Source organism: Arachis ipaensis, chromosome B9 (genome assembly GCF_059453495.1).
Source record: "Arachis ipaensis isolate K30076 ecotype BB chromosome B9, ASM5945349v1, whole genome shotgun sequence".
NCBI classification, from domain to species: domain Eukaryota; kingdom Viridiplantae; phylum Streptophyta; class Magnoliopsida; order Fabales; family Fabaceae; genus Arachis; species Arachis ipaensis.
The window spans coordinates 13,862,315-13,934,403 of record NC_142444.1 but is presented as its reverse complement, the minus strand read 5'-3'; the positions used below and the strand labels follow the sequence as shown (position 1 = coordinate 13,934,403).

At 35.2% G+C, this 72,089-nt stretch overlaps 3 protein-coding genes and 1 pseudogene across 3 annotated transcripts; 1 reads left to right on the top strand and 3 right to left on the bottom strand.

The window, feature by feature from the left end:
- Nucleotides 1-47,178: 47,178 nt before the first annotated feature.
- On the bottom strand, nt 47,179-47,843 carry LOC148543811 (uncharacterized; annotated as a pseudogene).
- Nucleotides 47,844-47,859: 16 nt separating this feature from the next.
- LOC148543810 (serine/threonine-protein phosphatase 7 long form homolog) lies at nt 47,860-49,685 on the bottom strand. Its single transcript, XM_088498722.1, has 4 exons — nt 49,617-49,685; nt 48,418-49,332; nt 47,986-48,320; nt 47,860-47,938 (listed from the first exon to the last, which is right to left on the bottom strand). The coding sequence occupies exons 1-4, from the start codon at nt 49,683-49,685 to the stop codon at nt 47,860-47,862; spliced, it is 1,398 nt and encodes a 465-aa protein (XP_088354848.1).
- Nucleotides 49,686-51,120: 1,435 nt separating this feature from the next.
- Nucleotides 51,121-52,532, top strand: LOC107617189 (uncharacterized). Its single transcript, XM_016318954.3, has 3 exons — nt 51,121-51,309; nt 51,686-51,745; nt 52,284-52,532. The coding sequence occupies exons 1-3, from the start codon at nt 51,198-51,200 to the stop codon at nt 52,457-52,459; spliced, it is 348 nt and encodes a 115-aa protein (XP_016174440.2). The 5' UTR covers nt 51,121-51,197; the 3' UTR covers nt 52,460-52,532.
- A 5,003-nt stretch (nt 52,533-57,535) lies between these two features.
- On the bottom strand, nt 57,536-58,454 carry LOC107615060 (uncharacterized). Its single transcript, XM_016317178.3, has 4 exons — nt 58,262-58,454; nt 57,902-57,960; nt 57,736-57,820; nt 57,536-57,576 (listed from the first exon to the last, which is right to left on the bottom strand). The coding sequence occupies exons 1-4, from the start codon at nt 58,452-58,454 to the stop codon at nt 57,536-57,538; spliced, it is 378 nt and encodes a 125-aa protein (XP_016172664.3).
- Between the last annotated feature and the right edge of the window lie 13,635 nt (nt 58,455-72,089).

The window sequence follows — 72,089 nt, the reverse complement described above, 5'->3', positions numbered from 1 at the left end:
CAATGTCCCGGGCCTTTTGCTCTTTTCCTAGAGGAGTGTGGTATTGTTCCGCAATACACTATGCCAGGCAAACCTAGCATGAATGGTGTTGCAGAGCGAAGGAACCGAACTCTTAAGGACATGGTGAGAAGTATGATTAGTCATTCTTCCTTGCCTGAATCACTCTGGGGAGAAGCCTTAAAGACCGCAGTGTACATCCTTAATAGGGTGCCAAGCAAAGCAGTTAACAAAATCCCATATGAAATTTGGACTGGGAAAAGCCCTAGTATAAAGCATTTGCATATTTGGGGATGTCCAGCTGAGGCGCGACCTTATAGGCCGCATGAAAGAAAATTGGACTCAAGGACAAGTAGTTGCTACTTTGCTGGTTACGCTGAGCGTTCACGGGGGTACAAGTTTTACAATCCTGCATCAAGGTCTATTTTGAGACGGGAAATGCGAGATTTCTTGAGGATGTTGAGTTTGGGGGAGAAGGAAATATTAGGAATGTTGCTTTTGATGAGGATTCTATAACTGACAATGATCAGGACCTTTTGCCTATTATTGTTCAAGATACAGTTATAGTACAAAAGCACAATGAGAATCCTGTTATAAATCCAGCTACAGTACAAGAGAACAATGAGAATATTGTTGTTGCTCAAGATACTGCTACAGTACAGGAAAATAATGAGAATCCTCCTCAAACCCAACCCATACAGCAAGCTCAACAACCTCAAGAAGTGTCATTAAGGAGATCCAATAGAGAAAGGAAAAAATCCATCTATGGTCTCAAGCAAGCTTTCCGTCAATGGTATCACAAGTTCATCAAGTCATTACCTCATGGTTTTGAGGTAAACATCATAGATGAGTGTGTATACAGCAAGTTCAGTGAGAGTAAATACATCCTTTTGGTTTTACATGTTGATGACATTCTACTTGCCAGTAGCGATATAGGCTTGTTGCATGAAACTAAGAAATTTCTATCGAACAAATTCGAAATGAAAGACCTTGGTGATGCCTCTTTTGTATTAGGAATCGAGATACTAAGAGATTACTCTCAAGGTATTCTTGGATTGTCACAAAAGAACTATATCGAAAAGATTTTAAGTAGATATGTCATAGAAAGTTATAGACCAATGGACACACCCGTAGTTAAAGGAGACAAGTTTAGTCTCAAGCAATGCCCAAAATGATCCTAAGAAGACAACAATGCATGATAAACCTTATGCATCAGCACTAGGGAATTTAATGTATGCTCAAGTCTACATACATCTCGATATATCATTTATAGTGGGAGTATTGGGTAGATACTTGAGCAATCCGGACATGGATCATTGGATAGCTGTTAAACGCGTAATGCGTTGTTTAAAGAGAACAAAGGATTACATGCTTATTTATCGGAGATCAGAAAATTTGGAGATCATTAGGTACTCTGATTCCGATTTCATGGGATATGGTTGCGAAACTTTGTCACTGAGCTTCATATAGTAGATGACATTGAAAGGCCATTAAAGATATTTTGTGACAATAAGTCAGCAGTATTATACTCCAACAACAATAAGAGCTTGACAAAATCGAAGCATACAGACATCAAGTTCTTAGTTGTCAAGGAGAAAGTTTAAGAAAAACAGATTTCATAGGACATATAGGAACAGAGTATATGCTAGCAGACCCATTAACAAGGGATTGACCCCTAAAGTTTTTCATGAGCACACTGCTCGGATGGGTGTCAATATCTGTGATGCCTTGGTTTAGTGGGAGTTTATTTTATGCTATATGTCCTATGACAGATATTGAGTTATTTTTCTGCAGAATTAAGTTGATGGTTTATTTCATGTTATGTGAAATGTTCATTTTGCAATATTTATATTGTGTTTGATCTCAATAAAGTTGGACCAGCTGGAAATAGACATGCATGAGATCACTTGGCATGTAATTTCCATATTACTCATCCAAATTTGATCTATGTCGTTGAGTATATTAGGATGGTGATTTGCGTGGTTTAGTCACGGCATTTAATGTGATAAAAGCTGCGGTAGTTCCATATCTAATGTATGAGACGGACCAGATTGTTAAAGTAACGAGAGAAATAGCATTCAGATGCGCGCATAAAGTTTATAAAGATGTGATTATGTCAAGAAATAATATATGTATAGCCCAAGTGGGAGATTGTTAGGAAATTATTTGATTTCCTAACTTATTTATGGGCAATACATATATTAATTATAATCACAAATTATGCTATTTCAAATTAAATGACTTATATAATGGTGATCTCATTTATTATTATAAATGCTAAATTGAATAAGTCATTATTACTTTTGATTTGGAATTAAATGAGAATAAAACCAGATATTATCTTTTGTTCCTTAGATAATTATCTTTTTGAATTTTAGATATATTATCTTTTGGGCTTTAGATACTATTTTATTTGGGTTTAAGGGTTTAATGGGTGCCATGCTCAAATATAAATAGACCTTCAGGATTTCGGTCCCCAATATGCCAAAGCCGCCTTTGTTACTCTTTCCCCATCAAAAGAGTTACAGTTCAGCCTCCTAGGAATACAGAAGGCTTTGGTTGAGGAAGATCGAAAGAACCACAAGATCCAAACTCTTCCAATCGTATAATTCATGTTTATGAATTCAGGTACGCTTCCGCATTATGATATATATATTTTTGGTGATTTAATATGGATGATCTGGGTTATAAAAATTAATTTATTCCAACAAGTGGTATCAGAGCCATTCACAATTGAATCATTGAAAATATTAAATTTTAATCTCATTGGATCAATATATATTTGCGTCGTTGCTCTCCTTTTGGATCAACTTAATTTTATGGATCTGATGAGTTTATTATTTATTTTTTATGTGCACACATGGACTCTGAGTGTTTTCTTTATACATTGGTTTATTTGTTCATTAAAGTGATGTGTTTGTATATATGAATGCACTGCGTCCTAACACATGATCAAGTAATATATATATGGGGATAATAATCATGCAGACATATATACCTTTTTTTTATTTGTTTATGGATTCGTTTTTTTTTTTTTAAGGAAGAAAACAATTGATAATAAGTTGCTAAATATATGGAATTTGGTTTTGAATCAACTAACCTCTTTGAATTTAATATGAATTTAAGTTTTATACGTATATAATTTCGGTACGTCTAAATGTATAAAGTTAAAGAATATTAAGGATTAAGTTTTTTTATTGTTATTGTTTTGGTGTTATACATATTTATTTTATGGAAAATTTAATTTCTTTTATGATATATTGTGAATTTAATTTTGTTTCACAATAATATTGGCAATTTTCGTATTTAAATATGTGTATAACTAAGGAGGTCACAAAATATTATATGATTATTTTATATATTGTGTTTATTGATTTTATGCTATTCAAGCATTTTAATTTTGTTACATAAAGTATTTTTTTTATTGTTACATAAGGAAACTAGTAACAATTTGGATTAGTATACCCATCTATTTTATAAAGATTTAGTTTTAGAATAAATTGATTGAACATTATGCTGCCAAAGTAGCCTCTTTTGTGAAAATTGATTTATTCAAAACATAAGGAATATGATGTTATGTAATTCATGCGAATATTGGTCAACCCAAAGGAAGGCCTATATTTGGCCAAATTACATACACATATTCATGGTAAATATGGGTAACTAATTAAGAATAAAGTAATGCTTATTATTTATGCGGACAATGATCGGCCCAAAGGAAGTTTATTGTTTGGCCAAATAATAAGCATTGCACACTTTTGTTTATTTCCTATTAATTATGCGATCAATAATCGGCCCAAAGGAAGGTTATTGTTTGGCCAATTAATAGAAAATATATGCGGTAATAAATAGGTTGCGAAGTTTAAGTCTCCATGTGTGCATTAAGTCGGTCCAAAGAAAGGCTTAATGTGTGACAGGAATTTTGACAATATTTGATTACTGCAATGAGAGTATCACTTACAGTTAATTTTTCTATCCAAAGATTGAAAATTAATGTTGTGCTAGATATCTCAATATGGATCTTTTTCCCATTAATTAACTAATGTTTACTGCATGTTATTTTTGTTCTAATCCAGAGACTATGGCTTTAGCTACCAATGTTTCAGCACAAATTAGCAGTATTCCTATGCTGAATGGTTCAAACTTTAAAGTTTGGAAAGATACCGTGGAGATTGTCCCCGGTTGTATGGATCTAGATATAGCTCTTCGAGAGGAGAAACCCACTTCCACTCCAGAAAACCTCAATGAGGTTAAAATAGAGAAGTGGGAGAGATCCAATCGAATGAGCATTATGATCATGAAACGCTCAATTCCTGAGGCGTTTCGGGGCTCAATTACTGAGGATAAAGATGCCAAACAGTTCCTAAAGGATGTTGAAAAATTCTTTACTAAGAATGAAAAGGCGGAGGCAAGTATCCTTTTGAGCAAACTTGTCTCCATGAGGTATAAAGGTAAAGGGAACATAAGGGAGTACATTATGGAAATGTCTCATCTTGCTTCAAAATTGAAAGCACTAAAGTTAGAGTTGTCTGAAGATTTACTCGTGCATTTCATTTTGATTTCTCTTCCTGCACACTTTGGGCAATTCAAAGTGAGTTATAACACTCTGAAGGACACTTGGTCCTTAAATGAGCTTATATCTCACTGTGTGCAAGAAGAAGAGAGGCTGCAGCAAGATAAGACTGAAAGTGCTCACATTACTTTATCTTCTCAGTATAAAAGAAAGCATGATACTATTGTGGATGTGCCTTCTCAGCAGAAAAAAGCTAAGAAACAAGATCAAGTTTCAACTTGTTTCTTCTGTAAGAAGGTGGGACACATGAAGAAGGATTGTACCAAATATGCCACATGGCGTGCAAAGAAGGGTATAGTTCTTACTTTCGTTTGTTCTGAGGCTAGTTTAAGTTATGCACCTGTTGATACTTGGTGGGTAGATTCTGCTGCTACTACTCATGTAAGTGTTACTATGCAGGGTTGCCTGTGGAGCCGACCGCCAAGTGATGCTGAAAGATACATCTATGTGGCAGACGGCAATATAGTTGCAGTCAAAGCTATAGGAACCTTTAGATTATGTTCCACGAGTGGATTTTACTTGGATTTATTAGAGACATTTTATGTACCGTCATTTAGACGAAATTTAGTTTCTGTTTCTCGTTTGGACAAATCAGGTTATTTTTGTTCGTTCGGAGACAATAAAGTCAGTCTCTTTTATAATTCGAATAATATTTGCTCTGGTCATTTGGTGGATAATCTATACAGGCTTGACTCAAATTCCTATAATAATAAAATACTGCAAACAGGTACAAAACGAAAACTAAATAAGAATTCGGCATCATTATGGCACAAACGCCTAGGTCACATCTCTAAACAGAAAATTCAGAGGCTCGTGTCGGATGGAATTCCTGAACCCCTAAATTTGGCGGACTTTAAAGTCTGTATTGAGTGCTTAAAGGGGAAAAAGACAAACGAAAGGAAATTAGGTGCCGAGAGAGCTAAAGATGTCTTAGAATTGATACATACCGATATATGTGGCCCATTTCCTACTGTCTCTTGGAATGGACAACGGTACTTTATTACGTTCATAGATGATTACTCTCGTTACGGGTATCTATATTTAATTCATGAAAAGTCCCAAGCCTTGGATGTTTTCAAGTCTTTCAAAGCTGAAGTTGAACTTCAACTTGGAAAGAAAATTAAAGCTGTCAAATCTGATTGTGGTGGTGAATACTACGAAAGATATGACGGTTCAGGTGAGCAACGTCCCAGGCCTTTTGCCCTTTTCCTAGAGGAGTGTGGTATTGTTCCGCAATACACCATGCCAAGCAAACCTAGCATGAATGGTGTTGCAGAGCGAAGGAACCAAACTCTTAAAGACATGGTAAGAAGTATGATTAGTCATTCTTCCTTACCTGAATCACTCTGGGGAGAAGCCTTAAAGACCGCAGTGTACATCCTCAATAGGGTGCCAAACAAAGCAGTTAACAAAACCTCATATGAAATTTGGACTGGGAAAAGGCCCAGTATAAAGCATTTGCATATTTGGGGATGTCCAGCTGAGGCGCGACCTTATAGGCCGCATGAAAGAAAATTGGACTCAAGGACAATCAAGTTGCTACTTTGTTGGTTACGCTGAGCGTTCACGGGGGTACAAGTTTTACAATCCTGCTTCAAGGTCTATTTTTGAGACGGGAAATGCGAGATTTCTTGAGGATGTTGAGTTTGGGGGGGAAGGAAATATTAGGAATGTTGCTTTTGATGAGGATTCTATAACTGACAATGATCAGGTCTTTGTACCTATTATTGTTCAAGACACAGTTATAGTACAAGAGCACAATGAGAATCCTACTGTAGATCCAGTTACAGTACAAGAGAACAATGAGAATATCGTTGTTGCTCAAGATACTGCTACAGCACAGAAAAATAATGAGAATCCCCCTCAATCCCAACCCATACAGCAAGCTCAACAACCTCAAGAAGTGTCATTAAAGAGATCTAATAGAAAAGGAGAAAATCCATCTATGGTCTCAAACAAGCTTCCCATCAATGGTATCACAAGTTTCATCAAGTCATTACCTCATACGGTTTTAAGGTAAATATTATAGATGAGTGTGTATACCGCAAGTTCAGTGGGAGTAAATACATTCTTTTGGTCTTACATGTTGATGACATTCTACTTGCCAGTAGCGATATAGGCTTGTTGCATGAAACTAAGAAATTTTTATCGAACAAATTTGAAATGAAAGATCTTGGTGATGCCTCTTGTGTATTAGGAATCGAGATACTAAGAGATTGCTCTCAAGGTATTCTTGGATTGTCACAAAAGAACTATATCGAAAAGATTTTAAGTAGATATGTCATAGAAAGTTGTAGACCAATGGACACATCCGTAGTTAAAGGAGACAAGTTTAGTCTCAAGTAATGCTCCAAAATGATCTTAAGAAGACAACAATGCATGATAAACCTTATGCATCAGCACTAGGGAATTTAATGTATGCTCAAGTCTACATACATCCCGATATATCATTTATAGTGGGAGTGTTGGGTAGATACTTGAGCAATCCGGACATGGATCATTGGATAGCTGTTAAACACGTAATGCGTTGTTTAAAGAGAACAAAGGGTTACATGCTTATTTATCGAAGATCAGAAAATTTGGAGATCATTAGGTACTCTGATTCCGATTTCATGGCATATGGTTGTGAAACTTTGTCACTAAGCTTAATATAGTAGATGACATTAAAAGGCCATTAAAGATATTTTGTGACAATAAGTCAGCAGTACTATACTCCAATAACAATAAGAGCTTGACAAAATCGAAGCATACAGACATTAAGTTCTTAGTTGTTAAGGAGAAAGTTTAAGAAAAACCAGATTTCCATAGGACATATAGGAACAGAGTATATGCTAGCAGACCCATTACCAAGGGATTGACCCCTAAAGTTTTTTTTTATGAGCACACTGCTCGGATGGGTGTCAATAGTTGTGATGTCTTGGTTTAGTGGGAGTTTATGCTGTATGTCCTATGACAGATATTGAGTTATTTTTCTGCAGAATTAAGTTGATGGTTTATTTCATGTTATGTGAAATGTTCATTTTGCAATATTTATATTGTGTTTGATCTCAATAAAGTTGAACCAGCTGGAAATAGACATGCATGAGATCACTTGGCATGTAATTTCCATATTACTCATCCAAATTTGATCTATGTCGTTAAGTATATTAGGATGGTGATTGGCGTGGTTTAGTCACGGCATTTAATGTGATAAAAGCTGCGGTAGTTCCATATCTAATGTATGAGACGGACCAGATTGTTAAAGTAATGAGAGAAATAGCATTCAGATGCGCGCATAAAGTTTATAAAGATGTGATTATGTCAAGAAATAATATATGTATAGCCCAAGTGGGAGATTGTTAGGAAATTATTTGATTTCCTAACTTATTTGTGGGCAATACATATATTAATTATAATCACAAATTATGCTATTTCAAATTAAATGACTTATATAATGATGATCTCATTTATTGTTTTAAATGCTAATTGAATAAGTCATTATTACTTTTGATTTGGAATTAAATGAGAATAAAACCGGATATTATCTTTTGTTCCTTAGATAATTATCTTTTTGGATTTTGGATATATTATCTTTTGGGCCATAGATACTATTTTATTTGGGCTTAAGGGTTTAATGGGTGACATGCTCAAATATAAATAGACCTTCAGGGTTTCGGTCCCCAATATGCCAAAGCCGCCTTTGTTACTCTTTTCCCATCAAAAGAATTGCAGTTCAGCCTCCTAGGAATACAGAAGGCTTTGGTTGAGGAAGATCGAAAGAACCACAAGATCCAAACTCTTCCGATCTTATGATTCATGTTTATGAATTCAGGTACGCTTCCGCATTATGATATGTCATATTTTTGATGATTCAATATGGATGATCTGGGTTATTGAAATTAATTTATTCCAACAAGTGGTATCAGAGCCATTTGTAACACCCTCACTATCAGAAATCACGCTTCCGGCTGCGCTACTCTGATAGCAAGGAGTATTACGACTACTTTACATACTAAATATTAGAATAAGAGCCTATAACTCGATACTGTATCGCTGATTTCTTTGAAAACTGGAAATAGATACTTTTTTTTCAGAAAATTACAAGTAGGCATAGATTCATATACAAGACTCCTTATATAATAATTCAATATAATATACGTATAAAACATACAATTCCTATCCCTCTTACAAACTTGTAATAACAAAGACGAGGGGAGAAAATAATCTAATTAATACAACAACATATAAACCAAACGTAGTATAACTCTTCTTAATGCTTCTTCATCTGGTTCCTGAAAAAGGTAAAGCTGTAGGGGGGTGAGAACCTAACCACACGGTCTCACCACGGAGTTTCAAAGTTGTCATAAGAAGATATTCAATAAGAAAACTATTTTCAGATTCTATGATTATCATTGCCTTATGAACCCTTTTAAAAATCCAATAGCTAATCGTTCAAAACCTTTTCAAAGAAACAATGTTTAATATTTTCATAAATCCAAAGTCTTTCCTTTCTCATAAGCAAATCTCAATCAGAAACCAACCATGCAATCAAACAACACAGTCATTCATTCAGCACCAAAGTCCATTCTCAAATGTAACACGCCAGGACAAACACAGGTAAGACAGACAAGGAAAGCACAAGTAGGAAGCAGTTACAGCAAATAGTTCAAGTAGCAGTTAAGAACAGTTTAGCAATTAGGCAAACCAAAACTAATTCAAACCCAAGCAAAGCATACAAATGCATGCCTGTCCTATGGCTGATGAGGCTCATCTGTCGGTTATCCAGCCAACCCGACAAGTCTGAATTGTCCTTAGACTGTCCCCCGACGTGCATCCCCAAGAGTCTATGCATAGCTTTTTCTAAAATAATCAATATTGCTCAATGGGGGTAACATTCCCGGGAATTTATATAGTGCCCGGTCACACTTACGTCGTAGGGTCAACAGAGTATCGAGTTTTCAACCTGGTACACGTGGTGGCAAGCCACGGCACTTAATCCAGGGAACCTCGTATCTCAGATATTTCAAATTCATAAGCCACATAAATAATTCATTCACATTCATCAATATCATCATCATTCGTCAATCCATATCCCATTTCCAAATTCATTCAAAAATCATATTTCAAATCCATCCTCATCATCCTTTTTTCCGTTAATCAACAATCTCAATCCAAAATATAATTCTTTCTTTTCTAAATAAATCAACTTTAAACATATAACGTTTAAGAACTAAATCTTTTTAAACAATTACTTCAAACAAAACTTCCAATTTTATAAAATTCCGGCAGCATCTCCTCTAAAACTCGGATTCTGCCACCCTTTTCGGGTTCCATCCAAACATTTCTCAAACATTTTCTCAACTATTTCCAAATCTCAATCATCTTCCAAAATTCAGCCAACTCCAATATCAATTTATTTTCAAAGCAAATAAATGCCAATAATAAATCTCTTTTTAAAACCAAACCAGCTCAAATACTAAATCATTTATAAAATTAGACTAACTCAAAATTAAACCGTTTCCGAAATCAATTCAATTTCATATTCCAAATCATTTCCAAAGCCGATTCGTTCACATTATCAAAAGTAGCTTCAAAATCAAGAAAGCCATTTTTCATAATAATCAACTAAACTTTTCAAACTAATTTCTTTTCAGCAATCACAAACTACTCAAGCAATCAAGTAGCCAATCATTCAGTCCAGCAAACAACCACATTTATAAGACAATCATAATCACAGACATATGTTTCTCACATTAATATCTATTCATAACAACTCTGTAATATAAAGTAGATTTTAGGAAAAACCCCTACCTCAATAAGTCGAAACTATAGACCAAACACGTCACCGGAACTCTTTTCCTCTCGGCCCGACATTGGTAACAATCGCAATCACAGCTCCATGGTGTCCGCACCCATAACAGCAACTTAAATTCACCAACGTGCAGCAACCGGACCTCGATCCTAAAGCATTAACGTCGGAGAGTCTTAACATATAATAGAACAGCGACGACTGACAGAGTTCGAAATTGAAATAAGGAATAGCTTACCATGCTAAAGAGGAGCGACTAAACCGAGCAGCCGCCATGACAACAATACTCGCTACAATTAATGGCTTAGAGCAAAGGCGGCAGTAGTGGAATGGTAGCTCCGACAGAGCAACTCGCGATAAACAATCCCTGGCACAAACAACCTCAGCAACAGCTCTTATAGTAACCAGGATTTTGACCGACAATAAGAGAAAACCAAAACAGGGCTAGGGTTTACCAAGAAGGTGGCGGCTCCAACAGCAGTTTCCGGCGACCAGAGGTACAGCGGTTGAAGCTTCATCGATGGTGACTTGACAGTGGCTTGAACGGCTTCTCCTCTGTGCGCGCTCTGTCTGGCTTGAACGGCTTCTCCTCTGTGCACGCTCTGCTTGACGGCGACGAACTCAGAGGCGGCGGCGACAGGGACCCGCGGAGACAACCACGGACGCGAGGGCAGGGCTTCTCCTTCCTCGCGCACGCCCTCTGTTCTCAGACGACAGCACGTCGACCCAACAGTGGCGGCGGCGCTACAGTGGCGCGACAACTCCTCTCCCTGCACCGGCGATGATGGCGATTCGGGATGAGGGCGACGGCGGCGGCAACGGCGTCTGGAGGTGGCGGCGTGTTTCTCTGCTCCCTCAACTCCACACTCTCTCTCTTCCTCGGATCTCCCTCCTGACGGCACAGCGGCGGCGACGGTGGCAATAATGCCCACCAGCGCCGTCTCCCTCTCTTCCCCCTTCTGCTCTCCCTCTTTTCTTTCCCCGTTTTCTCCCTTTTCTTTCTGCCGTTTCTTTCTTTCTCTGTGCCTGCTATGTATGTGTTTGGGGAAAAGGGGAATAGGGTGAGTGCTAATGAGTGGCGGTGAGTGTGGGTAAGGATTAGGGTAAAATTAAGGTTAGGGTTTGTGTATAAAATTGGGGATTTTGGGATTAATTTGGATTTAGTTAATTTTAATCAAATTAGGGTATAGAGTGTTAATTTAAAATCTAATTTAATCTTCAAAATTATTTTAAAATATTATTTGTTATATTAAAATACTAATTGATTTGAAATCAAATTCTTTAGTTGAATTTATAAGATAATAAGATCTATTTTCTTTATTCCTAAAACTTAAAGTATTAAATCATAGAAATATCAATTATTTGAATTAAATCACATAAAAATTCTTGTCATTCCATAACTACTAATTTTATAATTTAAATATAGAAAATAATTTAATAATTATAAAATTAGATAAAATTCTAATTAATTATCAAAACCTGATTTAATTAGCTTTAATAAAATAATTTCTGAAAATAGAATTTCTAATGAATAGATGAATTGAAATTAATTCATAATAAGATTTATTTAAAATTTCTGGGTCTTACACCATTCATAATTGAATCATTGAAAATATTAAAGTTTAATCTCATTGGATCAATATATATTTGCGTCGTTGCTCTCCTTTTGGATCAACTTAATTTTATGGATCTGATGAGTTTATTATTTATTTTTTTATGTGCACACATGGACTCTGAGTGTTTTCTTTATACATTGGTTTATTTGTTCATTAAAGTGATGTGTTTGTATATATGAATGCACTGCGTCCTAACACATGATATATATATATATATACCTTTTTTTTTATTGTTATTGTTTTGGTGTTATACATATTTATTTTATGGAAAATTTAATTCCTTTTATGATGTATTGTGAATTTAATTTTGTTTCACAGTAATATTGGCAATTTTCGTATTTAAATGTGTATAACTAAGGAGGTCACACAATATTATATGATTATTTTATATTGTGTTTATTGATTTTATGCTATTTAAGCATTTTAATTTTGTTACATAAAGTATTTTTTTTATTGTTACATAAGGAAACTAGTAACAATTTGGATTAGTATACCCATCTATTTTATAAAGATTTGGTTTTAGAATAAATTGATTGAACATTATGCTGCCAAAGTAGCCTCTTTTGTGAAAATTGATTTATTCAAAACATAAGGAATATGATGTTATGTAATTCATGCGAATATTGGTCAGCCCAAAGGAAGGCCTATATTTGGCCGAATTACATACACATATTCATGGTAAATATGGGTATCTGATTAAGAATAAAGTAATACTTATTATTTATGCGAACAATAATCGGCCCAAAGGAAGTTTATTGTTTGGCCAAATAATAAGCATTGCACACTTTTGTTTATTTCCTATTAATTATGCGATCAATAATCGGCCCAAAGGAAGGTTATTGTTTGGCCAATTAATAGAAAATATATACGGTAATAAATAGGTTGCGAAGTTTAAGTTTACATGTGCGCATTAAGTCGGTCCAAAGAAAGGCTTAATGTGTGACAGGAATTTTGACAATATTTGATTACTGCAATGAGAGTATCACTTACAGTTAATTTTTCTATCCAAAGATTGAAAATTAATGTTGTGCTGGATATCTCAAATATGGATTTTTTACCCATTAATTAACTAATATTTACTGCATGTTCTTTTGTTTTAATCCAGAAACTATGGCTTTAGCTACCAATGTTTCTGCGCAAATTAGCAGTATTCCTATGCTGAATGGTTCAAACTTTAAAGTTTGGAAGGATACCGTGGAGATTGTCCTCGGTTGTATGGATCTAGATATAGCTCTTCGAGAGGAGAAACCCACTTCCACTCCGGAAAACCTCAATGAGGTTAAAATAGAGAAGTGGGAGAGATCCAATCGAATGAGCATTATAATCATGAAACGCTCAATTCCTGAGGCGTTTCGGGGCTCAATTACTGAGGATAAAGATGCCAAACAGTTCCTGAAGGATGTTGAAAAATTCTTTACTAAGAATGAAAAGGCGGAGGCAAGTAGCCTTTTGAGCAAACTTGTCTCCATGAGGTATAAAGGTAAAGGAAACATAAGGGAGTACATTATGGAAATGTCTCATCTTGCTTCAAAATTGAAAGCACTAAAGTTAGAGTTATCTGAAGATTTACTCGTGCATTTCATTTTGATTTCCCTTCCTGCACACTTTGGGCAATTCAAAGTGAGTTATAACACTCTGAAAGACACTTGGTCCTTAAATGAGCTTATATCTCACTGTGTGCAAGAAGAAGAGAGGCTGCAGCAAGATAAGACTGAAAGTGCTCACATGGCTTCATCTTCTCAGTATAAAAGAAAGCGTGATACTACTGCGGATGTGCCTTCTCAGCAGAAAAAGGCTAAGAAACAAGATCAAGTTTCAACTTATTTCTTCTATAAGAAGGTGGGACACATGAAGAAGGATTGTACCAAATATGCCACATGGCGTGTAAAGAAGGGTATAATTCTTACTTTCGTTTGTTCTGATGCTAGTTTAAGTTATGCACCTGTTGATACTTTGTGGGTAGATTCTGCTGCTACTACTCATGTAAGTGTTACTATGCAGGGTTGCCTGTGGAGCTGACCGTCAAGTGATGCTGAAAGATACATCTATGTGGCAGACGGTAATATAGTTGCAGTCGAAGCTATAGGAACCTTTAGATTATGTTCCACGAGTGGATTTTACTTGGATTTATTAGAGACATTTTTGTATCGTCATTTAGACGAAATTTAGTTTCTGTTTCTCGTTTGGACAAATCAGGTTATTTTTGTTCGTTCGGAGAAAATAAAGTCACTCTCTTCTATAATTCGAATAATATTTGCTCTGGTCATTTGGTGGATGATCTATATAGGCTTGACTTAAATTCCTATAATAATGAAATACTGCAAACAGGTACAAAACGAAAACTAAATGAGAATTCGGCATCATTATGGCACAAACGCCTAGGTCACATCTCTAAACAGAGAATTCAGAGGCTCGTGTCGGATGGAATTCTTGGACACCTAAATTTGGCGAACTTTGAAAGTCTGCATTGAGTGCATAAAGGGAAAAAGGACAAACGAAAGGAAATTAGGTGCCGAGAGAGCTAAAGATGTCTTAGAACTGATACATACCGATATATGTGGTCCGTTCCCTACTGTCTCTTGGAATGGACAACGGTACTTTATTACGTTCATAGATGATTACTCTCGTTATGGGTATCTATATTTAATTCATGAAAAGTGTCAAGTCTTGGATGTTTTCAAGTCTTTCAAAGCTGAAGTTGAACTTCAACTTGGAAAGAAAATTAAAGCTGTCAAATCTTATCGTGGTGGTGAATACTACGAAAGATATGACGGTTCAGGTGAGCAACGTCCCGGGCCTTTTGCTCTTTTCCTAGAGGAGTGTGGTATTGTTCCGCAATACACCATGCCAGGTAAACCTAGCATGAATGGTGTTGCAGAGCGAAGGAACTGAACTCTTAAAGACATGGTGAGAAGTATGATTAGTCATTCTTCCTTGCCTGAATCACTCTAGGGAGAAGCCTTAAAGACCGCAGTGTACATCCTTAATAGGGTGTCAAGCAAAGCAGCTAACAAAATCCCATATGAAATTTGGACTGGGAAAAGGCCCAGTATAAAGCATTTGCATATTTGGGGATGTCCAGCTGAGGCACGACCTTATAGGTCGCATGAAAGAAAATTGAACTCAAGGACAATTAGTTGCTACTTTGTTGGTTACGCTGAGCGCTCACCGGGGGTACAAGTTTTACAATCCTGCATCAAGGTCTATTTTTTGAGACGGGAAATGCGAGATTTCTTGAGAATGTTGAGTTTGGGGGGGAAGGAAATATTAAGAATGTTGCTTTTGATGAGGATTCTATAACTAACAATGATCAGGTTCTTCTGCCTATTGTTGTTCAAGATACAGTTATAGTACAAGAGCAAAATGAGAATCCTACTGTAGATTCAGTTACAGTACAAGAGAACAATGAGAATATTGTTATTGCTCAAGATACTATAGTACAGGAAAATTATGAGAATCCTCCTCAACCCCAACCCATACAGCAAGCTCAACAACCTCAAGAAGTGTCATTAAGGAGATCCAATAGAGAAAGGAGAAAATTCATCTATGGTCTCAAACAAGCTTTCCGTCAATGGTATCACAAGTTCATCAAGTCATTACTTCATGGTTTTGAGGTAAATATCATAGATGAGTGTATATACCGCAAGTTCAGTGGGAGTAAATACATCCTTTTGGTCTTACATGTTGATGACATTCTACTTACCAATAACAATATAGGCTTGTTGCATGAAACTAAGAAATTTCTATCGAACTCGAAATGAAAGATCTTGGTGATGCCTCTTTTGTATTAGGAATCGAGATACTAAGAGATTACTCTTAAGGTATTTTTGGATTGTCACAAAAGAACTATATCGAAAAGGTTTTAAGTAGATATGTCATAGAAAGTTATAGACCAATAGACACACCCGTAGTTAAAGGAGACAAGTTTAGTCTCAAGCAATGCCCTAAAAATGATCTTGAGAGGACAACAATGCATGATAAACCTTATGCATTAACACTAGGGAGCTTAATATATGCTCAAGTCTGTACATGTCCCGATATATCATTTATAGTGGGAGTGTTAGGTAGATACTTGAGCAATCCGGATATGGATCATTGGATAGCTGTTAAACGCGTAATGCGTTGTTTAAAGAGAACAAAGAATTACATGCTTATTTATCGGAGATCAGAAATTTGGAGATCATTAGGTACTCTGATTCCGATTTCATGGCATATGTTGCGAAACTTTGTCACTAAGCTTCATATAGTAGATGACATTGAAAGGCCATTAAAGATATTTTGTGACAATAAGTCAGCAGTACTATACTCCAATAACAATAAGAGCTTGACAAAATCGAAGCATACAGACATCAAGTTCTTAGTTGTCAAGGAGAAAGTTTAAGAAAAACAGATTTCCATAGGACATATAGGAACAGAGTATATGCTAGCAGACCCATTACCAAGGGATTGACCCCTAAAGTTTTTCATGAGCACACTGCTCGGATGGGTGTCAATATTTGTGATGCCTTGGTTTAGTGGGAGTTTATGCTGTATGTCCTATGACAGATATTGAGTTATTTTTCTGCAGAATTAAGTTGATGGTTTATTTCATGTTATGTGAAATGTTCATTTTGCAATATTTGTATTGTGTTTGATCTCAATAAAGTTGGACCAGCTGGAAATAGACATGCATGAGATCACTTAGCATGTAATTTCCATATTACTCATCCAAATTTGATCTATGTCGTTGAGTATATTAGGATGGTGATTGGCGTGGTTTAGTCACGGCATTTAATGTGATGAAAGCTGCGGTAGTTCCATATCTAATGTGTGAGACGGACCAGATTGTTAAAGTAATGAGAGAAATAGCATTCAGATGCGCGCATAAAGTTTATAAAGATGTGATTATGTCAAGAAATAATATATGTATAGCTCAAGTGGGACATTGTTAGGAAATTATTTGATTTCCTAACTTATTTATGGGCAATACATATATTAATTATAATCACAAATTATGCTATTTCAAATTAAATGACTTATATAATGGTGATCTCATTTATTATTATAAATGCTAAATTGAATAAGTCATTATTACTTTTGATTTGGAATTAAATGAGAATAAAACCAGATATTATCTTTTGTTCCTTAGATAATTATCTTTTTGGATTTTAGATATATTATCTTTTGGACTTTAGATACTATTTTATTTGGGCTTAAGGGTTTAATGGGTGCCATGCTCAAATATAAATAGACCTTCAGGGTTTCGGTCCCCAATATGCCAAAGCCGCCTTTGTTACTCTTTCCCCATCAAAAGAGTTGCAGTTCAGCCTCCTAGGAATACAGAAGGCTTTGGTTGAGGAAGATCGAAAGAACCACAAGATCCAAACTCTTCCAATCGTATGATTCATGTTTATGAATTCAGGTACGCTTCCGCATTATGATATATATATTTTTGGTGATTCAATATGGATGATCTGGGTTATAAAAATTAATTTATTCCAACAAGTGGTATCAGAGCCATCCATAATTTGGTCATCGGAAATATTCAATTTTATTTTTCTTTTACTGGATTAATATATATATGTACGTTCTTGTTACATTATGATATTGAGTAACGGAATATACATATATATATGTATCATATACGTGCGACTGGATCCGGTGAATTTATTATTTGTTTTAACGAGCATACAGACTTTATATATATTAATTTATTTGATCATCCAGTAATATATTTCATACATGTAAATGTATTGCATTCTTAACACATGATCAAGCTATATATATGTGTATTGTCGCTCATCGCCATTCATATAAGTTGTGGCTTATAACGCATTTTTTTTGGTTTATAACGCATTTGGTTTTAAAATATATATACATACCGCTGTATCAAAATTTTAATTTGATATATTAATAATTGATTATTCTGAAACATTAATATGGAGTGTTATTATAATTGTTTCGAATTTAATTATGTATGCCATTAATTTGGTGTAAAGTTAATTGATTATCCTTTTAGGATATAGGGCTTGTTTGGGTGAGCTTTTGAGAAAAGATCTTTTTTCGAGTTATCTTTTTTTAAAAGATCTTATAGAGAAGTAAAAGTAATTTTATGTTTGGATATCTCACGTAAAAAGGTCTTTTTATCTATCAATTATGTTTGGGTATAACAATATAAAAGTACTTTTTGGTTCATTTATTACACGAAAAACATCTTTTTTTTAAGAAAAAAAGATCTTTTAAAAAAAGATGTAAATTACAGCTTCTCAAAAAAGATCTTTTTTTGATTTTACTAGTGCTTTTACTTTTACTACTAGAAATTTGCCAAACACGTTAAAAAATAAAAAAAGATCTTTTTTCATTGAAAAAAGATCCTTTTTTAACAAAATAATGGCGCCCAAACATGCACATAAGGATTATTATGTATATGTAACTTATGCGAATATTAATTGATCCCAAAGGAGATTTATATTTGGCCATGTTATGTATACATATTAATAATATTTGAATAATAGAAAATATTATTTAATTGTTACATAAGGAAACTAGTAACAATTTGGATTATTATACCCACTTATTTTATAAAGATTTAGTTTTAGAATAAATTGATTGAACATTATGCTGCCAAAGTAGCCTCTTTTATGAAAATTGATTTATTCAAAACATAAGGAATATGATGTTATGTAATTCATGCGAATATTGGTCAGCCCAAAGGAAGGCCTATATTTGGTCGAATTACATACACATATTCATGGTAAATATGGGTAACTAATTAAGAATAAAGTAATGCTTATTATTTATGCGGACAATAATCGGCCCAAAGGAAGTTTATTGTTTGGCCAAATAATAAGCATTGCACACTTTTGTTTATTTTTTATTAATTATGCGGTCAATAATCGGCCCAAAGAAAGGTTATTGTTTGGCCAATTAATAGAAAATATATGCGGTAATAAATAGGTTGCGAAGTTTAAGTTTCCATGTGCGCATTAAGTCGGTCCAAAGAAAGGCTTAATGTGTGACAGGAATTTCGACAATATTTGATTACTGCAATGAGAGTATCACTTACAGTTAATTTTTCTATCCAAAGATTGAAAATTAATGTTGTGCTGGATATCTCAATATGGATTTTTACCCATTAATTAACTAATATTTACTGCATGTTCTTTTGTTCTAATCGAGAAACTATGGCTTTAGCTACCAATGTTTCTGCGCAAATTAGCAGTATTTCTATGCTGAACGGTTCAAACCTTAAAGTTTGGAAGGATACCGTGGAGATTGTCCTCGGTTGTATGGATCTGGATATAGCTCTTCGAGAGGAGAAACCCACTTCCACTCTGGAAAATCTCAATGAGGTTAAAATAGAGAAGTGGGAGAGATCCAATCGAATGAGCATTATGATCATGAAACGCTCAATTCCTGAGGCGTTTCGGGGCTCAATTACTGAGGATAAAGATACCAAACAGTTCCTAAAGAATGTTGAAAAATTCTTTACTAAGAATGAAAAGGCAGAAGCAAGTAGTCTTTTGAGAAAACTTGTCTCCATGAGGTATAAAGGTACAGGGAACATAAGGGAGTACATTATGGAAATGTCTCATCTTACTTCAAAATTGAAAGCACTAAAGTTAGAGTTGTCTGAAGATTTACTCGTGCATTTCATTTTGATTTCCCTTCCTACACATTTTGGGCAATTCAAAGTGAGTTATAACACTCTGAAGGACACTTGGTCCTTAAATGAGCTTATATCTCACTGTGTGCAAGAAGAAGAGAGGCTATAGCAAGATAAGACTGAAAGTGCTCACATGGCTTCATCTTCTCAGAATAAAAGAAAGCGTGATACTACTGTGGATGTGTCTTCTCAGCAGAAAAAGGCTAAGAAACAAGATCAAGTTTCAACTTGTTTCTTCTGTAAGAAGGCGGGACACATGAAGAAGGATTGTACCAAATATGCCACTTGGCGTGTAAAGAAGGGGTTGCCTGTGGAGCCGACCGCCAAGTGATGCTGAAAGATACATCTACGTGGCAGACGGCAATGTAGTTGCAGTCGAAGTTATAGGAACCTTTAGATTATGTTCCACGAGTGGATTTTACTTGGATTTATTAGATACATTTTATGTACCGTCATTTAGACGAAATTTGGTTTCTGTTTCTCGTTTGGACAAATCAGGTTATTTTTGTTCATTCGGAGAGAATAAAGTCAGTCTCTTTTATAATTCGAATAATATTTGCTCTGGTCATTTGGTAGATAATCTATATAGGCTTAAATTAAATTCCTATAATAATGAAATACTGCAAACGGGTACAAAACAAAAACTGAATGAGAATTCGGCATCATTATGGCACAAACGCCTAAGCCACATCTCTAAACAGAGAATTCAGAGGCTCGTGTCAGATGGAATTCTTGGACCCCTAAATTTGGCAGACTTTGAAGTCTGTATTGAGTGCATAAAGGGGAAAAGGACAAACGAAAGAAAATTAGGTACCGAGAGAGCTAAAGATGTCTTAGAACTGATACATACCGATATATGTGGCCCATTCCCTACTGTCTCTTGGAATGGACAACGGTATTTTATTACGTTCATAGATGATTACTCTCGTTATGGGTACCTATATTTAATTCATGAAAAGTCCCAAGCCTTGGATGTTTTCGAGTCTTTCAAAGCTGAAGTTGAACTTCAACTTGGAAAGAAAATTAAAGCTGTCAAATCTGATCGTGGTGGTGAATACTACGGAAGATATGATAGCTCAGGTGAGCAACGTCCCGGGCCTTTTGCTCTTTTCCTGGAGGAGTGTGGTATTGTTCCTCAACACACCATGCCAGGCAAACCTAGCATGAATGTTGTTGCAGAGCGAAGGAACCGAACTCTTAAGGACATGGTGAGAAGTATGATTAGTCATTCTTCCTTGCCTGAATCACTCTGGGGAGAAGCCTTAAAGACCGCAGTATACATCCTTAATAGGGTGCCAAGCAAAACAGTTAACAAAACCCCATATGAAATTTGGACTTGGAAAAGGCCCAGTATAAAGCATTTGCATATTTGGGGATGTCCAGCTGAGGCGCGACCTTATAGGCCGCATGAAAGAAAATTGGACTTAAGGACAATCAGTTGCTATTTTGTTGGTTACGCTGAGCGTTCACGGGGGTACAAGTTATACAATCCTACATCAAGGTCTATTTTGAGACGGGAAATGCGAGATTTCTTGAGGATGTTGAGTTTGGGGGGGAAGGAAATATTAGGAATGTTGCTTTTGATGAGGATTCTATAACTGACAATGATCAGGACCTTATGCCTATTTTTGTTCAAGATACAGTTATAGTACAAAAGCACAATGAGAATCCTGTTGTAAATCCAGCTACAGTACAAGAGAACAATAAGAATATTGTTGTTGCTCAAGATACTGCTACAGTACAGGAAAATAATGAGAATCCTCCTCAAACCCAACCCATACAGCAAGCTCAACAACCTCAAGAAGTGTCATTAAGGAGATCCAATAGAGAAAGGAGAAAATCCATCTATGGTCTCAAGCAAGCTTTCCGTCAATGGTATCACAAGTTCATCAAGTCATTACCTCATGGTTTTGAGGTAAACATCATAGATGAGTGTGTATACAGCAAGTTCAGTGAGAGTAAATACATCCTTTTGGTTTTACATGTTGATGACATTCTACTTGCCAGTAGCGATATAGGCTTGTTGCATGAAACTAAGAAATTTCTATCGAACAAATTCGAAATGAAAGATCTTGGTGATGCCTCTTTTGTATTAGGAATCGAGATACTAAGAGATTACTCTCAAGGTATTCTCGGATTGTCACAAAAGAACTATATCGAAAAGATTTTAAGTAGATATGTCATAGAAAGTTATAGACCAATGGACACACCCGTAGTTAAAGGAGACAAATTTAGTCTCAAGCAATGCCCCAAAAAGATCTTAAGAAGACAACAATGCATGATAAACCTTATGCATCAACACTAGGGAATTTAATGTATGCTCAAGTCTACATACATCCCGATATATCATTTATAGTGGGAGTGTTGGGTAGATACTTGAGCAATCCGGATTTGGATCATTGGATAGCTGTTAAACGCGTAATGCGTTGTTTAAAGAGAACAAAATGTTACATGCATATTTATCGGAGATCAGAAAATTTGGAGATCATTAGGTACTCTGATTCCGATTTCATGGCATATGGTTGCGAAACTTTGTCACTAAGCTTCATATAGTAGATGACATTGAAAGGCCATTAAAGATATTTTGTGACAATAAGTCAGCAGTACTATACTCCAATAACAATAAGAGCTTGACAAAATTGAAGCATACAGACATCAAGTTCTTAGTTGTCAAGGAGAAAGTTTAAGAAAAACAGATTTCCATAGGACATATAGGAACAGAGTATATGCTAGCAGACCCATTACCAAGGGATTGACCCCTAAAGTTTTTCATGAGCACACTGCTCGGATGGGTGTTAATATTTGTGATGCCTTGGTTTAGTGGGAGTTTATGCTATATGTCCTATGACAGATATTGAGTTATTTTTCTGCAGAATTAAGTTGATGGTTTATTTCATGTTATGTGAAATGTTTATTTTGCAATATTTGTATTGTGTTTGATCTCAATAAAGTTGGACCAGATGGAAATAGACATGCATGAGATCACTTGGCATGTAATTTCCATATTACTCATCCAAATTTGATCTATGTCGTTGAGTATATTAGGATGGTGATTGGCGTGGTTTAGTCACGGCATTTAATGTGATAAAAGCTACGGTAGTTCCATATCTAATGTATGAGACGGACCAGATTGTTAAAGTAATGAGAGAAATAGCATTCAGATGCGCGCATAAAGTTTATAAAGATGTGATTATGTCAAGAAATAATATATGTATAGCCCAAGTGGGAGATTGTTAGGAAATTATTTTATTTCCTAACTTATTTATGGGCAATACATATATTAATTATAATCACAAATTATGCTATTTCAAATTAAATGACTTATATAATGGTGATCTCATTTATTATTATAAATGCTAAATTGAATAAGTCATTATTACTTTTGATTTGGAATTAAATGAGAATAAAACCAGATATTATCTTTTGTTCCTTAGATAATTATCTTTTTGGATTTTAGATATATTATCTTTTGGGCTTTAGATACTATTTTATTTGGGCTTAAGGGTTTAATGGGTGACATGCTCAAATATAAATAGACCTTCAGGGTTTCGGTCCCCAATATGCCAAAGCCGCCTTTGTTACTCTTTCCCCATCAAAAGAGTTGCAGTTCAGCCTCCTAGGAATACAGAAGGCTTTGGTTGAGGAAGATCGAAAGAACCACAAGATCCAAACTCTTCCAATCGTATGATTCATGTTTATGAATTCAGGTACGCTTCCGCATTATGATATATATATTTTTGGTGATTCAATATGGATGATCTGGGTTATAAAAATTAATTTATTCCAACAAGTTTCACTTACTGGACGGACACTTTGTCATCTTAATTCTTGTATATGTTTAGTAAAATTATTATGTAAGAAATTTTGATGTACATCATCACATAAATTTTAGTATATAACATAAAAATTTTGATACATAATACCAAAAATTTTTAAAAATATGTCTAAAATAGTGATACTTAACTAATAAAATATATACAGTATATATATTTTGATGCACATCACACAAATTTTAACATACAACATAAAAAATTTTAAAAGTTACATACCAAAAACCTTAACATCTAAGTAACAAAAATATTTACAGTAAAAATATATATGTTATATACAAAAATTTATATACTATGTAGTATATACAAATATTTTTGTACTATTTACAAAAATTTTTATGCTATATTTATAAGATTGCACTACAAGAAAAAAGGCCTATGGCCACGCTTTTTTCTTGCCACGCTTTAAAAGCGTGGCCAAAAGTGGTCAATGGCCACGCTTTTATGAGGGTGGCGATAGATTAGAGATTTGGCCACCTTTTTTTTGTCACGCTTCAAAAGCGTGGCGAAAAGGATCAACAGCCACGCTTTTATAAGGGTGGCAATTGATTAGAGAAACGGCCACGTTTTAAAACTGCCACGATTCAAAAGCGTGGCCATAGAGAGCAACAAGGACGTTTTAAAAGCGTGGCGAAAGGGTTTCATTAAGGCCACGCTTGGAAAACGTGGCCATATCCTGGTCCTCTTTTGGCACGCTTTAAAAGCGTGGCCAAAAGGTTTTTTTCTGCCACGCTTCGAAAGCGTGGCCGTAGAGAGAAACAGTTACGTTGTAAAAGCGTGGTAAGAGGGTCCCCAACCCATTGACACCAACCCGACCCGCAACCCGGCCCGCAACCCGGTCCCCAACCCGTTAGACACTAACCCTAATCTTCTTTTCCCTTCGAAACCACACTCGCCTGGAAGAGCTCCTTCGCCCTTCACCCTCGTCTCTGTTCATAATCTTCATCTTCTTCATCTTCTTAATCTTCATCTTCTTCTTCATACTCTTCATCTCTCTGTTCACTTTCAAGCTCCACCAAACATGGGCGACGGCAAGGTATCCGCGACGCTCTCTTCTCCTCCAAGCCCTCCAATTCCAAAGGTATGATCTCTTCACCAAACCCTAATAAGCCCAAAGAAAGCTTCGGGACTACTCTCTCACTCTCAACTCGATCTTACGCTGTCACTCTCAACTCCCATCTCTCAACCCTGGAAGAGCTCAAATCCCCGCCGTCACCAGCACCGTCCTCGCTGCGCCATTAGCCTCCCCTATGCCTCGTCTCCCCCTCGTCACTAGGGTCGCCCTCCTCGCCGATCTTCTCTGCATCGTTAGTGTCGTCCCTCTCTCTGCTCCCAACGCTAACTGCAATGTAAGTCTCCTCAGTCAGATCTGTTCTCTTTGTACTTAATTTCTCCCATGGATCTGATCCTATGTTAATTTGTTGTTTTCTTATTTATTGACCTGCACTTAGGGCTGACGACGAACCCGTTGATCAAAAGAGATATCTCGAAGACTCTTGCAAACCAAAGTGTGTCAAACCATTACTTGAATATCAGGTATGGATTCCCTTATTTTTGTTGCTTTTTCTACAAGATGGCTTCTGGAATGGCAGAATAGATAGATTCAAAGATTTAGGACAAAATGGTAAAACAGTACTAGGAAATGAAATGCTTATATTTTATACCTTAGGTTCTGCCTTCTTATATGGATGATGTGAGTTGGTTATAATTTTTTACTGAACCATATAATCTAGAAACAAACAAGAGATGCTACCATTCTTTCATTCTGTTCTTCAATTGCCTTCCTTTTTCTTCCTTCTGTGCAGAGGGTTGCCATGGCGATTTCTCCATCTGGTATAAATCCGGCAGTTGGCTCAAAACTCTCTCCTGGTTCTCCAGAGGCTCTTACACTAGCCAACTGGATCTGCTGCAGTTATAGGCAAGTCTGCATCTGTTGTATTGTGTTCAAGCTTTATTGTTGAATATTCATTCTTGAAAAGTATCTAATGATGCCCTTCACTTTTGTGTTCTTTTTTCTTCTAATAACAGTTATTATTTGGGGGCAGAGTTGCTGAGATTTGATTCTCTCATTGGTGAGTCAGTGCTTAAACATTTGTGGCATCATCAGGATGCCATTTTGTGCTGTTCTTTGAAGGTATGGCAGATGTTTTGTTCATAGTAGAGTTCATTATTTCCATGAAAGCCTTTAATTTAAGATATATATGATTCTCTGTCTGGATCGTAGTCGGTGCCGGTGTTTATCTTTGCAAACCAGGCTGGCCTTGACATGTTGGAAACAACTTTGGTGGCTTTACAAGACATCACATGGGTATTTAGAGGAAGGTAATTCATTAAGTATGCAAAATTGTAACAATGAATCTTTCTCTAAGTGTTGTTTATGTATGTTCAACTTTAATTTGTGGGAAATGGGAATTGTTTCTTTAATTAACTGTTCTGTTTCTTTGTTTATCAGTGCCTTGTATTAACTCCATCTTGTGAAGGCAGAGAAAGCTAGAAGATACATTCCAAAAGAATTCAAATAGGTTGAAGCTTTTGGGTAGGTCCAATATTGTAATTTCCTCTCTTTAAATGCAGCAATTCTTTTATGGGTTTGAGTCTTTAGGCAATTTGTAAATATTGAATCCAAGAAATGTCGTCAGTTTGGAAGACTAACTATTACTGACGTGAACTCAGGGATATTTTTGTTTGATGTCTTCTAATTTGCATTTTAATCTTTACAATGATGGTTGCCCGATGTCCAGTGTTTCTCCGCGAGCCCAGAGCCACTACTAGACCCTGTTTTACTGTGCACCCACCCTCTGCCACTGTCGCTACCCCAGCGCCACCACTAGGCCGCCACCGTGTTGCTCCGGCCATTCACTCATCATCATCAATCTTTCCCTTCCTTTCCCCTGTTTCAATTCCCTGCTTCCCAGGTTCCCCTTTCATCTCATTTAATCTGGTTTAGCTCATTCTGTTTAGCTTGTTTAGTTCAACTAATTTAGTTTAGTTGAATTAGGTGGTTAGAGAATCTGGACTGGTTAGTGGATGTAGGTTTTGTTTTGTTTACTGCTGCTGTTCGGAATGAATTTGTCTTTCCTCTGAATGTTGCCCTGGATGAACTTGTTTATTGTGCTGTTTTGGTGTTGAATTCTGGACTTGTGATTGCTGTTTATTGTATTTTTTTTTCATTGTCCAAAATAGATGCTGTGAAAGTGTTACTGTTTCATTAATTTTTCTTGGTTTGTTGTTGCTGAGTGCTGCTTTGCTTGTTGCTTGGTCCATATTATATGAACTGCAATGATTTCAGTTTGTGGAACTGGTTAAGTCATATGAATTCTGTTTGCTGCTTGCTTGAACCTCGAAAACATGCTATTTACTGCTGCTGTTTAATAAACAATTGCTTCTGTTGATGATTCTTTCTTATTTTAAGTTGTGTCTTGAACGTTCTGAATCCTGACACCAAAGTTTGATAATAATAATAATAATAATAATAATAATAATAATAATAATGTGATTTTTCTTGTAGTATCAATTATTAGCATGTCAGATCTCCTTTTTTGAGTTACTAATGTTCAATTGTAATCAATTTCAGGGGGCCAATATTCTTGTAGATAACAAAGGTTGCATTAAACTTGCAGATTTTGGGGCCTCCAAACAAGTTGAGCTGGTAATCTAAGTCTTCTTTACTTCTCTACTATAGTACTATTAGATATACTATTTTGACTTTGTGAGGATCTTGTATCTGCGTATTTGTTTGATTTAGGAGTTATTTATAACATAGTCTCGATTTTGTGTTTCTATTAATATTTTAGTTATTCATAACTATCTTTGATGTGCATCATATTCATTACTTCACATACAAAAAAAAAAGATAATTGATATTCATTATTCATTATGATACAAAGAAATCGAGCTAGCTAGTTCTAAATTTCTAATAGAAAGAGATGGAACTGCTACAGTTTTGCAATGGGGTTGCAACTCTTATGGAGCACATAGGTTCATAATACACTTAATCTGAGCACATTGCACCATCAATATCTCAACCAATCATGTTTATTTCTGAAGTTTGAAGATTATATTAAAAAGATAATGACACTTGATCATTATGAGTTAGAGATACAGCATTGTAAATCATTATATATCGTTTTTGTTGGTTTAATTTGTTCTTGATATTTTGCTGCAGGCTAGTATTAGAATGGATTACTTGAACGTGCACAAAGTGGAGCAATTTTAGGTTGATTCTGATCTTTTACCAAGTATTTAGGTTGATGATCATCTCTATTAGTATAATTTGATATACTATGAGCAGTTCTAACTTGTATTCTAGGTTGATGATCATCTCTATTAGTGTAATTTGATATACTATGAGCAGTTCTAACTTGTATTGTTTTTGTATTTTTCTTCAGTTTTTAGTTTTGGAATTTGAACTCGAGATTTATTTTGTATTTGAGTATTAGTTTTTTAATGTATAAAATAATTATAGTAAATTATATATGTCACTAACTATTGTTTGATTTGTCTTGTAATAAAAATTGCATACTCTATTTGTAGGTTTGGTAATAAAAAAGGATTGAAAATTTATATTGTGTAGTAATGAAGATCAAGTAAGGAAAATAAATATTATTTTTTTTAATTTAACAAGGCTTTCGCCACGCTTTTAAAGCGTGGCTGTATATCTTTGCTATCGCCACGCTTCCAAAGCGTGGCCGTATCTCTCCCTATTGCCACGCTTCTAAAGCGTGGCCGTATCTCTCCCTATGGCCACGTTTTAGAAGCGTGGCCATATCTCCTGCATATGGCCACGCTTCTAAAACGTGGCCATATCTCCTGCATATGGCCACGCTTTAATGGGTGGCCAGTTGTAAAAAGCGTGGCAAAAGAAAAATCATGGCGATAGGTCACCAAAAGCGTGGCGATAGAGCAACCGCCACCCTTTGATAGGTCACCCTTCCAAAAGCGTGGCGGTAGCTCAAAAAGCGTGGCGAAAAGCTATCGCCACGCTTTTTTCAGCTTTTCGCCACACTTTAAAAGCGTGGCAATAGACGTATTTTCTTGTAGTGTTGTGTTCTTTATTTGAATTTTTGTATTATGTAAAAGAATATTGGTGGTGAAAAAATACAAAAAAAGATAAAACAATAAATCAATAATACATCTACGTATTTTTTTTTTTAGACTTATGTTAACTTAATTAGATTTGATTATAAAAATATTTGTATATATATATATTGTAAGACCCAAAACTTTTGAAAAGTCTTATTCTAAATTGATTTCAATTTATTTATTTATTAAAGATTTTAACTTTAGAAATTATTTAATTAAAGCTAATTAAATCAAGTTTTGATAATTAAATTAAAATCTTTCTATAATTTTATAATTGTTGGATAATTTTCTATATTTGAGCTATAAAATTTAGTAATTGCAAAATAATAAGAATTTTGTATAAATTGATTTAAAGAATTGAGATTTTGAAATTTAATATTTTAATTTTTATGAATAAAGAAAATTAATTACATTATCTTTAATTATTGAATTAGAGTATTTATTTAAAAATAATTTATAAATTGATATTTAAATAGTATTTTCACAAATATTATTAATGAATTAAAAATTGATTTTTGATTTTCAATTACTCCTAATTTTAGTGAAATGACTGAACTACCCCTAACCCTAATTCCCAAATTGGGAACCCTAATTCTAAATCCCTAACCAGAAACCTAGTTTTCCTTTTCCCAGCTACTATTACCCCTTCCCCCTTTCTGAAACACCAACACACACAGAGATGGAGAAGAGAGAAAGAGAGGGCACCAGCGGAGGAGAAGAGGGGAGGGAGCCGCACCACCACCATCTAGCCCGTCGCGCCGCTGCCACGGTGCCATCATGGTCGCCGACGAAGAGAGATGGCTCACGAGTGAGAGGCACACGGGCTTGGAGACACCGTCGCGAAGAAGAGGCATTGAAGAGAGGGAGATCGCGGTGAAGAGAGAGAGGCGCACGAAGAAGAGAAGCCTGCAACTAGCCTTGTCACTGTCAGCGCCGTGGGTTGCTGTCGTCAACCTCGCGAGCTGCCACCGTGTCGCCGTTACTGTGATGCAGCGCCGCCGTTCAACCTCATCCCGCCGTGTCTCCATGGTCGTTTCTGTCACGTAAGGGAGCGAGAGAGGAGAAGTGGTGAACGAAGCCATCGCAGGAACCGCCGTCAGAAAGGGTTCAGGTGGCCATTGATGGGGATAGCCAAAACTGTTCTGAGGTTTTTGCCGTTGATTCTGATTCTGATCTGTTTCGGTTGGAGTCGTTGCTGCCTCTAGTCGCCGGAAAACCACCACTACTCCTTCTGCCCCGCCCCTGTTTCATTAGGGTTTGCTGCTTTTCATGGTGAGACTGAACTTGTTTTGCCTCCTTCACTATGTCAGTTGATTTTAGTTTCACCTAATATCCATTTCATGTTACTTTTAATTTATGTCAGAATAAACTGTTGTTCGGTGTTGATGTTGCTGCAGTTGCAGTTCCAAACCCCATTTGGTTCTAGTTTTGGTTCTGTTTTGAGCTGCGTTGCCATCTGGGTAGTCACCAATCACAGTTGCCGTTGCTATAGCTCGCCGGAGCTGCTGCTATGCCGTTCTTTCTTTTATTCTTAACTTCAGTAAGTTGTTCTCGCCTTGAAACCCCTTTAGTTGCTATTCCATTATCTTACACTAAGGTTTTGTCACGATAATTGCTATAAGTTTGAGTGTCGGTTATTATATGCTGTGATTAGAGTTGCTGGAGTTAAAACTGCAGTTGATTTTGGGGCCGAGGGAAAGGGTTTCTGGTGACGGGTTTAATTTATGGATTCGACTTTTCGAGGTAGGGGCGTTTTCATTAAACTCATTTTTATTCTTAAGAGTTGTTATAAATTGATATTTAAGCAAATAAATATTTTTAGTGATTATGGAGTCTTACGAATTGAACTGAATTGCCTTGAATGAATGTGATTGCTTACTTGACTGTGGCTATTTCTGAATATTGAGTTGGTATTGAGATAGTGAGTGGAAGATTAATTTGAAAATCTGATTTGAATGTATATCAAGTATAATTTGAGAATTGGAAAATGATTTGATGTTAGAGTTAATTTGGGTTTGGAAAACGGCTTGAGATTTGTGAATGACTCGGATTTGAAACCGTTGGAAAGGGTTTGAGTAAATGTTGGTTGGTTTTGTTGGAAATGATTGAAATTTGGAAAGGATTATAATATTGGAAATAAGCTTGATTTGTTGAAAAATGAGTTTTAATTGAAAATGGTTTGAGATATTGAAATTGGCCTAATTTTTGAAATTGAATTGAAAGGAGTTTGAGAAAAGGTTTTGTTGGGACCCGAAAAGGGTAGCAGAGTCCGAGTTTTAGAGGAGATGCTGCTAAAATTTTATAGAATTAGAAGTTTCATTTGAAGTAATTATTTTAAAAAGGTTTAGTTTTAAGCATTATAAGGTTTAAGATTACTTTATTAATCAAAGAAAGAATTATGTTTTGAATTGGGATTGGTATTGAACGGAATGGAAAGAAGGATGAGGAGGATTTTCTTTGAAACATGGTTTTTGAATGAATTTGAAAATGAGATATGGATTGATGAATGATGATGATGTTGAGAACGTTGAGAATGTTGAACTTATGAATTTGGAAATGAGATATGGCTTATGAATTTGAATTATCTGAGATACGAGGCTCCCTGGATAAAGTGCCGTGGCTTGCCACCACGTGTACCAGGTTGAAAACTCGATACTCTGTTGACCCTACGACGTAAGTGTGACCGGACACTATATAAATTCCTGGGAATGTTACCCCCATTGAGCAATATTGATTATTTGAGAAAAAGCTATGCATAGACTCTTAGGGATGCACGTCGGGGGACAGTCTAAGGACAATTCAGACTTATCGGGTTGGCTAGATAACCGACAGATGAGCCTCATCAGCCATAGGACAGGCATGCATCATATGCATTTGTATGCTTTACTTGGGTTTGAACTTGTTTTGGTTTGCCTAATTGCTAAACTGTTCTTAACTGCTACCTACTTGTGCTTTCCTTGTCTGTCTTGCCTGTGTTTGTCCTGGCGTGCTACATTTGAGAATGAACTTTGGTGCTGAATTAAGGATTGTGTTGTTTGATTGCGTGGTTGGTTTCTAATTGAGATTTTCTTATAAGTAAAGAAAGATTTTGGATTTCTGAAAGATTAAACATTGTTTCTTCGAAAAGGTTTTAAATGATTACCTATTGGTTTTTTAAAAGATTCATAAGGCAATGATAATCACTGAGCTTGAAAACAGATTTCTTATCAGATATCTTCTTATGACAACTTTGAAACTCCGTGGTGAGACCATGTGGTTAGGTTCTCACCCCCTACAGCTTTTCCTTTTCAGGAACCAGATGAAGAGGCATAAAGAAGAGTTATACTGAGTTTAGTTTATATGCTGTTGTGTTAATTAGATTATTTTCTTCCCTTGTCTTTGTTATTACAAGTTTGTAAGAGGGATAGGAGTTGTATGTTCTATATGTATATTATATTATGAGATATTATGTAAGGAGTTTTGTATATGAATCTATGCCTGCTTGCATTTTTCTTAAGATAAAGTATTTATTTCCGATTTTCAAAGAAATCAGCGATACAGTGTCGAGTCACAGGCTCCTATCTTAATATTTAGTATGTAAAGTAGTCGTAATACCTCTTGCTATCTGAGTAGCGCAGCCGAAAACGTGACTTCTGATAGTGAGGGTGTTATATTGTGGTATCAGAGCGGTCTTTCCTGTAGAGCCTTGGGAATGGACTGATTATGCTTTAATTGCATACTCTGAGAGTCTGTCATGTAATAGGTCTTGTTTGAATAACGAGAATAGTGCTTTATGCACATGACGATCTATTGATTAATGCCATTAGTCTTGCATTGCATAATTTTTGGTATTAAGTTTGGCCGGCTTAACACTAGTGAATTATGTATATGTAAGAACTAATGGGTTATCATAGACGATATATGAATCATATATAACGCGAGTCGCGGGTTTTGGGAACGTTAGAAACTAAGTTCTTGAGATTATTTCCGTTTTGACGTATAATCTTTATTCGTGCTTGACGTTATCTCTTTCTTTATCAATCGTATTGAAATCTCTAGTTCTTACTTTTTTGGGATGTGTTTTGGATATTTTTCTACCATATCATCTAATTCATATATATATATATATCCTTGCTTGATTATGTTTCTATTGTTGCTTGAATTTTAAGGAACCTTCAACCTTGACACTATTCATAAATTTAGTATTTGTTTATTTGATCTTGAATTAGTTTTGGTGCAATGTATAATCATTGTTTCCTAAATCATTTGGAAAATCATTTGGAACCTTTACCCTTGATGTTGCTCATATTTCTCTTCACGAATCATGAGTTTTTCTTTCGCGTTGGTTTTGAACTTGTTTCGCATGACAATGGTCCTTAATTCCTTGAAAAATGTCAGATGTTATTCCTTGATTAGTTTACACCGAAGGTAGGTACTTTAATCATGCCACATGATGCGCGTGTTGCTTATTCTTCGATTTATCATCTTTTTCACTCCTTGTTTCAATTCTTTTTGGAACCAGATTTGATTATCCATCATTGTTATTATTTATGCATTTCTTCATAAATTCTGTATCCTTTTATTCGATCCTAAATCTGTTCTAGCGTAACACATAATTCTTAATACTTGAGTGATTTGAAACCGTGAGAGTTACGATTCGTAGCAAGCTAATTGTGTGATTTGGTTCTTCTACTTTTCCTTCTACAACTTGTGCGTATTTTGCCCAGGTTACAATTTTTGATCCTGTTTTCCTCTAAATGAATAAAGTACTCCCCTTGGTAAAAATTTCGATTTTGTCTTGGTATGAGATAACAATTCTAATAATATTCTTTCGAAGTTTTTGTTTCGGAATCTTCGTTGAGAAGAGTTTTGATCTTTTTATTTTATCTGATCTTGTCTGTAACCATTCTTTGAATTCTGAATATGATTATCTCTGATCTTACATGTACTTTCCTACAAGAAATAAATAAATCCTTTATGTAGCTAAAAACATACTTGTTTTTAAAGGTACTATTTATACTCTTATTAACTATATAGGAACACTTTACATTAGGTTTCTTTCCTTGAACATAATTTGATTCTCCTTCAATATTTACTCAAATTTTTATATATGTCTTTACTTGATTATGTACTCTAAGATTCTTGATAAGAAATTTTTGCTTCTATTCTAGTTAATCTCTAAATGACAAACTTTAAATAATTTATTTTAAATTAGATTGTTTTGACGCAATACCTTATTAAAACTTCTAGTACTCATTTTGGAAAAATGAATTCATTCTTTCATAGGATTACAACTTGATTTTTCCTTTCGGTACATCTTCTTGTTTTTGTACATCCTTGCTTACTTATAATTTCAAATGTTTCTCCAAGTTTTTGTAAAACACCATTTTGGTTGCTTATTCTTCTTTATCAAAATTTATATTCCTTCGAGCAAACTTCAAACTTATTTTGGTGCAACATACCACTTTTTATAATCTCGTTCTAAGGTTTTTGTTTTGGATTCCATTGAAGAAATTTCAATTCAGTTCTTTTGTTGGATTCTATCCGTAGCCCTAATTTAAATTTCAACAAAATCATTTTGGAATTTAGCATATATCCACTGATATGAAGCTTTAAAACTTTCTTATGCAATCGAAACCTATTTGTTTGTAACGTACCAAGTATTCTTTTATCGACTAATTTACCTCGGACTTTCTCTTCTGAATAGAATTTAATTCTACCTCTAAGTTTGATATAAATTGTTATACATATTCTTGTTTGATTATGATCTTTTAAGATTTTTCAACATTTTTAGCTCAATTAATTTTCATTATTTCATGTTTTGCACAAATCTAATTTAACTTGAATTTGTTTTAACATAACCCAATATTTACGCTTCTGTTAACTCTCTTGAAGGATATCTATTTCATATCTTTTCTTTTTAGAATGAGAAATCATACTTTCTTAGATTTTTTTTTTTCATGATTTTGAGTTTTGCAAATGATGTCGTTAGTTCAGTCATTCCTCTTTTGTAAACTTAGTGTTCCTCTGTTTTGCCTTGAATTTATTTCAATTTAAATCATCACTAATTTTTTTTTAAATTTCCTATTTGGATGCAAAATGATTTTCTTTCCAAAACATTTTCTCGTGCCTGTAACTCATTACTTAGTTGTAATCTTACGCACCCTCTTGAATTCATGCGAATTTTATCCTCGTCACTTATTCCTCTTTTCCTTAGATTTGTAACTCCTTGAATTTATTGGCGCTTATCTCAATGTCACACGTGGTCCCTAGAAAATAAAAACCAAAGCATTAGTTTTTTTTAGAGAATGACTAGTAGATGAGGAGGTGAACTTTGCCAAGTTTAAAAAATGCCGTAGGTTATGACGTTTAAATTTCGGAAAAGGAGTGTTGTTGAGAAGATATTCAAATTTTTGGTAGCTCAATTCGTATAAGATGACGACTCGCAACAAATTAGCTAAGTGACGGGAGCAACGTGAAATAGATAAGCGTAAGGTGAAACTTGTAATACGGTAGTTCTTTAGGACACGATTGGTGCACGCGGAAGGTGAAGCTTGTAAGTATGTGACATCAAAAGGAGTTGTGATAGTGAGCTATGTTAAAACCCTTAAGGTTGACACCCTGTAACCCCTTTTCTTATGAGCCTATCTTGTAACTTCTGCTTTACACCATGCTTTTCCTTTATTTCTAAGTCTTATGGTTTATTTGCTATTTGAAAAAAAAAAATATATATATACCAAAACTTTGTTTTTCTAAAGTATTCAAAAGAAAGGTATTAAAACCATGTAATACTTCCTGTAATATGATAAATTTTCTTATCTACAAAAAAAAATGCATTTGGACAGTATAGTACTGATTCTTGGTATTACCTTGTGTATTTCTTTAATTTTCGAGGACGAAAATTTTTATAAGGTGGGTAGAATGTAAGACCCAAAACTTTTGAAAAGTCTTATTCTAAATTGATTTCAATTTATTTATTCATTAAAGACTTTAACTTTAGAAATTATTTAATTAAAGCTAATTAAATCAAGTTTTGATAATTAAATTAGAATCTTTCTATAATTTTATAATTGTTGGATAATTTTCTATATTTGAACTATAAAATTTAGTAATTACAAAATAATAAGAATTTTGTATAAATTAATTTAAAGAATTGAGATTTTGAAATTTAATATTTTAATTTTTATGAATAAAAAAAATTAATTACATTATCTTTAATTATTGAATTAGAGTATTTATTTAAAAATAATTTATAAATTGGTAATTAAATAGTATTTTCACAAATATTATTAATGAATTAAAAATTAATTTTTGATTTTCAATTACTCTTAATTTTAGTGAAATGACTGAACTACCCCTAACCCTAATTCCCAAATTGGGAACTTTAATTCTAAATCCCTAACCAGAAACCTAGTTTTCCTTTTCCCAGCTGCTATTATCCCTTCCCACTTTCTGAAACACCAACACACACAGAGATGGAGAAGAGAGAAAGAGAGGGCACCAGCGGAGGAGAAGATGGGAGGGAGCCGCACCACCACCATCCAGCCCGTCGCGCCGCTGCCACGGTGCCATCATGGTCGCCGACGAAGAGAGATGGCTCGCGAGTGAGATGGTCGCGGGCTTGGAGCCACCGTCGCGAAGAAGAGGCGTCGGAGAGAGGGAGCTCGCGGTGAAGAGAGAGAGGCGCACAAAGAAGAGAAGCCTACGACTAGCCTTGTCACCGTCAGCGCCGCGGGTTGCTGTCGTCAACCTCGCGAGCTGCCACCGTGTCGCCGTTACTGTGCTGCAGCGCCGCCGTTCAACCTCATCCCGCCATGTCTCCATGGTCATTTCTGTCACGTAAGGGAGCGAGAGAGGAGAAGTGGTGAACGAAGCCATCGCAGGAACCGCCGTCAGAAAGGGTTCAGGTGGCCATTGATGGGGATAGCCAAAACTGTTCTGAGGTTTTTGCCGTTGATTCTGATTCTGTTCTGTTTCGGTTGGAGTCGTTGCTGCCTCTAGTCGCCGAAAAACCACCACTACTCCTTCTGCCCTGCCCCTGTTTCGTTAGGGTTTGCTGCTTTTCATGGTGAGACTGAACTTGTTTTGCCTCCTTCACTATGTCAGTTGATTTTAGTTTCACCTAATATCCATTTCATGTTACTTTTAATTTATGTCAGAATAAACTGTTGTTCGGTGTTGATGTTGCTGCAGTTGCAGTTCCAAACCCCATTTGGTTCTAGTTTTGGTTCTGTTTTGAGCTGCGTTGCCATCTGGGTAGTCACCAATCACAGTTGCCGTTGCTATAGCTCACCAGAGCTGCTGCTATGCCGTTCTTTCTTTTATTCTTAACTTCAGTAAGTTGTTCTCGCCTTGAAACCCCTTTAGTTGCTATTCCATTATCTTACACTGAGGTTTTGTCACAATAATTGCTATAAGTTTGAGTTTCGGTTATTATATGCTGTGATTAGAGTTGCTGGAGTTAAAACTGCAGTTGATTTTGGGGCCGAGGGAAAGGGTTTCTGGTGACGGATTTAATTTATGGATTCGACTTTTTGAGGTAGGGGCGTTTTCATTAAACTCATTTTTATTCTTAAGAGTTGTTATAAATTGATATTTAAGCAAATAAATATTTTTAGTGATTATGGAGTCTTACGAATTGAACTGAATTGCCTTGAATGAATGTGATTGCTTATTTGACTGTGGCTATTTCTGAATATTGAGTTGGTATTGAGATAGTGAGTGGAAGATTAATTTGAAAATATGATTTGAATGTATATCAAGTATAATTTGAGAATTGGAAAATGATTTGATGTTAGAGTTAATTTGGGTTTGGAAAACGGCTTGAGATTTGTGAATGACTCGGATTTGAAACCGTTGGAAAGGGTTTGAGTAAATGTTGGTTGGTTTTGTTGGAAATGATTGAAATCTGGAAAGGATTATAATATTGGAAATAATCTTGATTTGTTGAAAAATGAGTTTTAATTGAAAATGGTTTGAGATATTGAAATTGGCTTAATTTTTGAAATTGAATTGAAAGGAGTTTGAGAAAAGGTTTTGTTGGGACCCGAAAAGGGTGGCAGAGTCCGAGTTTTAGAGGAGATGTTGTCGAAATTTTATAGAATTAGAAGTTTCATTTGAAGTAATTATTTTAAAAAGGTTTAGTTTTAAGCATTATAAGGTTTAAGATTACTTTATTAATCAAAGAAAGAATTATGTTTTGAATTGGGATTGGTATTGAACGGAATGGAAAGAAGGATGAGGAGGATTTTCTTTGAAACATGGTTTTTGAATGAATTTGAAAATGAGATATGGATTGATGAATGATGATGATGTTGAGAACGTTGAGAATGTTGAACTTATGAATTTGGAAATCAGATATGGCTTATGAATTTGAATTATCTGAGATACGAGGCTCCCTGGATAAAGTGCCGTGGCTTGCCACCACGTGTACCAGGTTGAAAACTCGATACTCTGTTGACCCTACGACGTAAGTGTGACCGGACACTATATAAATTCCTGGGAATGTTACCCCCATTGAGCAATATTGATTATTTGAGAAAAAGCTATGCATAGACTCTTAGGGATGCACGTCGGGGGACAGTCTAAGGACAATTCAGACTTATCGGGTTGGCTAGATAACCGACAGATGAGCCTCATCAGCCATAGGACAGGCATGCATCATATGCATTTGTATGCTTTACTTGGGTTTGAACTTGTTTTGGTTTGCCTAATTGCTAAACTGTTCTTAACTGCTACCTACTTGTGCTTTCCTTGTCTGTCTTGCCTGTGTTTGTCCTGGCGTGCTACATTTGAGAATGAACTTTGGTGCTGAATTAAGGATTGTGTTGTTTGATTGCGTGGTTGGTTTCTAATTGAGATTTTCTTATAAGTAAAGAAAGATTTTGGATTTCTGAAAGATTAAACATTGTTTCTTCGAAAAGGTTTTAAATGATTACCTATTGGTTTTTTAAAAGATTCATAAGGCAATGATAATCACTGAGCTTGAAAACAGATTTCTTATCAGATATCTTCTTATGACAACTTTGAAACTCCGTGGTGAGACCATGTGGTTAGGTTCTCACCCCCTACAGCTTTTCCTTTTCAGGAACCAGATGAAGAGGCATAAAGAAGAGTTATACTGAGTTTAGTTTATATGCTGTTGTGTTAATTAGATTATTTTCTTCCCTTGTCTTTGTTATTACAAGTTTGTAAGAGGGATAGGAGTTGTATGTTCTATATGTATATTATATTATGAGATATTATGTAAGGAGTTTTGTATATGAATCTATGCCTGCTTGCATTTTTCTTAAGATAAAGTATTTATTTCCGATTTTCAAAGAAATCAGCGATACAGTGTCGAGTCACAGGCTCCTATCTTAATATTTAGTATGTAAAGTAGTCGTAATACCTCTTGCTATCTGAGTAGCGCAGCCGAAAACGTGACTTCTGATAGTGAGGGTGTTATATTGTGGTATCAGAGCGGTCTTTCCTGTAGAGCCTTGGGAATGGACTGATTATGCTTTAATTGCATACTCTGAGAGTCTGTCATGTAATAGGTCTTGTTTGAATAACGAGAATAGTGCTTTATGCACATGACGATCTATTGATTAATGCCATTAGTCTTGCATTGCATAATTTTTGGTATTAAGTTTGGCCGGCTTAACACTAGTGAATTATGTATATGTAAGAACTAATGGGTTATCATAGACGATATATGAATCATATATAACGCGAGTCGCGGGTTTTGGGAACGTTAGAAACTAAGTTCTTGAGATTATTTCCGTTTTGACGTATAATCTTTATTCGTGCTTGACGTTATCTCTTTCTTTATCAATCGTATTGAAATCTCTAGTTCTTACTTTTTTGGGATGTGTTTTGGATATTTTTCTACCATATCATCTAATTCATATATATATATATATATCCTTGCTTGATTATGTTTCTATTGTTGCTTGAATTTTAAGGAACCTTCAACCTTGACACTATTCATAAATTTAGTATTTGTTTATTTGATCTTGAATTAGTTTTGGTGCAATGTATAATCATTGTTTCCTAAATCATTTGGAAAATCATTTGGAACCTTTACCCTTGATGTTGCTCATATTTCTCTTCACGAATCATGAGTTTTTCTTTCGCGTTGGTTTTGAACTTGTTTCGCATGACAATGGTCCTTAATTCCTTGAAAAATGTCAGATGTTATTCCTTGATTAGTTTACACCGAAGGTAGGTACTTTAATCATGCCACATGATGCGCGTGTTGCTTATTCTTCGATTTATCATCTTTTTCACTCCTTGTTTCAATTCTTTTTGGAACCAGATTTGATTATCCATCATTGTTATTATTTATGCATTTCTTCATAAATTCTGTATCCTTTTATTCGATCCTAAATCTGTTCTAGCGTAACACATAATTCTTAATACTTGAGTGATTTGAAACCGTGAGAGTTACGATTCGTAGCAAGCTAATTGTGTGATTTGGTTCTTCTACTTTTCCTTCTACAACTTGTGCGTATTTTGCCCAGGTTACAATTTTTGATCCTGTTTTCCTCTAAATGAATAAAGTACTCCCCTTGGTAAAAATTTCGATTTTGTCTTGGTATGAGATAACAATTCTAATAATATTCTTTCGAAGTTTTTGTTTCGGAATCTTCGTTGAGAAGAGTTTTGATCTTTTTATTTTATCTGATCTTGTCTGTAACCATTCTTTGAATTCTGAATATGATTATCTCTGATCTTACATGTACTTTCCTACAAGAAATAAATAAATCCTTTATGTAGCTAAAAACATACTTGTTTTTAAAGGTACTATTTATACTCTTATTAACTATATAGGAACACTTTACATTAGGTTTCTTTCCTTGAACATAATTTGATTCTCCTTCAATATTTACTCAAATTTTTATATATGTCTTTACTTGATTATGTACTCTAAGATTCTTGATAAGAAATTTTTGCTTCTATTCTAGTTAATCTCTAAATGACAAACTTTAAATAATTTATTTTAAATTAGATTGTTTTGACGCAATACCTTATTAAAACTTCTAGTACTCATTTTGGAAAAATGAATTCATTCTTTCATAGGATTACAACTTGATTTTTCCTTTCGGTACATCTTCTTGTTTTTGTACATCCTTGCTTACTTATAATTTCAAATGTTTCTCCAAGTTTTTGTAAAACACCATTTTGGTTGCTTATTCTTCTTTATCAAAATTTATATTCCTTCGAGCAAACTTCAAACTTATTTTGGTGCAACATACCACTTTTTATAATCTCGTTCTAAGGTTTTTGTTTTGGATTCCATTGAAGAAATTTCAATTCAGTTCTTTTGTTGGATTCTATCCGTAGCCCTAATTTAAATTTCAACAAAATCATTTTGGAATTTAGCATATATCCACTGATATGAAGCTTTAAAACTTTCTTATGCAATCGAAACCTATTTGTTTGTAACGTACCAAGTATTCTTTTATCGACTAATTTACCTCGGACTTTCTCTTCTGAATAGAATTTAATTCTACCTCTAAGTTTGATATAAATTGTTATACATATTCTTGTTTGATTATGATCTTTTAAGATTTTTCAACATTTTTAGCTCAATTAATTTTCATTATTTCATGTTTTGCACAAATCTAATTTAACTTGAATTTGTTTTAACATAACCCAATATTTACGCTTCTGTTAACTCTCTTGAAGGATATCTATTTCATATCTTTTCTTTTTAGAATGAGAAATCATACTTTCTTAGATTTTTTTTTCATGATTTTGAGTTTTGCAAATGATGTCGTTAGTTCAGTCATTCCTCTTTTGTAAACTTAGTGTTCCTCTGTTTTGCCTTGAATTTATTTCAATTTAAATCATCACTAATTTTTTTTTAAATTTCCTATTTGGATGCAAAATGATTTTCTTTCCAAAACATTTTCTCGTGCCTGTAACTCATTACTTAGTTGTAATCTTACGCACCCTCTTGAATTTATGCGAATTTTATCCTCGTCACTTATTCCTCTTTTCCTTAGATTTGTAACTCCTTGAATTTATTGGCGCTTATCTCAATGTCACACGTGGTCCCTAGAAAATAAAAACCAAAGCATTAGTTTTTTTTAGAGAATGACCAGTAGATGAGGAGGTGAACTTTGCCAAGTTTAAAAAATGCCGTAGGTTATGACATTTAAATTTCGGAAAAGGAGTGTTGTTGAGAAGATATTCAAATTTTTGGTAGCTCAATTCGTATAAGATGACGACTCGCAACAAATTAGCTAAGTGACGGGAGCAACGTGAAATAGATAAGCGTAAGGTGAAACTTGTAATACGGTAGTTCTTTAGGACACGATTGGTGCACGCGGAAGGTGAAGCTTGTAAGTATGTGACATCAAAAGGAGTTGTGATAGTGAGCTATGTTAAAACCCTTAAGGTTGACACCCTGTAACCCCTTTTCTTATGAGCCTATCTTGTAACTTCTGCTTTACACCATGCTTTTCCTTTATTTCTAAGTCTTATGGTTTTTTTGCTATTTGAAAAAAAAAAAAAAAATATATATATATATATATATATATATATATATATATATATATATATATATATATACCAAAATTTTGTTTTTCTAAAGTATTCAAAAGAAAGGTATTAAAACCATGTAATACTTCCTGTAATATGATAAATTTTCTTATCTACAAAAAAAAATGCATTTGGACAGTATAGTACTGATTCTTGGTATTACCTTGTGTATTTCTTTAATTTTCGAGGACGAAAATTTTTATAAGGTGGGTAGAATGTAAGACCCAAAACTTTTGAAAAGTCTTATTCTAAATTGATTTCAATTTATTTATTCATTAAAGACTTTAATTTTAGAAATTATTTAATTAAAGCTAATTAAATCAAGTTTTGATAATTAAATTAGAATCTTTCTATAATTTTATAATTGTTGGATAATTTTCTATATTTGAACTATAAAATTTAGTAATTACAAAATAATAAGAATTTTGTATAAATTAATTTAAAGAATTGAGATTTTGAAATTTAATATTTTAATTTTTATGAATAAAAAAAATTAATTACATTATCTTTAATTATTGAATTAGAGTATTTATTTAAAAATAATTTATAAATTGGTAATTAAATAGTATTTTCACAAATATTATTAATGAATTAAAAATTAATTTTTGATTTTCAATTACTCTTAATTTTAGTGAAATGACTGAACTACCCCTAACCCTAATTCCCAAATTGGGAACTTTAATTCTAAATCCCTAACCAGAAACCTAGTTTTCCTTTTCCCAGCTGCTATTATCCCTTCCCACTTTCTGAAACACCAACACACACAGAGATGGAGAAGAGAGAAAGAGAGGGCACCAGCGGAGGAGAAGATGGGAGGGAGCCGCACCACCACCATCCAGCCCGTCGCGCCGCTGCCACGGTGCCATCATGGTCGCCGACGAAGAGAGATGGCTCGCGAGTGAGATGGTCGCGGGCTTGGAGCCACCGTCGCGAAGAAGAGGCGTCGGAGAGAGGGAGCTCGCGGTGAAGAGAGAGAGGCGCACAAAGAAGAGAAGCCTACGACTAGCCTTGTCACCGTCAGCGCCGCGGGTTGCTGTCGTCAACCTCGCGAGCTGCCACCGTGTCGCCGTTACTGTGCTGCAGCGCCGCCGTTCAACCTCATCCCGCCATGTCTCCATGGTCATTTCTGTCACGTAAGGGAGCGAGAGAGGAGAAGTGGTGAACGAAGCCATCGCAGGAACCGCCGTCAGAAAGGGTTCAGGTGGCCATTGATGGGGATAGCCAAAACTGTTCTGAGGTTTTTGCCGTTGATTCTGATTCTGTTCTGTTTCGGTTGGAGTCGTTGCTGCCTCTAGTCGCCGAAAAACCACCACTACTCCTTCTGCCCCGCCCCTGTTTCGTTAGGGTTTGCTGCTTTTCATGGTGAGACTGAACTTGTTTTGCCTCCTTCACTATGTCAGTTGATTTTAGTTTCACCTAATATCCATTTCATGTTACTTTTAATTTATGTCAGAATAAACTGTTGTTCGGTGTTGATGTTGCTGCAGTTGCAGTTCCAAACCCCATTTGGTTCTAGTTTTGGTTCTGTTTTGAGCTGCGTTGCCATCTGGGTAGTCACCAATCACAGTTGCCGTTGCTATAGCTCACCGGAGCTGCTGCTATGCCGTTCTTTCTTTTATTCTTAACTTCAGTAAGTTGTTCTCGCCTTGAAACCCCTTTAGTTGCTATTCCATTATCTTACACTGAGGTTTTGTCACAATAATTGCTATAAGTTTGAGTTTCGGTTATTATATGCTGTGATTAGAGTTGCTGGAGTTAAAACTGCAGTTGATTTTGGGGCCGAGGGAAAGGGTTTCTGGTGACGGATTTAATTTATGGATTCGACTTTTTGAGGTAGGGGCGTTTTCATTAAACTCATTTTTATTCTTAAGAGTTGTTATAAATTGATATTTAAGCAAATAAATATTTTTAGTGATTATGGAGTCTTACGAATTGAACTGAATTGCCTTGAATGAATGTGATTGCTTATTTGACTGTGGCTATTTCTGAATATTGAGTTGGTATTGAGATAGTGAGTGGAAGATTAATTTGAAAATCTGATTTGAATGTATATCAAGTATAATTTGAGAATTGGAAAATGATTTGATGTTAGAGTTAATTTGGGTTTGGAAAACGGCTTGAGATTTGTGAATGACTCGGATTTGAAACCGTTGGAAAGGGTTTGAGTAAATGTTGGTTGGTTTTGTTGGAAATGATTGAAATCTGGAAAGGATTATAATATTGGAAATAATCTTGATTTGTTGAAAAATGAGTTTTAATTGAAAATGGTTTGAGATATTGAAATTGGCTTAATTTTTGAAATTGAATTGAAAGGAGTTTGAGAAAAGGTTTTGTTGGGACCCGAAAAGGGTGGCAGAGTCCGAGTTTTAGAGGAGATGTTGTCGAAATTTTATAGAATTAGAAGTTTCATTTGAAGTAATTATTTTAAAAAGGTTTAGTTTTAAGCATTATAAGGTTTAAGATTACTTTATTAATCAAAGAAAGAATTATGTTTTGAATTGGGATTGGTATTGAACGGAATGGAAAGAAGGATGAGGAGGATTTTCTTTGAAACATGGTTTTTGAATGAATTTGAAAATGAGATATGGATTGATGAATGATGATGATGTTGAGAACGTTGAGAATGTTGAACTTATGAATTTGGAAATGAGATATGGCTTATGAATTTGAATTATCTGAGATACGAGGCTCCCTGGATAAAGTGCCGTGGCTTGCCACCACGTGTACCAGGTTGAAAACTCGATACTCTGTTGACCCTACGACGTAAGTGTGACCGGACACTATATAAATTCCCGGAAATGTTACCCCCATTGAGCAATATTGATTATTTGAGAAAAAGCTATGCATAGACTCTTGGGGATGCACGTCGGGGGACAGTCTAAGGACAATTCAGACTTGTCGGGTTAGCTAGATAACTGACAGATGAGCCTCATCAGCCATAGGACAGGCATGCATCATATGCATTTGTATGCTTTGCTTGGGTTTGAACTTGTTTTGGTTTGTCTAATTGCTAAACTGTTCTTAACTGCTACTTGAACTATTTGCTGTAACTGCTACCTACTTGTGCTTTCCTTGTCTGTCTTGCCTGTGTTTGTCCTGGCGTGCTACATTTGAGAATGAAATTTGGTGCTGAATTAAGGATTGTGTTGTTTGATTGCGTGGTTGGTTTCTGATTGAGATTTTCTTATAGGTAAAGAAAGATTTTGGATTTTTGAAAGATTAAACATTGTTTCTTCGAAAAGGTTTTGAATGATTACCTATTGGTTTTTTAAAAAATTCATAAGGCAATGATAATCATTGAGCTTGAAAATAGATTTCTTATCAGATATCTTCTTATGACACCTTTGAAACTCCGTGGTGAGACCGTGTGGTTAGGTTCTCACCCCCCTACAGCTTTTCCTTTTCAGGAACCAGATGAAGAGGCATAAAGAAGAGTTATACTGAGTTTAGTTTATATGCTGTTGTGTTAATTAGATTATTTTCTTCCCTCGTCTTTGTTATTACAAGTTTGTAAGAGGGATAGGAGTTGTATGTTCTATATGTATATTATATTATGAGATATTATGTAAGGAGTTTTGTATATGAATCTATGCCTGCTTGCATTTTTCTTAAGATAAAGTATTTATTTCCGATTTTCAAAGAAATCAGCGATACAGTGTCGAGTCACAGGCTCCTATCTTAATATTTAGTATGTAAAGTAGTCGTAATACCTCTTGCTATCAGAGTAGCGCAGCCGGAAATGTGACTTCTGATAGTGAGGGTGTTATATATATGATTATTGTTTACTTTTTGGGTTAATTAAAAAATTAATGCTTCTGGACGAACTTTTTATTTAAACACATTAATTTTTTAATGAATAAATATAGAAAAAGTGACATATTTTGGAATGGAGGGAGTAATTATTTTCTATATCATATTATCATTTAATACATTTGAACGTATTATTTAAGAAAGTTATTATAGAAAAATATGTAAAATTCAGTTTTTAATATAATTAATTATATATTATTAATTTTATAATAAAAATGTGTTACATGTCACTTTTTTATTTTAATTGAAATTAAATATATTTTTTTAAAATTATAGAGTTATTTTCTCTTCTCTTTTTTTTTTTATTTCTCTCATTCCTTCACCTTCCCTATCTCTCTTATATATTATTATCAATGAATAATTATAAATTTGACAATCAAAATGTGCAATATGATATATATTCTCTAATTATAATTAAAATTTAAATATTAAAATATTAAAATATAACTATATTATATTACTAATCAAATAATTAAAATGTGTGACATGACACTTTTTCATTAAAATTAAGATGAAATATTTTTTTCTAAAATTAATAAATTTTTTTCTTACGTTCTCTTATCTATCTCTATCCCCTTTTTTGTTTCTCTCTATCCTTCCCACATTATATATAACACATAATTTATATTTATATTACTAATTTGACAAATCAATTCAAAATATATTACGAGATATTCTTTTAATTTATTACAATAATCAAAATAAAATATTTTCCTCCAAAATTAACAAAATCTCTCATTCTCCAAATCCTTCTTCATCTTTAGGGCAATTTACGCAAATAAAATGAATGAGCAAAACCTTTACGCAAATACAACATTGGCAATTTCCAGACGCAAATGCAACAAACGCAACTATATATAATCCGCTACACCCTGCAGCGGAACTCAGTTGTACGTAATCCGATACAAGGTATCGCAGATTACGTTGAGAGCGGGGTTACTCATAAACCGCTACACCCTGTAGCGGTTTATGACCAAATGGCGTTTAGGCATAATCTGCTACACCCTGTAGCGGATTATGAGTATAGTGGTGTGTGTATGTTAGGGTTTAAAACCCATGATGCAAAATGCACGAATTGATACAAAATATAATCGTCATTCCCAGTAACTCGTACAAAAATAATACAGGTATAACTACATAACTAATACAGATATAACTGTCACAAGTCGTTAACCCTAACAGAAAATAAATAAGTCATAATTCATACATGGATAACTGTTGGAAATAAGAGAATCGGATGCTACTGCTGGTCACCGTCAACATCATGGTCGCCTCCGAATGGACCAAGTAGGTGCGAGCCTGTGCCACATCGAGTCGGACGCCTAACCCTAGCCGCTCGCCGATCTCCCGGCGGAGCCTCCTGTGCCCGAACTCCGAATGCAAATGGTGGCGTCCCCTCCATCCCGAACCAAGTGTCGTACGGGCTGCCTGCGGGCTCATTCAAGTCGACCGGGAGCTGGGTCTCAGGAACCTAGGTGTCAGGCATATCCGCTGGCTGTGGCCTATACTCCGTAGGGTCTGAAGGGCTGCCTAGAATCGGACTCTGGTACTGATGAACGTCGTCACCCTGTATGATCTCAGCAAAATCCGCATAGAACTGGGGTCCACCCAACTGATCGTCCAAATCCATGGTGAAAGAAGTGGTAGCAAGATCGGCTAACAGCTGTGTGCTACACCCATGTAGTACCTGAGAGCTAGATACGTGGGTAAAAGGTGTACCACCCATAGTAGCCTCCGCGGTGCCACCAACATGAGTGTCTGTAGGGTGCCGACGGGACGATCCTGCCTCGTCATCGTGGTGGACGGGAGGTGCTCCTCCACCACGAGTAGCCCGTCGTCTAGCAGAAGATCGACGAAGGCGATGATCTACCTGGCCTCCGTCATCACCACCAACCTGCTCCTCCTACATCATGTCGTCTAGCCAGCGCCAGTCGCGATCAGTGGCACGTGTACCGATGCGTCGTCTCCGCTCCAAGCGTCTGTTATCCGGCATATCGGACGCTGGAACTCTAGTCGGCGCCTGCGACGACCCTCTGAGTATAGCATCGTCCGGAACCTGGGTCGGCCTGGGGTCGGCGAAAGCAATCCCTGGTGAAAGAATCCTATGTGCAACACGGTGCCACCAGTCCAGGTACTCAGGGGATGGACCAGGATCAGGAACTCTCTGGACACTCAACACAGAACGAACTCGGTCGTCCCAATGCTGATGCCATGTCCTATAGTAAGTGGGGAACCATCTATCTCCACCCCTGCCGTCCTTACTATGAAGATACTCTATGTTGAGCATTGGCTCGGGCAAATGCTGTACACCCCCTAGCTGTGGGAAGACCCTGTCTACCTGATGCCACTCAATAACTGCAAAGTAGATCAGGTTGGTGACAGCCCGCCATAACCAGCTGTGCTCCTCAGTCAGTATCTCCGGATGGATGACTGCCAGTACATCCACCGAACCATAAGGCTCCCATACAATCTGATAGACAGGATGCAAGGTCAGCATTATACCAATGTATACATATAAGTGTGAAAAAAATAATTAAAATAACAACAAACAAAAACAAAATACTTACATCTCGATGAGTCAGTTGATCCAATGCCAGACGATACTGTATAATCTGCCGTTCCTTTCCATCAGAAGAGGGCAAATATGTGGCCCATCTGAGTTGCAGAAATAGCACGTAAGTATGTAATTTCAAATATAGAACGTAATGAACTTGAAAGAAAGAATGAATAAAAGTATACCTAGATGCCAACGGAAAAAAGAAAGCATCAAAACCCGGTGGCCTCAGCATGGGAAACCGCCAAAAGATCCATGACTGTAGCAACTGTAGGGGTCCAGCCAAGTTGGTGACGTTTCTGTTCGCCACCCTGCACATGCATCGGTACAGCCACGCCAATGCAGCGGCGCCCCAGCTATAGCTGCCCATATCGTCAAGTCTTGCCACAAAAGGCAACCAGCGAAGGTGGACTCGATTAGCACTCTTGTCCATGAACAGCTGTGTCGACAGAAGCATCATAATATACGCGCGTGCATATATGCGCACGGTCTCCTCCGAAGCATCCGCTGGTAACACCCTGAACTGCTCATGAAACCATGTGAAGTGGACTGTGTATAACTTTCTCTTATCCGGTGGCGGAAGCTCACCAAATAACTCCTCGAACCACTCCCATGCCGGTCTAGCCCCCTCGATGTGCATGTGGAAGTCTGTCATGCACCCGGAAACAGCATGGCCATCCACGGGCAGCCTGAGCTGGTATGCCACGTCCTGGAGCGTGATAGTACACTCTTTGAATGGCATATGGAAAGTGTGGGTCTCCGGCCACCACCTCTCAATAAATGCGCTGACCAATGGTTCATCCAACCAGAACCAATGCGCGTTCAGCCTAGCCAGGTGGTACAACCCAGCCCTCTTTAAGTAAGGTATGATCCTATCATGTAACGGCATATTCTGTTGCCTACGGACGCTATACACACATCGGGTTGGCTGCATTTTCAGAAATAAAGAACACCGGCTTAATTTCTAATAATAACATCACCAACCAAACTATAGCTTGTATTTCTAGTCTTAAGCTAATTGGGTTTTGAAATTACTAATTTACCTCTCTACATTGACTATTAAATGTTAAATGTCAAAGTTTATATTTCAAATTTTCATTTTCAAACCAAAACCTAAACTAAGTCTCTATCTATCTAATTAATGAATTACTTCCTTAATATTGAATAAAATATACATTTATTAAAATAGTGTTTGAAAATACAGACACTTACCTCTGCATCGATGGTTTCGGCTACGTGAGCAACGCCGTCGAGTCGGTACAACCGCCGTTCATCCTCCATTCTTCGAAACTAATCAAGTACTTAAATTTTCTCTCCCTTCTCTCTACTTTCTCTCTCTAAATTTCTCTCCAAAATAACTCAAATGATTTCCGCTACAGCCTCACGCGGTATATATACACACACCACTATACTCATAATCCGCTACAGGGTGTAGCGGATTATGCCTAAACGCCATTTGGTCATAAACCGCTACAGGATGTAGCGGTTTATGAGTAACCCCGCTCTCAACGTAATCCGCGATACCCTGTAGCAGATTACGTGCAACTGAATTCCGCTGCAGGGTGTAGCGGATTTTATATAGTTGTGTTTGTTGCATTTGCGTTTGGAAATTGCCAATATTGTATTTGCGTAAACGTTTTCTTCAATCATTTTATGTGTAAATTGCCCTCATCTTTATCTTTCTTTTCTCTCTCATTCTCTATTTATATCTACTTTTCTGTTATATAAAAAATAAAATTAATAAAATAATATAATTTAAATAAATTCATAAAATTATAAAAATACGTTAAAAAATTATAATTAAATATATATAATAAAAAATAATTCTATAATATTATTAACATAAAAAAATATATTATTGTCATATGTATACTTTTTTAGTTTTTTTATTTAATTTCAAATTTTTATTATTTATCTTTTTAATACATATTTTCACCTCTCTTTTCTCAAATATTTATTACATATAAATTGAAGAAAATACTAATGTTGTGATTAATAATTAGAATAAAGATTCAATTGTTCCATAAAAATGATTTTGAGTTAATTTTATAATTATTAATATAAATAATTTTTTATTCTAATATTCAATTATATTTTTATATATGTATAAAGAAAAAATATTATTTTTAAATAATAAGTATGAAAATTAATTATTTTTATTTATGCAATAAACTTAACATCTAATCAAATATAAAACTGTAAAAGTATACATTAAATTCTTTCAAATTTTAGATAATGAATATTAAAATTAATTATTAGTAAAAAAATTAAAATTTTTCACATGAAAATAATAATTAAAAATTTTTTTTATTTGATTTTGTTTATCTACAAAGACCTTGTTTTTTCTATTTGGATTAATATCTAATTTTATAATTAATTTCATCCACATTAATTACAAATTTGGCTTTTTCCCAATTAATGTTTACTTTAATGTACATAAAAATTAAGAATTATCCTACGTGTACACTAAAATCAACTACCAAAGTCAGTCACCAGTATAAAATACATGTTGAAATATAAATATATATTGAAAATAAATTAAACCACATATGTATTTATACACAAATATATTGATAACTCATTTTAGTGACTGATTTTAGTGTACAAATAACATTTTTAAAAAATTAATTACAAAGTTTTCTCAAATAGTTATTACGGGAGGGGTGGGGGGTTTTGGGTGTGGGTGGGTCATATTTAAGTAACGATGGTCTTTCTTCTCTTGTGTATATAAACTATCCTTCTGTTGAAAATTTTCTCATATTTCTTCATCTAATTTTAGTTCATCTACTAAAAATGGCTTTAAAATATGCAATAGTCATTATAGGACTCTTAGCTTGGGTTGTTCTTGTTCCTTCAAAGATAGTTGCAAGAGATCTTCCTCAGACTTTCTCTAGCTATGGAGCAGGTGATCCCTTTACGCATTGCTTTATGTTATTCTCACAATTTTTTTAATAATTGATTCTATCTACTATACAATGATTGTTAGTTTGTTACATAAACTATTTTATAAAACAATTATACAAATAAAAAATGATTGAAATAAATTTAATATTTTTCTTTCGCAATTAATGACATCTTTTTGCCTCTAAATTCTCTACACATAATTCCCCCTATATCTTACATATTCTGTTGCAATACATAATTTTGCACTTAATTGAAAATAAAGATTAAATAAAAATATAATATTATTATTACATAAAACATAGTTATTTATATAATTGCTCTAAAATATCTGCGTTGAATTATAAAAAATCACCTTCATCATTAATATATTATTACAGGTAGTGGCATTGCCAAGGATATATTAGTTGGAGGCAACCCTGCTCATGCCCCAAACCAAGGTATATATGCCTGCTTCCATGCTTGTCTAGACCACACTCTTTCCTCTTTTCTTTTGCTTTTGTTCTTTATCCCCCCATGATTCAATGCAAAATTATCTTAATTATTTATGAGATTTTAAAAATTAAATTGGTGATCAAATTGGTTCAGTTAAAAAAAAAATTGTATTCTATTATTTTAAATCAATTAACTACTAAAAAATTGGATCAATTCGATTGATTAACCGATTATTGTTGACCGATTTTTATTCTAAACCGAACCGATGTGGTGATTAGTTCTTAATTAATGCAGTTGAATCGGTTGATTTGATTTGGGTCTCGAAACAATGATTATTTAACGCAAGATTAATTTGAGTTGACTAAATATTTTGATATATTGAGTTCAAATTTAAGAGAAAAAGGAGAACAATTGGGTTGAGCTTATTTAATTAATTCTTGATAATAATTCTCAGATATGATGATTTAATTTTAAAAAATTCTAATTAGTTGTTAAATTATTACCTTGTGAAGAACTTTTCAAAGAATTGTTATATATTTGCAGCATATAGGGAAGAAAAATCAGAATCAAATGTTGGATTAGATGGATTGGTTAAACAAGGTAGCGTGGAAGGAAGTCTTATTAGACATTGTTATGTATTTTGTTGCGCCTTGGGAAAGTGTATATGTTGTGATCATCACTTTTTGTCTTCCTTTGATCCATTACCTGCGGGTAACTAAAGAATAATGTGTTGTTAGAAATAATATATGTTTTGCTAAAATAAGATGTAGAGAATAAAACATTAAATACAAAGTCAATCTTCTTTTTTTCGGTGACTTAAAAAAAAAATTATTAAAAAAAGAAAAGGAAAAAAAAAAAAAGAAGAAAAGAGGAAGATTCACTTTGTATTTAATCTTCTTTTACTCATACATGATTGTCCATGTCTCCTGACTCATTTTAGTCTAAAATAAGAAATTAAAAAAGTAACAAATTAAAATACAAAAATGAAATATAAAAAAAAATTGAATAAATCAAATTCGATTGATATATATATTTTTTTTAACGGTGACCAAAATTTCATTAACTAGAAATTAGAAGTCCAACCTTATAAGAGTATAAAAAGAGTAAGGATATCTTAGAACAAGATTCTAAATTGTTTATCTATGTTAAAAAGTAAAAAAGTTGAATTTTACTACATTTTAGATATAAGATATACGTCACTCAAAGACTTTAAAAAAGCGTTCCAACAAATAGATATATTTTGTTCCGTATATGAACATGTTCAACAAGTTAGAACGTTTGAATTTTTTTTTTTTTTTGGTATAAAAAAATAACAAGACTAGAAATTAAAGTTAAAACGTTTGATAAAATCTTACTTCTACTTAAAAATCATATAATGATCAAAGTAGCAAGATTAGAATTTGGTCACCCTAAAATTGTTATCGGATACACTCTTTTCATTTTGTCAAAGGACTTATATAGATGCTCAAAGTGGTTAAGTATTAATTAGTTGGAATATCAGTATGAGAAATAGATTTTCTTAATTTTGACTTAGATAAAGTAGAAATTATAGATTGAGGAAGTATTTAATTTATAAGTAGTATTTTTATTTTTTCAAAAAAAAGTTATTAGGTATTTAGAGCATAATTTGAATCATGATTGGGTTTCCACCTCACCTCAACTTGATTAAGTTGCATTGGATTAACAATAAAATATGTGATATAAATATTTTTAATTTTGTTCTTAAAAACCATTATAATTGAATAATGACAAGCTAGGTCTCCACAATTTAAATCTTCATGTTATCTCTAATTTTTTATTTATGTAGAAGCAAATTAAAACTACTTTACCTATATATATAAAAGTTAAAAACGATAATGTTGCTTATTTTTTATTTTTTTTAACGTATATATAAAACAATTCAAAATAGCTTTTTATTAAAAAAAAAATTAAACTCTCAACATTTTCATGTATTATATATATATATATATATATATATATATATATATATATATATATATATTAAATGAACTAAATTATAATAAATATTTGGATAAAAATTATATTATATAATGATCTTTTTAACTAAAGTAGTTATTTAATAAGTTTTAATTTTTGTTAATGAAACAATCTATCCATTTGTCAAGTAATATGAAATAAAATATAATTATTTTATATTTTATATGTTATAAATAAAATTATTATTTTAATATTTTTTTTTAAATATTATAATAATTTGATTGCATAATAATTTATCATAATGAATACAAAAATAATTTATATGTTTATATTTTATAATTTTAATATAAGTATTTATTATTTAAACTATTTTTAAAAAAAAAACTTAATTAAGTTGTTTATTCAAATTGAATCTTAATGTTCAACTACAAAAAAAAAAAGACAATTAAAAAAAAATCCTTTTAACTTGTTTGTAAACTTTTCTCATTATTTTTATAGGAATCTTAATGTGCAAGTGGTACACTACAAGGTTTTTATTTATTTGTGGCAGTTTTTTTCTTATTTGTGGAGGTTTATAACTCCCACCAAATAGTTTGTGGGAGTTTCTAAAACCCCCAAAATTTGAGGTGCCACGAGATCTTTTGTGAGAATTTTTAAAAACCTCAACAATCTATTCAGTGGGGGTTTAGTGTGTGTTTAGTGGGGTTTTATATTGAATTTTTGTGGCAGTTCTTGGCCAATGTTTGTGGAGGTTTCAAACCTTCACAAACCTATCAATATAATTTTTAAAAATTAATTTACATTGTTACACTACTGATCATTTATTATTAAAAAGAAATATTTAAACAAGACATTAAAAATATAGAAGAAAATTAAAATAAAAGAAATACTTTAAAACAAAATATAGGACACTACCATCATTTTCCAATCACGCTAATTACAACTACAAATGAATAGTATATTTATACCGGTAGAATCTAACAGCAACTCAAATAAACCTATTCCAAAAATAAAGCTATCCAAATGCTTTGTAACATTAAAGAAAGTCTAAACAGCACAATGAGAAAATAAGTTACTAAGCCATTGAATTAATAACATGCTAGTGGTTAACATGTAAATATATGCAAGGAAAACATCTCTATTCTTGGTGAAAATGAGTCAGAACCAATCTTCATTTCACTAAACATGACTGTTAGATATATTAACAAGGCCAATTGACATACGTACAAAGCTTCACTATAATATTGATGCATCCCCAGCATCTGCCAATCAAGGAAATGGAACTCCTTCAAGATTTTAATATTCAGTTACAAGAGAATATAACTCTGAAAAGAATGACAGAGGCACATTGTAAACCTTTTTCAGGAACGATGACAACAGGTGCTGCTTTGCAGTGGTGGAAGCAGTACTCTCCAACACTTTTCTGTAGCACACTGAACAAAGAAGAAACACACACTTGCATCAGAAATTCAAAACAGTATTGAATAACTGCAGAGGGAATGGAGAGGCAAACCTTTGAATTATACATACTCATTAAAAGGTGTAAAAATTTACTTGCTGCTCCTATATTCATATCTTTTCCCTTGAAAGCACAATGTTATGATTATGAAATTGGCCCAAGCCCAAACTTTAATAGCACCACCACGTTCTACGAAAACAATTTCACACAACCTTATATCATATTTTTCTTTATTATTATTTATTTATTCTTTTATGGTGCAAACCATATGAAAAATTTTTAAGTATTCTAAAAATAATGTTGTTCTAGTAATAATGTAATATTAACTATTAATATAAATTATGTATATATTTATGATTAAGATCTATGACTAAAACCAATGAAACACTAGTATTTTATAGCATATTTGAGACAACATAGATGTAGTGTCATTTTCAAGTGTTTTACTTGACTATTTACTATATTTAATGTTTAAAGTCTTATAACTGCAAGCACATCATTGAATAATAATGTAAACGAAAAGTCTCGAAAAACAAAAGTCTTAAGTCAAAAATGGATAAAACTTATTTTTTTTTTAAAAGACTAAATAAAGCAAATTTGAATTATTTGGATTTTTTTTTGTCTCTCTAACATTATTATAATGTTTACATTGTAACTACATAACAATTAAACTCGCTAATTAATTAAAGAAAAGAGAAAAGAATATTATATATAAAGTGGAAAAAATGATAATATTAGAAGGGTGGAAGTTACTTAAGAGAGTAATTGCTGCAGATAGAGTTCCACCTGTAGCCACCAAATCATCAATAACAATGGCTTTGTCACCATGTTTCACAGCACCAACATGCATCTCCAAATAATCACTTCCATATTCTAGATCATATTTTTCTGAAATTACTTCACCTAAATATGAACCACGAGTTAAGTAGCATCATTAACGAAACAGAATAACACAACTAAAATTTGTAGAGGAGAAGGACGGAATAGCTAAAAGAACAAGCATTATATGACAATTTACGAACTAAAATGATCAAAATCTATTTGGCCAATGTAACTTAAAGCAAAACTAAGCAACATGTTATGTCCTGCTTCTAAATATTGAATGCAAGCATGGTAGTTTTCAAAATCGATATGATAGCTTAAGAACATATTTTCAACCTAGTTTTTTCATGGATGCTTTGGTTTCTGTTTCAGTCAGCTAATCAACAAATATTGACAGAACATATGTACCTGGTAGCTTTCGAGGTTTGCGCAAAGGAACAAACTTTGAACCAATGGCTAATGCTATTGAGGGGCCAAAAAAGAATCCCCTAGCTTCCACTCCTGCATATTAATCAAATAATCTAATCAAATTAGCACATAAGATTGAAGAGGGTCAACATCATTAGCAAAGAACATGGTCTTTTAGGTTATGTTTATTGTTTAGTAGTTAAGACAGGACATACATACAAAGCTTTAATACACTAGCCCAACTCTTAATAAGCTTTGCAAAGATTTGGCATATAATAGCAAGATACATACCAAGTCTAAGTACACTACTACAAGCAAAATAACCACCAATATTTTTTCTACTATCAGCCAACAATTTTACAATCCCATCCAACAATAAAAGAAAGACATAAAGAACATATTTCAGAATAATCAGCTGGAGAGAGAGAAAAAGAGAGAGAGAAGAAGAAGCAGAAAGAAAGAAGAGAGGATGACCTGTAATATAGCATTAGGTTCTTGAGTCCACCAACTAGCACATGCATCAAATAGCAGAGCTACAACTTCTGTTCTCTGAGCCTTTAAAAAAACCAACAAACTAGAATCATGTAGTAACAAGTTATCACTTATCACCATATAATGACATCTGTAGTAATTGTATAGAATTCATGACTCTAATTCTAAAATAAACACTAAGTGCAGCAAGTTCAAGATAGTTTGGTCTCCTAAGATATTCCACGTAGTATTGCAAAATAAAAATTCATAGATTTAAGAAGCATTATTAAAAATAACTAAATAGATAAATATAGTAATAACAAAAGATAAAAGACAAATGGCAATTAACCAAAAAAATTTTGAGGATGAAACCAAATATTCCACTCAAAACAAACCTTTTGGAACAGGGGGTAGCACTAGAACAGGAAGTCTGCATGAAGAAGTGAACAAAAGTATATAAGTAAAGATCATACTGAAGAACAGAAGAAAAATCGAGACAAAAATAAGGAACATAGCTTATCCTTCAAGAGTATGAAGATTTCTCTTTATGTAATGCCACAAGTAGAAAGCAAATATAGCAACTAGTATGATCAAGCTTACTTGTTTCGCATATAAGACATTATTCGAACCCTCGTTTAGAAGGCCATGATCTTCCAAAACAACAGCAACAACATCATAACCTCGAAGAGTCAAGCTCTCATAAGCAGAAATCGTTCCAGAAATGTGAAAATAGCGGACCTAGAAAAATGTGCAAGCCTTTTGCATTAACATATAAATTGAGACATATATTCATTTGAAATTGAAATTGTAACTAAAGTACCAAAATTCTGGAGCACCAAATTCACTTATATAAGTCACATTAAAGTGATCCAGAAGCACCGGGACTCGCAACTCCACCTGCAGTTTCCACCACACACATAGAAGTTATTGAAGACTCTGTGGAGAATTGTTGCTTCTCTCTGGAATTCTTTAGATTCTTTTCCTGAAAACCACAATATTAAGTTTGTTAATTGATCCTGCTAAAATTATTTCATGTTAAACTACTATTCTAATATTATCTTACCTTTGCTTTCTGCATTGTGTTTTTAGCATTAAGCACTTTGATTTCATTACTGCTTTCACCTGAGAAAGAAAGGAAATTTCAGGAATATATTTAACTTTGTTCTGATGTGAACATTTCTTGAATATGTATTTTAACCTGATTTCTGAAAATATATAGATGTAAAAACAAAAAGAAAAAAAAGTGCTCAGCTCCAAAATTTAACTCCAGTTACCAGCTTCTGTCAAATCTGATTTGGAGAGTAAGGAACCAAAATGGAAGATACATAGATAAAATAGTTCAGTAAATTAGTCAGAGAACTTTAACCACATGAATCACTCCACATTTAAACAAATAAAAACTGAAGAAGAAAAGAAAACATACTGAAACAGTGCTTCGATTCAGAAACTTTCAACGTGGCAACTACAGCGACAAGAAGTCCAAGTGCAAAAGCACTCACTTTCTCAACCTCATGCTCAAACGGCAACAGCTTCTGAACGAGGTCTTCTTCTGTCACGGGAGCCGGGAGGAGCTTGGAGGTGCTAATTGCTGAACCAAAGCCGGAATAGCTCCTCATTTGATAATCACGTTCACCACTTCCTCTGCAAGACACAACCACTGAAGGATTTACACCTAGAGACATGCACGACCGAATTTGCCAAAAATTGAAACGAAGGGAGCAACACGCTAGGAGATCGAGGAAGAGGAACGGAGGATTTACCGTTTTTGGCAAGATCAGCGAGCGCGTGAGTGGCGTGCTTGGCGGCGGCTCGATCTGACTCCTTCCATGAGAAAGTGGAGCAGAGGATGGAAACCTGCTCCTGGACCTCGGCAAGGATGGCGTCGCGGGCGTCGCCGGTGACTCTCCCTCTGATCTCAGATGCTACGGCGAGTTTGATGCCTGATGGTGACAATGGCGAAAAAATATACCGCGGCGGCTAGTTGATCTAGGGTTCATTCTCAATCTTCTCCCTTTTCGAAATTTTTTGGACAAGTTTTTGGTTGGAGTTAAATTTGCATTGTTTGGATTTAATCAGAGCAGGTTAAGGATTGGTTATTGGTTTAGAAAATTGGGCTTAAAAAGTTTAAACTAACTTTAATCAACGGAGGTTTTATATTTTGCCATACATAAAATATGTTATGGGAGTTTTTTAAAACTTCCACAAAAAAAACCTCCCATAAACAAGTAGAAATCTTGTAGTGGTATATTATTAAGATAATTATGAAAAATAGCATATTTATACCAATTAAAATATAATAAAAAATCTGCAAAAATATATATTTTGATTTACACAAATGTTTGATAAATATCAATTATTAAATTAGTCATTACATATTTTTATATATTTAAAGCCTGCAAAAGTCTTTATCTAATCAAATTTTTAGAACAAAACCGTTAAATTTTAACACGAGATATTGAAAATTTTTACGAGAACAAATATGAGAATTTAAAATACCATAGAATAATTGAAATAAATTAAAGATCGAAAAAATAAGAAATATTAAAAGTAAATTTCTTTGAACAAATATGACCGCATATATAACTATAAGAATCTCCATGAAAAACTTAATATCACCTTCACCATTTGTTATACATCCACCTACAATATATTTGTCTAGGATTTGGATTCTCTAAATTTTGAATTTTACTTTAGATGATAAAGTATGACTTATTGGTGCACGAAATTGTGATTCACACTTCCGCACAACTAACCAGCAAGTGCACTGGGTCGTCCAAGTAATACTTTACGTGAGTAAGGGTCGATCCCACGGAGATTGTCGGCTTGAAGCAAGCTATGGCTATTTTGTAAATCTTAGGCAGGAGATTAATGATGAGAGTGATTGTATTTATGAAAAATAAATAACATGAAATAAAGAGTACTTGTGATTCAGTAATGGAGAACATGTTGAGGTTTTGGAGATGCTTTGTCTTCTGAATCTCTGCTTTCTTACTGTCTTCTTCTTCACGCACGCAAGGCTCCTTCCATGGCAAGCTGTATGTTGGTGGATCACCGTTGTCAATGGCTACCATCCATCCTCTCAGTGAAAATGGTCCAAATGCGCTGTCACCGCACGACTAATCATCTGTCGGTTCTCACTCATGCTGGAATAGGATCCATTGATCCTTTTGCGTCTGTCACTACACCCAGCAATTGCGAGTTTGAAGCTTGTCACAGTCATCCCTTCTCAGATCCTACTCGGAATACCACAGACAAGGTTTAGACTTTTCGGATCTCAAGAATGGCTGCCAATAATTCTAGCCTATACCACGAAGACTCTGATCTGAATCAGGAGGCTAAGAGATAAGCACTCAGTCTAAGGTAGAACGGAAGTAGTTGTTAGGCACGCGTTCATAAGTTGAGAATAGTGATGAGTGTCACGGATCATCACATTCATCAAGTTGAAGTGCGAGTGAATATCTTAGAATAGAAACAAGCGTGATTGAATGGAAAACAGTAGTAATTGCATTAATTCATCAAACACAACAAAGCTCCTCACCCCCAACCATGGGGTTTAGAGACTCATGCCGTAGAAGATACAAGTTCGAATATAAATTGTCATGAGGTGAAAATACAATAGTAAAATGTCCTATTTATAATGAACTAGTGACCTAGGGTTTACAGAAATGAGTAAATGATGCAGAAATCCACTTCCGGGGCCCACTTGGTGTGTGCTTGGACTGAGCATTGAAGCTTTTACATGTAGAGACTTTTCTTGGAGTTAAACGCCAGCTTTTGTGCCAGTTTGGGCGTTTAACTCTAGCTTTTATGCCAGTTCTGGCATTTAATGCCAGAATAGGGTAGAAAGTTGGCGTTTAAACGCCAGTTTGCGTCATCAAAACTCGGACAAAGTATGGACTATTATATATTGCTAGAAAGCCCAAGATGTATACTTTCCAACGCAATTGAGAGCACGCCAATTGGGCTTCTGTAACTCGATAAAATTCGTTTCGAGTGCAGGAGGGTCAGAATCCAACAGCATCTGTAGTCCTTTTTCAGCCTCTGAATAAGATTTTTGCTCAGGTCCCTCAATTTCAGCAAAAAAATACCTGAAATCCCAGAAAAACACACAAACTCATAGTGAAGTCCAAGAATGTGATTTTTGAATAAAAACTAGTAAAAACATAATAAAAACTAACTAAAATATACTAAAAACATACTAAAAACAATGCCAAAAAGCGTATAAATTATCCGCCCATCACAACACCAAACTTAAATTGTTGCTTGTCCCCAAGCAACTGAAAACAAAATAGGATAAAAAGAAGAGAATATACTATAAATCCCATAATATCAATGAAGCTTCGTTCAAATTAGATGAGCGGGGCTAGTAGCTTTTTGCTTCTGAATAGTTTTGGCATCTCGCATTTTCCTTTGAAGTTTAGAATGATTGGCATCTATAGAAACTCAGAATTTAGATAGTGTTATTGATTCTCCTAGTACAGTATGTTGATTCTTGAACATAGTTACTTTATGAGTCTTGGCCGTGACCCTAAGCACTTTGTTTTCTAGTATTACCACCGGATACATAAATGCGTAGACACATAACTGGGTGAACCTTTTCAGATTATGACTTAGCTAAAAGTCCCCAATTAGAGGTGTCCAGAGTTCTTAAGCACACTCCTTTTGCTTTGGATCACGACTTTAACCACTCAGTCTCAAGCTTTTCACTTGGACCTTCATGCCACAAGCACATAGTTAGGGACAACTTAATTTAGCCGCTTAGGTCAGGATTTTATTCCCCTTGGCCCTCCTATCCATTAATGCTCAAAGCCTTGGATCCTTTTTATTTTACCCTTGCCTTTTGGTTTAAAGGGCTATTGGCTTTTTCTGCTTGCTTTTTCTTTCTCTTTTTTTCTTCTCTTTTTTTTTTCAAGCTTTCTCTATTCACTGCTTTTTCTTGCTTCAAGAATCATTTTTATGATTTTTCAGATCATCAATAGCATTTTTCCTCTTCCATCATTCTTTCAAGAGCCAACAATTTTAACATTCATAAACAACAAATTCAAAAATATGCACTGTTCAAGCATTCATTCAAAAGACAAGAAATATTGCCACCACATCAAAGTAATTAGACTAATTTCAAGATATAATTTGAAATTCATGTACTTCTTGTTCTTTTGTGATTAAAAATATTTGTCATTTTAGAAAGGTGATAGATTCATAGGACATTCATAGCTTTAAGGCATAAACTTTAAATTTTATTAATCATGGAATAAAAATAAGACTAAAAAATAAATATAAGAGCAGACCAATAATAATAGAAGACAGAAAATAAAAAAAAAAAACAGAAAAATAAATGACTCTTAAAATAGATTCCTAATAATAAATGTTATCACAGAGTTAGGACTCAACAACCTTGATTTTGAGAAGTGGATGCTCCTTCAATCTGTGGGGTGTCTAGTCCCTCAAGGGAGAGCTTCTGGTGCTTCAACTCTTGTAGCTCACGCCCTTGCTTCTCCTGTTCCTTAAGCAGCTTGCAGAGCATGTAGTTTTGATTCTGCTGTTCTTCCTTAAGTTGATCTATAGCTTCTTGCATCTTGGTGACAGATGCTTCTAGGCGGGTCCAGTAGTCAATTTTAGGGATTTCTGGGAGGAACTCCTTCGCCCTCCTTTTGATAGAGTTATCTTGCACTTATTGTCTTTCCATTGACTTCTTGGTGATTGGGTATTCGATTGGGATGAATTCATCTACTCCCATCCTTACCTCAGCATCTTTACATAGCAGAGAAATTAAGCTTGGGTAAGCCAGTTTGGCTTCAGTGGAGTTCTTGTTTGCAATTGTGTAAATCTCACAAGAAATCAGATGATGAATCTCCACTTCGTTTCCCAGCATAATACAATGAATCATTACTGCTCTTTTGACAGTGACCTCAGAGCGGTTGCTAGTGGGCAGTATAGAACGCCCAATGAAGTCCAACCAGCCTCTTGCGACTGGTTTGAGATCTCATCTCTTGAGTTGATTGGGGACACCTTTTGAGTTGGTTATCCACTTAGTTCCAAGGAGGCATATGTCCTCTAGAACTTGGTTCAACCCCTTATCTACTCTCACCATTCTCCTATTAAAGGATTTTGGATCATCTTGTAGTTGAGGCAGTTTGAAGACCTCTCTTATTTTATCCAGGTGGAAGTAAATAATCCTCCCTCTGACCATAGTTCGGAAGGTATGAAAGGAGGTTCCAGTTATTCTCTGCTTATCTGTCAGCCACAGATTTGAGTAGAATTCCTGAACCATGTTTCTTCTAACCTTTGTCTTAGGATTAGCTAGAATTTCCCATCCTCCGTTTCGAATTTGCTCTTGGATCTTCGGGTATTCATCTTCTTTCAGATCGAATTTAACTTCCGGGATCACTAACCTCAGACCCATTATTTTGTGGTAATGGTCTGCATGTTCTTTGGTTAAGAACCTCTCTTGATTCCAAAGACTCTTTGGAGTATTCTCATTCTTGCCTCTTGAATTGGTTTGTTTTCCCTTAGAGGCCATGATCTTAATGAGTCTTAGCTCGGTGATCACGGAAAAACACACCAAACTTAGAGGTTTGCTTGCCCTCAAGCAAAAGAAAGGAAAGGAGAGAGATAGGAGGTGAGGCAAATTCGAATGGTGGAGAGGTGGGGATGGCCGAATGTGTATACATAAGTGGAGGGGAGGGATTTCGAAAATTTGAAAAAGATATGACATAAAGATATGATTGGTAAAAAAAATAGAATCATGATATGCTGAGTTGGAAAAGATTTGGAAAGAAATTGAGAAAATATTTGAGTTTTTGAAGAAGATTTGGGAAGGATTTGAAAGAAAATTGAAAAGGGGTTTAGAAAATTCTTGAATTTTTGAAAATTGAAGGTGAATGAAGAAAATTTGTAACATGTTTATGCAGAAAATTATGAATCAAAACATGAAAGTCTAAAAAATTTTGAAGTCGAAAACAAAATCCTCTCCCCCTACCTTTCTGGCGTTAAACGCCCAGAATGGTATCCATTTTGGCGTTTAATGCCCATATATTGGCCATTGTGGGCGTTTAACGCCCAGCCAGGTACCCTGGCTGGCGTTAAACGCCAGAAATCTTTTGTTACTGGGCATTTTTCTGAACGCCCAGGATGCTACAATTCTGGCGTTAAACGCCCAGAATGGTATCCATTCTAGCGTTTAACGCCCAAAATGGTATCTTTACTGGCGTTAAACGCCCAGAATGGGGGCGTTTAACGCCCAAAATGCCCCTTACTGGCGTTTTCTTGCCAGTGAGCTCCTTTTCTCTGCTTTTTTTGCGCTGAATCCTTCTCTAACTCTGTAAATTCCTACAATCTAATGATTAATCTTGAAGACAATTTATATCAAACTTCTATAAGTATTAATTAAAAAGCAATTAACTTGCTAATGGCTGGGTTGCCTCCCAGCAAGTGCTTCTTTATTATCTTTAGCTGGACCTTGACTGAGCTTTATTCTAGTCTCAGTTTTGAGCATTCTTGCTCAAAATTGCTTTCAAGATAATGTTTGATTCTCTGTCCATTAACAATGAACTTTTTGTCAGAGTCAATATCCTGAAGCTCAACATATCCATATGGTGACACACTTGTAATCACATATGGTCCCCTCCACCGGGATTTCAATTTCCCGGGGAATAGTTTGAGCCTAGAGTTAAACAGTAGAACCTTCTGTCCTGGTTCAAAGACTCTAGATGACAGTTTCTTGTCATGCCACCTTTTTGCTTTCTCCTTATAAATCTTTGCATTTTCAAAAGCATTGAGTCTGAATTCCTCTAGCTCATTCAGCTGGAGCAATCTTTTCTCGCTAGCTAACTTGGCATCCAGGTTTAGGAATCTGGTTGCCGAGTAGGCTTTATGTTCCAGTTCCATGGGCAGATGACAGGCCTTGCCATAAACAAGCTGGTATGGAGAGGTTCATATAGGAGTCTTGAATGCTGTTCTGTATGCCCACAGAGCATCATCCAAGCTTTTTGCCCAATCCTTTCTACGGGCAATTACAGTCCGTTCCAGGATTTTTTTTAGTTCTCTATTAGAGACTTCAGCCTGCCCATTTGTCTGTGGATGATATGGAGTTGCTACTTTGTGGCTAATTCCATATCGGACCATAGCAGAGTAAAGCTGTTTATTGCAGAAATGAGTGCCCCCGTCACTGATTAGTACTCTGGGAACACCAAATCTGCTGAAGATATATTTCTGGAGGAACTTCAGCACTGTCTTAGTATTATTAGTGGGTGTGACAATTGCTTCTACCCATTTAGATACGTAGTCTACTGCCACCAGAATGTAAGTGTTTGAGTATGATGGTGGGAAAGGACTCATGAAGTCAATACCCCATACATCAAATAACTCAATCTCTAAGATCCCTTGTTGAGGCATGGCATAACCATGAGGTAAGTTACCAGCTCTCTGGCAACTGTCACAATTACGCACAAACTCTCGGGCATCTCTATGGAGAGTAGGCCAGTAGAACCCACATTGGAGGACCTTAGTGGCTGTTCGCTCACCTCCGAAATGTCCTCCATATTATGATCCATGGCAATGCCATAGGATCTTCTGTGCCTCTTCTCTGGGCACGCATCTGTGGATCATTCCGTCTGCACATCTCTTAAAGAGATATGGTTCATCCTAGGGGTGGAAAACGGGCCTAAACCCGCCGGGCCGGCCCGCGTAACCCGCCAAAAAAGGCGGGCCGGGCTGGAAAATTGGGACCGCCAAATAGCAAAAGCCCGCTTAACCCGCACCGCTTAAACCGCTGGTTTTGGCGGGCTTTGGCGGGGCGGGGCGGGCTTCCCCGCCGGGTTTAGTATTTTTTTAGCAAGGGGTATTTTTATAATTTTTTTACCAAAACCCAACTTCCCCAACCCAACTTACAAGAGAATGAAGATGAAAATTGGGTGTTTTAGATTATGTTTGTTTTGTTTTAGAGACAATATTGTTAATTATGTTTTAGATTATGTTTATTTTGCTTTGGAAATAATATTTATAATTACAAAGACTTTAATGTTTGTGAATACAAAAATTATAATTTGTTTATACTTTTAGAAATTATAATCGTTAAAAGTAAAAAACAAAAGAGATTTTTTTATATCTTTATATATATTATTTAATAGTTAAAAGTAAAAAAAAAAAAAAAAGAGGATATTTGGCGGGCTTAGCCCGCCGGCCCGCCAGCCCGCCGTTAGGCGGGGCGGGCTAGGATTCTGGGACCGCCTCACTAGGCGGGGCGGGCTTCCCCGCTTGCCACCCCTAGTTCATCCCATAAGTAGTATTTTGCATCAGAAATTAGTTTTTTTGTTTGCTGCCTGCTGTACTCCTTTGGTATGAACCTCACAGCTTTATAATTTGCAATGTCTGCAAACCATGGTGCTTCCTGAATGGCGAAGAGTTGCTCATCCGGAAAGGTCTCAGATATCTCAGTAGGAGGGAGGGACGCCCCTGCTACTGGTTCTATCCGGGACAGGTGATTAGCTACCTGGTTCTCTGTCCCTTTTCTGTCTCTTATTTCTATATCAAACTCTTGCAGAAGCAACACCCATCTTATGAGCCTGGGCTTTGAATCCTGCTTTGTGAGTAGGTATTTAAGAGCAGCATGGTCAGTATACACAATCACTTTTGAACCTACTAAATAGGATCTAAACTTGTCAATGGCATAAACCATTGCAAGCAACTCTTTTTCTGTGGTTGTGTAATTTTTTTGCACATCATTTAAAACACGGCTAGAATAGTAAATGACGTGCAGAAGCTTGTCATGCCTCTGTCCCAATACTGCACCAATAGCATGGTCACTGGCATCACACATTAATTCGAATGGTAATGTCCAGTTTGGTGCAGAAATGACAGGTGCTGTGACCAACTTAGCCTTCAGAGTCTCAAAGGCCTGCAAACACCCTGTGTTAAAGACAAATGGTGTGTTAGTAGCTAGCAGATTGCTCAGAGATTTTCCGATTTTCAAAAAATCCTTTATAAACCTCCTGTAGAATCCTGCATGCCCCAGAAAGCTTCTGATTGCCTTAACATTGGCAAGTGGTGGTAGTTTTTCAATTACCTCTACCTTAGCTTGATCCACCTCTATTCCCTTGTTCGAAATTTTGTGCCCAAGGACAATTCCTTCAGTCACCATAAAGTGACATTTCTCCCAGTTTAAAACTAGGTTAGTCTCTTAGCACCTTTTCAGAACAAGTGCTAGATGGTCAAGACAGGAACTGAATGAGTCTCCAAATACTGAGAAGTCATCCATGAAGACTTCCAGAAATTTCTCTACCATGTCAGAGAAAATAGATAGCATGCACCTATGAAAGGTTGCAGGTGTATTACTGACAAACCCCAATTTGACGGTTTGTTTTGTATTGATTTTTGGGGATTTTATCACCTTTTACCCATATTTATTCAAGAAATAGCATGGTTTTGTATATTCTCCTTTAATTGTGCTTGAATGTGAAAACATGCTTTTTAGGACTCAAAATAGCTAAATTTAATTCACCTTGATTCTATTAGATGCCTTGATATGTTTGTTAAGTGATTTAAGGTTTAGGAGGCAAAGATTGGATCAAGGGAATGAAGAAAGAGAGCATGAAAAGTTGGAGAACTCATGAAGAAATGGAAGAACCGGAAAGCTGTCAAGCCGACCTCTTCGCACTTAATCGGCCATAACTTGAGCTACAGAGGTCCAAATGATGCGGTTCCAGTTGGGTTGGAAAGCTAACATCCGGGGCTTCGAAACGATATAAGATTTGCTATGGTTGAACCGCGCATAGTACGCGCACGCGCCGTTGCTGCCACCTGGTTCACTTAAAACAAAACGTGGCCAGCGATTTTAGAAGCCTTGTGGGCCCAATCCAACTCATTTCTGATGCTATTTAAGCCAAGGATTAAAGGGGAATCAACATACTTTTCATACTTTTCATACTTTTCATACTTTTCATACTTTACTTACTTTTGACCATTAGTTTAGTTTTAGCTTAGCTTAGTAGTGAGAGTTAGTTTCTAGAGAGAGAAGCTCTCACTTCTCTTTAGAATTAGGATTAGGTTTAGTTCAATAACCTTAGATCTAGATTTTAATTCATGCTTTCATCTCCTTCTACCTTTCAATTCCTTGTTGTTACATTCATTCTTCTTCTATTCTTTTGTTGTAGTTTCCTTTATGTTGTTCTTATGTTTTGTTGTAGATCTACTTTTGCTCCTTCTATTTTCTTTCAATTCAATTAGAGGTAATTCATAATAATTGTGTTCCTTTTGATTGTTGTTGTTAATTCATTGCCATAATTGTTGTTAGATTCTATTTTTGTTATCAATTTACTTTGCTTTTCTTTTATGCCTTCCAAGTGTTTGATGAAATGCTTGGTTGGATTTTAGTATAGATTTTGTTCCTCTTGGCTATGGTAGAGTAATTAGTGACGCTTGAGTTATCTAATGTCTTTGTTGATTGATAATTAGAAGTTGCTAATTGATTTAGATACCACTAAAGCTAGTCTTTCCCTTGGGAGTTGGCTAGGACTTGTGGAATCAAGTTGATTCATCCACTTGACTTTCCTCCATTATTAGAGGTTAACTAAGTGGTAGCAATGGACAATTGTGGTCACAATCGAGGAGGATAACTAGGATAGGACTTCTAATTCTCACAACCTTGCCAAGACCTTTTTAGCCATTAGTTTACTTTCTTACCATTTATCTTTCATGCTTCATATCAAAACCCCAAATATAACTCACAACCGATAACAAGACACTTCATTACAATTCCTAGGGAGAACGACCCGAGGTTTGAATACTTCGGTTATTAATTTTAGGGGTTTGTTACTTGTGACAAACAATCTTTTGTATGAAAGGATTATTGTTGGTTTAGAAACTATACTTGCAACGAGAATTCATTTGTGAAATTCTAAACCGTCAAAAATCCAATCATCAATTACACAGACCAAATGGCATCCTCCTGTAGGCAAATACTCCAGATGGACATGTGAATGCTGTTTTCTCTTGGTCTTGAGGATCTACTACAATTTGGTTGTAACCTGAATAGCCATCCAAAAAGCAGTAGTATTCGTGACCTGCTAGTCTCTCTAGCATTTGGTCTATGAATGGTAAAGGAAAATGATCCTTTCTGGTGGCTGTATTGAGCCTTCTATAGTCAATACACATATGCCACCCTGTAACTGTTCTTGTAGGAACCAGTTCATTCTTTTCATTATGAACCATTGTCATCCCTCCCTTCTTGGGGACAACGTGGACAGGGCTCATCCAGGGGCTATCAGAAATATGATATATAATCCCAGCCTCTAGTAACTTAGTGACCTCTTTCTGCACCACCTCCTTCATGGCTGGATTTAGCTGCCTTTGTGGTTGAACCACTGGCTTAGCATCATCCTCCAATAGGATCTTGTGCATGCATCTTGCTGGGCTAATGCCCTTAAGATCACTTATGGACCACCCAAGAGCTGTCTTGTGTGTCCCCAGTACTTGAATTAGTGCTTTCTCTTCCTGTGGATTTAAAGCAGAGCTTATGACCATCGGAAAAGTGTCACCTTCTCCCAGAAATGCATATTTCAGGGATGGTGGTAGTGGTTTGAGCTCGGGTTTATGAGGATTATCCTCTTCCTAAGGAGTTTTCAGAGGTTCTTCCGTTTTCTCTGGTTCCTCCAGATCAGGATGAACATCCTTAAAGATGTCCTCTAGCTCTGATTCGAGACTTTCAGTCATATTGATCTCTTCTACCAAAGAGTCAATAATATCAGCGCTCATGCAGTCATTTGATGTGTCTGGGTGTTGCATAGCTTTGACAGCATTTAAGTTGAACTCATCCTCATTGACTCTCAGGGTCACTTCCCCTTTTTGTACATCAATAAGAGTTCGTCCAGTTGGTAGGAAAGGTCTTCCTAGAATGAGAGTTGCACTCTTGTGTTCCTCCATTTCCAGCACTACAAAGTCAGTGGGAAAGGCAAATGGCCCAACCTTGACAATCATGTCCTCAATTATGCCTGATGGATATTTAATGGAGCCATCAATAAGTTGAAGACATATCCGGGTTAGTTTGACTTCTTCAGTCAAGCCAAGCTTTCTGATAGTGGATGCAGGTATTAGGTTGATACTTGCTCCAAGGTCACATAGAGCTGTCTTGGCACAAGCACCCTCTAACGTGCATGGTATCATAAAGCTTCCTGGATCTTTAAGCTTCTCTGGTAAGCTTTTCAGAATGACTGCACTGCATTCTTCAGTGAGAAAAACTTTTTCAGTTTCTCTCCAATCCTTCTTATGACTTAAGATCTCTTTCATGAACTTAGCATAAGAGGGTATTTGCTCAAGTGCCTCTTCAAACGGGATCTTTATTTCAAGAGTCCTGAGATAGTCTGCAAAGCGGGCAAATTGTTTATCCTGTTTCGCTTGGCGGAGTTTCTGAGGATAAGGCATCTTGGCTTTATATTCTTCAACCTTAGTTGCTGCAGGTTTATTCCCTACAGATGTGGTTGGAGAAGCCTTCTTAGAGGGGTTACTATCAGCACTTGCAGGTGTCTGATCCCTAATTGGCGTTTGAACGCCAGAATTGGGCAAGGAATGGGCGTTTAACGCCAAGTTTTCTCCCTTTTCTGGCGTTTGAACGCCAGAAGTGGGCATCCACTGGGTGTTTGACGCCAATCTTTCACCCTTTTCTGGTGTTTGAATGCCAGAATTATTCTTCTCTGGGCTCTTGCTGTCCTCAGAGGAAATTTGGGCAGTGGTTTGGTCATCCTCTGTCAGTTGTTCCTTTCTTGACTTTCTGCTACTTTGAGCTAAATTATTCAATGTCTTCCCGCTCCTTAGTTGAACAGCTTGACATTCTTTTGTTATCTGTTTAGATAGCCGCTGTCTTGTCTGATTCAATTGTGCTTCCACATTCTTGTTAGCATTTTTAGTATCTTGGAGCATCTCTTTAAATTCTACTAATTGTTTTGTCATAAGGAGCAATTGCTGATTAAGTTCAATAATCTGTTCTTGAGGATTAGGATCAGTAGTTACTGCCATAGCCTCTTCTTTTATGGAGGACTCACTGCTTGAGTACAGATGTTGATTTCTAGCAACCGTATCTATGAGTTCTTGATCCTCTTCAATCGTCTTTCTCATGTGTATAGATCTACCAGCTGAGTAGTCTAGGGACATTTGAGCTTTTTCTGTAAGCCCATAGTAGAAGATGTCTAACTGTACCCACTCTGAAAACATTTCAGAGGGGCATTTCCTTAGCATCCCTCTGTACCTCTCCCAGGCATTATAAAGGGATTCATGATCCTCTTGTTTAAAGCCTTGGATGTCCAGCCTTAGCTGTGTCATCCTTTTTGTAGGGTAAAATTGATTCAGGAATTTGTCTGATAACTATTTTTATGTTTTTATGCTTGCTGTGGGTTGGTTATTTAACCATCTCTTAGCTTGATCTTTTACAGCAAATGGAAACAGTAATAGTCTATAGACATTCTGATCCACTTCTTTATCACGTACTGCGTCAGCAATTTGTAAGAACTGTGCCAGAAACTCAGTAGGTTCTTCCTATGGAAGACCAGAATACTGGCAATTTTGCTGCACCATGATAATGAGCTGAGGATTTAGCTCAAAACTGCTTGCTTTGATGGGAGGTATACAGATGCTACTCCCGTATGCAGCTGTAATGGGGTTAGCATATGACCCCAGAGTCCTTCTGGACTGTTCATTTCCACTTATGTCCATGATGGAGAAAAGGGAATTGAAATGAATTGCAAATAAATTATATTTTTATTTTTTTTTATTTTATTTAATTAAAAGCAACCGAATAAAAGAAAGAAATAAAATAAAATAATTGGAAAATAAAATATAAATTTCGAAAATTAAGAGAAAAAGTAAAATAAATAAAAAGATAAATAAATAACTCGAATGCTAAAATGGCTAATTAATTAAAAAGATTTGAAAAAGATATGATTTTAAAATTTTAAAGATTGAAACTTTCTTAACAAGAAAACACCAAACTTAAAATTTTTCAATCAAAATAGTAAAATAGGATAAGAATTTCGAAAATTATGTCTAAAAGGAAAAAGATTTTGAGAAAAATTTGAATTTTGAAATTTAAAACTAGGATAAGATAAAAAAAATTTTAAAAAATAAAAATCTGAATTTTTAAAGGGATTTTTTGAAAATTCAATTAAAAAAAGAAAAGATATTTTTGAATTTAATGAGGAAAGAGAAAAATAATAAAATGACACCAAACTTAGAATTTTTAGATCAAAGCAAAGAAAACAAGCAAA

Excerpts from the sequence above, each read along its gene's own strand:
- LOC148543810 (XM_088498722.1), bottom strand. The coding sequence starts at position 49,685 with ATGGAGGATGAACGGCGGTTGTACCGACTCGACGGCGTTGCTCACGTA. Across the intron at positions 49,333-49,616 it reads CCGAAACCATCGATGCAGAG|CCAACCCGATGTGTGTATAG; the intron begins GTAAGTGTCTGT and ends CTGAAAATGCAG. Across the intron at positions 48,321-48,417 it reads ATCAACTGACTCATCGAGAT|ATTGTATGGGAGCCTTATGG; the intron begins GTAAGTATTTTG and ends CCTGTCTATCAG.
- LOC107617189 (XM_016318954.3), top strand. The coding sequence starts at position 51,198 with ATGGCTTTAAAATATGCAATAGTCATTATAGGACTCTTAGCTTGGGTT. Across the intron at positions 51,310-51,685 it reads TTTCTCTAGCTATGGAGCAG|GTAGTGGCATTGCCAAGGAT; the intron begins GTGATCCCTTTA and ends ATATTATTACAG. Across the intron at positions 51,746-52,283 it reads TGCTCATGCCCCAAACCAAG|CATATAGGGAAGAAAAATCA; the intron begins GTATATATGCCT and ends ATATATTTGCAG.
- LOC107615060 (XM_016317178.3), bottom strand. The coding sequence starts at position 58,454 with ATGAGGAGCTATTCCGGCTTTGGTTCAGCAATTAGCACCTCCAAGCTC. Across the intron at positions 57,961-58,261 it reads TGAATCGAAGCACTGTTTCA|GTGAAAGCAGTAATGAAATC; the intron begins GTATGTTTTCTT and ends TTTCTTTCTCAG. Across the intron at positions 57,821-57,901 it reads ACACAATGCAGAAAGCAAAG|GAAAAGAATCTAAAGAATTC; the intron begins GTAAGATAATAT and ends TGTGGTTTTCAG.